The sequence below is a fragment of the Notamacropus eugenii genome, chromosome 4 (assembly GCF_028372415.1).
Source record: "Notamacropus eugenii isolate mMacEug1 chromosome 4, mMacEug1.pri_v2, whole genome shotgun sequence".
Taxonomy (NCBI): Eukaryota; Metazoa; Chordata; class Mammalia; order Diprotodontia; family Macropodidae; genus Notamacropus; species Notamacropus eugenii.
The window spans coordinates 54137244-54209332 of NC_092875.1; the positions used below are offsets into that span (position 1 = coordinate 54137244).

Here is a 72089-nt window from a genome sequence, read left to right on the forward strand (position 1 = left end):
AGGCAGAGAGCTGAGAAGTAGGGTGACATCTTAACATGCCAGACCAGTCTAGACTTTCCCTGAAGGAATTCCTTTTGTTGTGTTATTTATTAAAGATTAAAGGGCAAGATTAAAAGAAAAATCTTTCTTTTGATTGTGGCCAAAATTAAGAGACCTCTGAGAAGGGGACATTCCACAAAATTTATAAAAAGTTGAAGATTTGAAAGTAGAATCAGAAAAGGAATTTTTCTTTGGGGCACTTCTGTGAACTAAAAACCAAGTCACTTTTATTTGGGGGAAGTGGTGGTGGTGGTGGTGGTGGTGGTGGTGGTGGGGTAATGGTGGTGGTACCTGCACCAGCCGGTCTTCAGCTCTAAACTGCTAAGAGATAAGGTTTCCTAACCTTACCTCCCACAGAATCTATCCTAAGTGGCTTGTCTCTGTGAACCTAGGCATATGTAGTAGTGGTTGATAGGTGAAATTCTTGGGTCAGCTTATGAATTTTTTATAAACTATGGCAACTAAGAATAGTAAGGGATTCCCTTAAATGAGTCAGAAAAAATACTGAAAAAAAATGTGACCAAATCATTTAAGACTTTTTCCCCTAATATGATTTCTATTAGATGATACAAACCTGTCTCTCTCTCTGATCTCTCCACCTGGAGAAATAATGTCCTTAGATCTGAGAAGAATTCATGAGCAGTGATCAATCATTTTAATGTTTGAAAAGACATGATTGTGGTGTGGGATCACCAAACAGGTGTGAAGTGTGAGTGTGTGATGGTGTCATCTTGAAAGAATTCACTCAGGCTGTCTCCAAATTAAGTAAAGGCATTTGTTCAGGATAACAAACCAAGCAGACTCCTCCTTAAGGAAGGTGGTGGCTAGCTAGGAGAAACTAGGGATTCTTGGAGAAGAAAACCTGCTGTGGGTGGGGAGATAAAGTAATCAGAAACTAGGCAGAGCAGCTAAGAAGATACCTCCATACTAGCTACCCAATTCTGTCCTCACCATCAAAAAGCTTTCCTGAATTCTTTTGTGTGTTGTCTTCACTCCCATTTGATTGTAAGCTCTGAGAGTAGGGACCATCTTTCTTTTTGTCGATTGTATTCCCAATGCCGGCACAAAATGTAGGAACTTAATAAATGTTTATTAAATTTGATGTCATTGGATTAGGTTATGAAGCGCTTTCAAAGCCAAGCACAGGATTTTATATTTGATCCTGAAGGTAAAAGAGAGCCCCTGGAGTTTAATGAATATAGTTGTGACAAGATCTTGTCACCTATGAAACCAGGAACATTAGTTGGAAGTAGTGTTACTATTTTCCTGGTTCAGGTATAGGTCCATCTCCTGCAGATTTGGATCATTATGTAAAGTGCCTAGAAAATCAGCACCCAAATAGATGGGAGAGAGGCATTAGCCTTCCTGGAAATCAACAAAACTTTGAGATTTACTCTGACTTTTATGGCTCTTCCTTCACTCTCTTCACAGGTGTTGGCATTTTTGTGAAGTACCAAGATACCCCCATAGTCAGAGCCAATAATCAGGCTCTCAGCTACACTCCCTTTATCTTTCTCTCCTTTTGTTTTCTCTGCTCCTTGTTCTGAACCTTAGTAACTCATCCTTAGGATATTTGCAATTGTTTTTACTCTAGTTGTTTTCTTTATTCTGGCCAAAACTATTACTGGTCCAAAGAAGGCAGAACCAAAAAACGGGTTCAGCCTAAAGTATTCGACTCCTTTATTTTTGTCTGCTCTATGATACAAGTGACTCTCAATAGCCTCTAGCTGAGAACCTCTCCTCTCTATCCAGACATGGCCCCATACTCTGAGCCTGGTCACATCATCATTGAGTCTGAGGAGGTGCCTACCCTTGACTTCTACCATGTCCTGACCTATACGGGATTCCCAGCTCTGGAGAGCTTCATCATTGTTTTTCTAACCAGAAAACATCATGATACCTTCAAAGAAGCCAAGTTTATCATGTAGCATACTGATGTCCTTCACGGGTGGAGTCTCATTCTTCCCCACTTACCAGAACACCAAGAGAAAGGCCATGGTTGCAAAGATCTTTGTTATTTAGGCCTCTAGTGCTGGTTATTAAATCTTTATCCCCAAGTGCTATTGATCACACTGAGGCCAGATAGGAGCAACCAGGAAAGTTTAAGGAATAAAGAAGATTCCAGGGGCAGGAATCATTCAGAATTTTGGCAACAAAGATCCTCCTAGAAATGATGCCACTATCATAACTACTTTCAACACTCAACATATCCATCACTCTAATTTTCTCTGGTGTTGTCCATGGTACTGCTATCTTTGAGTCCTGAACTCCCATGTCTGATCTCAGCACTGAATCCTGAAAATCTATTCCTACATGATACCTCTATTTCTCTGTTGCTTCAACCATCACAATCATCAAGGTCTTTATACAATGCTTTGCACAGATTATTGAATCGCCCCCCATTGGGTCTCCATACCTCCAAACATCAATCCAATTGACAAATACATTTTATTAGGTCCAGAATTCAAGGCACATAGACAAAGTATCACACTACATTGATTTAAGCACAGTTTATTGATAGTATGCAAACCGACAGGACACATATTCAACCATATAAAGAGGTTAAAGACATAACTATTTCACTTCACAGCAATTCCAGGCCCCCACTTTGTCTTGATTTGAGGAAATAAAGCCACATATGTAGCTTCAACTCAAGCAGTTAGCACTATGAAGGTAACACATCCATTCTAGAAGGGCTGTTGATGTTATATGTTGCATATTTTTGTACTGAATAGACAAAATAGACAAGAGTCTCTAACCAATGCACCTGTTTTGAGTTCAAATAAATTTCCTATATCTTTGAATACTCCAATCACAAGTCTGTCAGAAAAGCTAAACATGGAGTTGGTAGAATTCCTTTGGAGTTAGGAGCTGTTTTCATGGATATTTATCAATCAGTCTAGCTGTGCCCATCTGCATATCTCCCTCCTCCCCTGGGTGAAAGGGTCAGGGACCATGTAACTAATCCACATTGCAATTTAAAGACTTATCTCCATTAAACAACCTTTTCCATCCCACCTACTCGCTTCCCAATAACCCAAAGTATCTTTTTTTTTGTATTTTGGATCCAATTTCAACTCTTTTGTCCAGAATTCAAGACACATCATCATTTATTAAGAAGTGTGAGCTGTAGTATATAATATGACTACCAGATGGTGCTCTGAAAACACACAAATGACCTATTCCCATTGTCTCCTAAGGCAAAAGATCCCAGTCTCTCAGCCTCTGTCTCCATGAGTGTGGGTGTGGGTGTGTAAGTGTGAAAGGAATTGGACCAATGATTTCTTTGCTAGAGTGAATTATATGTGTATAAACATACGTATGTATGTATATATGTACCTCCAGAGTTAGGTTCCTCCTGGTCACTCAGGCTTACAGTGTTCAATTCAACTGTGCACTCTTTCTCACCCCCCTAATTCGATCTGTAGCCAAATTCATCTCTCATATACACTCAGTTATCAACTTTGACACTTCCATCACCCTGGTGCAGGCAATCACTTCCCTTCTGGACTATTACAATAGCCTCCTTGCCTTGTCTCTCCACTCTCCATTCTCTACTCAACTGTCAAATCAATCTTCCTTAAATACAAATTTGACCACATAATATCCTATTCAATAAACTCCAGTGACTTCCTATTACTTCTAGGATCAAATATGAATCCCTTTATTTGTTTTCAAAGCCTGCCCCCTTTGATCTTATGCCTTCCTGCATCCTTCACCGCAGTCCAGTGACAGTGGCTTCCTTGCTATTCTTCATATGCATCCAACCCCAGACTCTACCCCCAGCCTTCAAGCTTCTTCACTGACTGTCTCCTATGGCTGGAATGCTTTTTTCACCCCTCCTTTCCCCTCTCTCTCCCATCTCCCCGTCCTGACTTCCTTCAAGTTTCAGCTAAAGTATCACAATGCAAGAAGGCTTTCTCAATCCTCTTCATGCTCATGCCTTCCCTCTGAGATTTCCCCCAATTTCTCTTCTCTAAATGATAGCTTGTCTGTACATGGCTTTAGACTGAGCTTCTTGAGTGCAGGGACCATTTCATTTTCCTTTCTTTGTATCCCCAGCTCTTGACAGTGTCTAGTACTGCGTAGGCACCCCATAAATGTTTGTTGACTGACTAATGGAGAATGGAAGTCAGATGTACAAGCTTCTAGCAGGCTTAAAATAAAAGCAGGAGGGAAAGGTGGAGTTAGTCCATTTTTATTTTGTCAGATCACCATGTGGTGGGCAAATGATATACTACACCCCACTCTGGTAATGAGAGGAGGGGGAGAAACTAGAAGCAGGGAGACAGAATAGGAAAATCTCTCATCTTTGCCCTCAACATTTCTTTTCAATATTTGGAAACTTCCCTCCTTATTCATATCACCTCATTTGTAGGATTCAACAATTTTTTTTCCTTCAATGGCCATGGAATTTATTAAGACACTAAGAGCATTAGCATAACTACACAAAACAAAATCTGAAAAACCCACAAATGGCAAACTTGGAGATTTGCTGTGGCAGTTCCCAGGCCTCCTACCAGCTGGCAGAAGGGGGTGAGAGGGAAGGATCTGGCAAGTTTTACAGCTCACCATGGTTTGCCTCAGTGTGCTCTAAAGGTCAGGGGATGTGAAAGAGTGGAATTGGCTGCCTACGTGACATTGGGCATGTCACTTAATTTCCCTGGGAAGATAAATTTCCTCATCTATAAAACGAGAAGGGTGGAGAGTCAGCTGACTATAATGGATAAACAGCTGGCCACAATCGGAAATGCCTGGGTTCAAATCCTACCAATGTGACATAATGGTTGTGTAATCTGGGCAAATCACTTAACCTTTCAGTGCCCCTAGATAAATCTCTAAGACTATAACTAGTAGAGGAGATGGCAATTTACTTTGATAGAAGTCCTTCAGCAGCAGCTTCCTAGACCCACAAAACTCCAGCATTAAATAAAATGAAATGACTGTTATGATAGGGTGCTTGGTGCATGTGCTTGGACCCCAATCCTAAAATCACATTTCTCTTTAAAAATCACATTTCTCCCTAGACTCAAAACACTATCCCAGGCAGTTTCTCCCAGCCCAAGGACACAGCCTGCCCCAGCAACAACCATTATCTCCCTTCCTGCTACAGTAGCCAGATGCACCTGTAGAATTTATTCATCTGAACCAGTTGTGTACTGGGTCATAACAACATTTACTCACTGACCAATCATATGTATCCTAGACTTAGACATACGTATATTCCCTTACATTTATCTTGTCTAACAAGACCTTGATGAGAACAGCTTGGTATTCCTTAGTCAGTCCTGATCACTAATTGATTTAGTGATGTTTCAGGCCTAAAACCACACTTCCTTGTAGCCCCTGCCTTGGGCTATTTCCCGATGAACTCTGGGTAAAATATCTGTCCAGTAGATCCCAAAAGTGCATGTTCCTTTAAGATCTAACCACTCCTTAACCACTCCCTAATCCAACTCTGAATCACCTAATTAGCATACTTGGCACATGTTTTACTATAGAATATCCTATATAAACTTTACCTGTACCCCTCTAAGGTTGCAGGTTCCCTAAGAATTCTTGCCCACTGAAAAGTATAATAAATCTTTACCTTGACCAAGAATGCTTGAGGCCTTGAATTCATTTTGGTCAACTTGCCCCTGGTACTCTGATCTTGGTGGGGGCATGGGTTCTCACCCCTCCTCCTCCGCCTTCCGGCCCTCAATCAGTTGGATTATGTGGTTTTATAGATTGCCATCAACTCTAGAGCTATAATCCTAGGTTTATATGTATGTATACCTGTCAGCCACTATCTCTTTGGGGTAAGGTCTGTGCCCAGCAGTAAGATCTCTAAGGATGAATTGAGTAACTTTTCTTCCATAATTCCAAATGGTTTTTCAAAATGGCTAAACCAAATAGCCAACTCAGTCTGAATTTCCCCCCCCCCAATACTTGTTTATCTAGTCTGTTCCACTGATCCAGAGTTTTTATGATTATTGTTTTATAATACAGTTCTTAATCTAGAAGTACTATTCCTCCTTCATTCTTTCCTCCCATTGTTTCCCTTAAGATTATAAACATTTCTTCTCCAAATGAATTGTTATTTTGTCTAGTTCTACAAATTATTACCTTAGTAGTTCGGTATAGTATACAATGTGTAAATTAATTTAGGAAATATCTTCATTTTTATTATATTGGCACAATCCAACCATGAGCAATTAATATCCCACCAATTGTTTGTCTTATTATATTTCTGTAAGTAGGTTTTGTAATTACATTAGAAGTCTTGGGGGTTTCTTTATCAGTTTGTTTCCAGTTATTTTGTGCATTATAAAGTTATTTTAGTGGGATTTTTCATTCTATCATTCCCCCTGGTTTTTATTATTATTACATAGAAATGCTGGCAATTATTGTGGATATATTCTGTATCCTGCTAACTTTACTGAAACCATTAATCATCTCAATTAGTTTATTTGAGGGCATAGCTATGCATGTGCATGCACACATGCACACACACACACACCTGTGATATATACTGCAAATAAAAAGGAGTGTGCCATACTAGTAAAGCAGATAAGCAGTCCTTACCCCACCTCCCCCACAAAAAACTCACACTTCCTTTGGTAAGCTTTGGGTTTCTTTCAATTGGCCAACCTACTCCATGTAGGATAGAGGCCACATAATCATCCTCATGACCCACCAGGAAGATAATCCAAATGACCACTCAAGAATAATTCAAGTCAAGGGCACTTTATTAAGTGTCTGTACAAAGCCTTGTGCTAGGAACTAGGGATACAAAAATGTGAAAACAGCATGCAACAAATTTACAATCTAAAGTGGGTAACACAACATGTACATTAATAAATATATAAAGTAGAATGTGGTGAGGGCAAAGGCAGGATCTAGGCAGAGGGCAGAGAGGTCATTTTTGATGGGGCAGATTAGAGCTTTCATGGAGAAGATGGTACCTGATCTAAGCCTTTAAGGGAGAGGCAATTTCAAAAGTAAGGGATACAGAGGGTATTTCAGGCATGCAGAGAAGTCTACAAAAATGTTTAGGGGTGTGAAAGGACAGGACAAGATTGGTTCAGTAGAACAATCCGGCGATAACATACTTTGCAAAGGTAAGTAATGTGAAATATGGCTGGAAATGGAGCTGAAGTCAGACTGAAGAGGGTGACAAATCTGAGTTTTGAATCTCATTTATATAGATAATGAAAGCTGATGATGTTTTTTGCCCAAGACACTGTTACTGTCAGACTTGTGCATGAGAAAGGTCAAAGCAGTTGCATAAAGGATGGATTAGAAAGACGTTAGACCAGAAAGAGAGACCAGATAGAAGGCTAATTACAGTAGTTCAGGCAAGGTGTGAAGAGAATCTCATAACAGTGGCAATACGAAGAGGAAGGAAAAGGTATAAGATATTATAGGAATAGAATGAGAGGAGTCTGGAGACTCCAGGCATCTTTACTGACTGTCCCCAAAGTCTGGATTACTCTCCCTCATCTTGCCTTCTCATTTGCATAACTCCTTTCAAGTCTCAGCTAAAGTCTCACCTTCCACAAGCCTTTCTTGATTTCCCTTAACGCTAGTGCCTTCCCTCTGCTGATTATCTCTAATTTATCCTTGTTTGTACATAATTGTGTTCATGTTGTTTCCTTCATTAGATTGTGAGCTCCTTGAGAGCAGGAACTGACTTTTGACATTCTTTGTATACCTAGAACTTAACACAGTGCCTGGCACATATAGGCACTTAATAAAGGCTTACTGAATGACTAAGAAGAGTGGGAGGAAGCTGTGGAAGTGAGATCTATGGATAGCAGCAACAATGAGCAAGACAGTTATACAACTGGATCTAATGAAATTCAAAAAGAAAGGTTGAATAGTGGTAGAAAAGTGAATCCAGTGGTAGCATCACATGCCAACCATTCCTCCAAGTCCTATGAGTTGGGGGGTTGGTGAGGAGCAGTGGAGCACAAAGAATGACCAAGATTAGAAAGGTTGGCAAAGGACACTGTATATGGGACAAAGCCAGATTTCAATTACTGGTAGGTGCGTTTAAGAGATACAGGTTAAATGGTACTGGGTTACCAAGGGCAGATGTTTCAAAGGGCATATTGGAGGGGAAAGACAAAAATGGTTAAAGGTAGGGGTGGAAGTTGGGTTGATCTAGAAAGGAAAGGTGGTATCAGGAAGAGGTAGCAGGGGGAGAGAGATTTCTACAAGGGAATGTGGTGACTCTGAATGACAGCAATTAACAGAGCAGTAAATTGGACTTGGCTAGCCATAATGCAGGGGGATTACCAACTAAGTAGGCAGAAGCTTGGAAAATATACATCAGTCACAAAGATCTAAATAGAATGTTGATATAAAGAAACCTTCAAAGTCCATCACACCAACTTGGTTGCAGCAGAGAAAGGTTGTGCCAAGGATGGGGGGGAATCAGAGGAGCCCCCCTTTCCTTGGCAGTCTGAGAGTCTGTAACCTGGGGAAAGGGGACTTGATGGATTTTAATGGCAGCCAAATGTGTCAAAATGATTGTTTTGGGTGGAGGAGGAGGAGTTACAAGCCAAAGAAGAATTAGAAATAAAATTACAGTGGTCACTATCTTGATGAAGATAGTGTAGTCAGGGTAGTCATTTTCCCCAAATCTAAAGAAAAAGAGGAACTGCAGAAGTTATGAATTAAATGTGAAAAGGAAAAGGAGAAAAATAGAATAATGAAGAGGCCCAATGGAATCAGGACTAGTAAATGGAAAATATGTAGATATGAATGATGAGGAAAAAAAGCAGCAATTAAGAAGCCAAAAAAGCAGGGAAAAAGTATTATGAAGGGCATCTCTAGGCAGATAGATAAGATGGATAACAATGGATGAGAAACATGCCACAAAGCCACCAAAGACATATGGTAACAGTGCACTTTGGAGCCTTCCCCTCCAAGGGCTTATGCTGAAATCTGCTAAGAGATAGCAACCTTGATGCCTTTCTATTCTCCAACTTACCTGAGGAGGCTGATAGAATAAAAGGGAAAAACTTCATACAATCATGGATTTAGAGTTGGTAGAGAGCTTAGAGATCACCTATGCTGGCCAGCACTTCTTAAACTATAGGTCAGGACCTCATATGGGGTGGCTAAAAATTTGGCAACAATAAAATGTTTCTGAATGCACAACACCAAAAATTAATTAAAAATTAAACATGCAATGAATCTGTTTCTGGCAGCGCTTGCTGGTGTAACTTCACTGCAGCCTTGGTTCTGAACACAAATCATGTGCACTTTGCACTGCACATGCCCTCAGGCCATGCAACTCCAACAAACACTGCCAAAACATGAAAAAGGGTCCCAAGAGGAAAAAGTTTAAGAAGCCCTGATTTACACCAACTCCCTCATTTTACACATGAGGAAGCTGAGGCCCACTCAGGTCAAGTATCTTGCCCAAGGTTATACAGGTTATAAATAGCAGGGGTGAGATTCAAAGAAGATCTCTGCATTAAAGATAAAAGCGAGTAACATTGACTTCCAAAGATCTCCATTTCTGGACAGTCTGGGGAACTAGACTCTTCACAAAGAGTAGCCCATCAGTTTAATAATAAATACTATTCCTGTTTTCTTCATTCCATGCCTGTACTCTTCCCATTGGTGTCAAGGGGCCCAGAAGGATGCTATTGATTTATATTCCTACTGAATTCATGTATAGGACAGGACAGAACCCTTGGGGACTGCTGAAATTTACCTAAAGATCAAACCAGACACGGATAGGGAAAGTTGTGGGGGAAAACCCAATATTTACTGGGCAACACTTTTCAGGTTGTTCAACAGATCCTATGTTAGGCCAAGGATTGTTCTGCCTGCTACTCCTGGCTTGGAGTTGTAAACCTTAAGGGGATAATGTGATGACTTTTTTGTCTTCTGATTACTGCTTAGGGGTTGGGAATATATTTATTGGGAGACAACCTACCATTATGATGGTGTTATGAGGCTCATGTGAGATGAGGTATGCAAAGCATAGGGGACCTCTTCTAAGGTCAAGACATTGTGCTTTATTAGAGGGTGGACCAAAAAGTGCAAAGGGTATAAGGAGGCACATGGGATGGGGTGGGTGGGTGGGAATATGGACTGGAATTAGGGAGGAATTTAAGGAAATATCAGAGGGAGGGTAAGTGGGTAGCATGATAGAATTCTGTAACAAGGCTTTGCTTCTGCTGCAGATTTGCAGGCCCACTGAAGCCTATCAGATACCAGAACAAGGTAAAGAGGAGACTAATAAAGTCCTGTGCTCACCAAAAACTGAACCTAACAGTCTGTCTATGCTTTGATATCATTAGAAGGGCTTTAAACATACCACAGATTAACTGTAGACCCAGGGTCATTACAATAACTCCTAAACATAGATCCCACTCTCAGTCAGTTATGCTTAAAGCTCATAGATTCTCTCACACTGGTTTCTCCTCAAAATTTCCACCTCTTCTAGCTTTAGGAAGCAGGACACAAGACCCTATCCTTGTGCCCTCTTCTTAGTTGTTATAGGCAACAGTGATCTAACTTAAAGGCCTTCAAGGCAAGACAACAGGCTGAAACCAGACCTATCCAGACCCAGGAAGAATACATTTTCATCTCAGAGGGACCCTCATATAAGTAGTCTCTTAGCAACTTCTCCCCCCTCCACACACACACACATACAAACACAAATATGCATACACACGAAGATACTCACGCACATATACCCACATACAAAGACACCCCCTCAAGCAAGAAAGCCACCTTAGGTTATTCTTCTTTTCTTATAACAAGTTATTAAAGTTTAACCTGCAAAAGAACATTATGGTGATTTAGGCCATGACTGCATTGTATGATATATTGTATTCTCCATAGATCACTATGCAGCCACCTGATGTCAACTAATGGGGCTAACAGAAGAAAGTGAGATAAGAAAATATAAGGTAATCTTTCCCTTCAGATGACCAACAAATACTAATGGTGACAAACTATGAAATCTTTACCTTCCCTGTGTGGTGCAGTGTACAGATGAGTTGGCCTTGAAGCCAGGAAGACCTGAGTTCTAGTCCCAACTCAGATATATACTGGTTTTGTGACCCCTAACCTTCCAATGCCCAAGGAAACTGGCAAAGACTGTAAGTTGCAGAGGAGGTGCTGACTTACATCAGAGGAACAGTGTCCTTACTCAGGAGCTCATCATACCAATGAAATCATACATCCACATACAAGCACTAAGTCTTCATGTTTTCCTAATAGCATCCCTACATGGAATTAAGGTCCAGCATGAAGTCTCTGATGCATGATCATAAAGTTTTTCCCATGGTCAAAACATTCACAGGATTCCTTCTATGGTATGAATTATCTGATGTTTCAAATGGACTGACAGCTGATTCGATGACCTTCCCTTAATCAGGTTCACTGAGGTTCTTCACAGGTATGAATTCTCCAGAGCTCAATAAGGTATCGCCTCTGTGGCTGAAGGCTTTCTCACACTCAGAACACTAAAGGGATTTTCCTCCCATATGAGTCCTCATATGTTCAGTAAGATTTCCCCTCTGCCTAAAGGCTTTCCCACATTCATTACATTCAAAAGGTTTCTCTCCAGTATGAATTCTATAATGTAGAGTGAGGGATGAATTCTGGCTAAAGGCTTTCCCACATTCATTACATTCATATGGTTTCTCACCAGTATGAATTCTCTGATGATAAGTAAAGGATGACCCGTGGCTGAAAGATTTCCCACATTCATTGCATTCAAAGAGTTTCTCTCCAGTGTGAATTCTCCTATGTTGTGTAAGATGTCCCTTCTGGCTGAAGGCTTTTCCACACTCATTACACTCAAAAGGTCTCTCTCCAGTATGAATTCTCCGATGCAGAATGAGAGATGAGTTCTGACTAAAAGCTTTTCTACATTGGCTGCATTGATAGGGTTTCTCACCAGTATGAATTCTCAGATGCTCAGTAAGATGTGCCTTCTGGCCAAAGGCTTTCCCACATTCATTACACTTATAAGGTTTCTCTCCAGAATGAATTCTCTGATGTTCAGTAAGGTGTCCTCTCTGACTGAAGTTTTTCCCACATTCATTACATTTATGAGGTTTCTTTCCAGTATGAACATTCTGATGTTGATTAAGGTAGGAGTGTTTGCTGAATGCTTTCCCACATTCGTTGCATTTATAGGGCTTCTCTACAGCATGGATTCTCTGATGTTCAGTAAGGTGTGTAATCCAGCTGAAGGCTTTCCCACATTCATTACATTCAAAAAGCTTCTCTCCAATATGTATTCCATCATACTGAACCAAGTCTAAGTGGTAACTGGTGGGCTTCCTACATTTATTATACTTAAAAAGCTTCTTCCCTAAGGAAACTCTATTCCATTTAATTAGCTCTGAAAACTGTTTGAAACTTTTTTCAAGCATATCACATTGATGTAGACTTTTTCCTGTAGCAAACAGCTGTTGTGGATCAAGAATTGACCCCAGACTGAAGCCATATGTATTACTTTCATTAACACTCACCTTACCAGAAGCTTTTCTGGGGATAAATATCACTTGCCTAGACTCTCTTTCCTGGTTGTCTGCATCCCCCTCTAACCTAACATCATATTCCCAAGATGATCCCAACTTGAAATCCCAGTACCCATCTTGTGGGAGTTGAAGTTCCTTAGATGGCTCTCCCATACAAAACCCAGGCTTTGGAGTTGAGTTTTTATTTTCCCATTTAGTCTCCTGACCAAAAGAACCTGAAACAAAAAGAAAAATGTCAATGGCCCCCATTCTCTCTGAGAAAGTAAATTACTTCATGATACATTCTAATTTCCAGAGTTCTAGATGAAGAAGAATGACCATAAATCTAAAAAGGGTAAAATAAACATTATTAAAAGACAACTGGAGTCCAAGATCGGAGAGAAGACAGAAACAACACACAGAGCTGCCCAATTACACTGAGAGAACTCAATATTACTGGAAAAGCAGAATTGGTAAACTTTGGGGAAATGTCTAACTTTTTAGAAAGGGAAAACAGATTATTTCTGTAAATGACAGATTGAGAAACCTAATGTCAAGCCCTGAGAAAATTAGGGAACTTATATTATCAAGCTGGTTTTCTTTAAAAAAAAGAAAAAAGGAAGAAAAAAGAAAATATTTTATCTTGGATTAGAAGAAAACAGGAGTAAAGAAATGAAAGTAGGAAAGTGATTTACTTAAGCAAAAGATGAAGAAAATGATAACTATGGTGGACAGACACAGCCTTTTTCCACTAGTCTATGGGCCTCTGAGAACTCCCTGTTCAACATTTCAAAGATGTTGTCCACTAAGAGGTCAGATGAAGAATTTCTTAACAATTACTCTCTGGTTTTCACCACCTCACCTGAAGAAGGGCTTCTTGGGACTTCTGGAGTCCATGGGGCTTCTCCTCTCTCCAGCTGGGAGATCACATCCGGTTTAAAAACTGGAAGTCCTGCTCAGAGATCAAGAAATGAGAAACTTTTGGGGACAGAGAGTCATATGAGAATTCAATCCCATCCTGTTTCTTTTGAGAGAAAAGAAGTCATACTAGAAAGTCCCAAAGGTTGGTACAACTCCGAGGGTGGACTTTTGAGGGGGATGTGAACTGCCTTTAATTTAATGTAACAAAATTTTTTTACAAGCACTGTACCAGGTACTGGGAAATATTGGGATAATGGGATTCCAATTTGATTTGAGCTCAGAAAGAAAATAATTCATATGACATGCTGCCTGCTAAAAGGATGGGAACTTTTTGTGTGTCCAGATATCTATTTGACCCAGGGTAACAGAGAGTGGGGAATGTACAACCTCTTCAGGGCAGCAGAATGAAACTGTGATTTCCAGCTATAAAAAACAAAGAGCTTACACTTGGTTCCTATGTAATGAATGAACTGCTTTAGGAAATTGTGGGCTCCACCTCACTGGAGAGCCTTGAAGCAAAGGCTGAGTGGACACTGGCCAGGTATAATATAAAGGGGTTCTTGTTCAGGTATAGGTTGGACAAGATGACTTCTAAGGTCTTTTCCAACTCTGAAAATCTATGATTCTTGACCCTAGAGGTATCATAGCGTCATAGTGCTAACTTATCACACAATCACAGGTTCATGGATTTAGAGCTAGAAGAGGGTTCAGAGGCTATTTATCAGATGATGAAACTGAGGCAGACAGAGGTTAAGTGGTTCGCCTGGGTTCACACAGCTAGTAAGCTTCTGAAACAGGATTTGAACCCAGGTCTTCTTGCCTCCAGATCTAGAGGTCTATGCACTCAGCCATCCTGGCTCTCCCCATATGCTAAGTTACTGCTGAATATTTCTACACATCAAGTAAAAACCCAAGTAAATTCCTGAAATCAAAATAATCAGTGGGCAAATTCTGAGATGGGAGTTGGATAATGTTCTTACCCAATGAGACCAAATTTCTGTAATTCTCCAACATCACATCTCTGTATAAGTCCCTCTGTGCAGGATCAAGCTGCTTCCACTCCTCCTGGGTGAAGTCCACAGCCACATCCTTGAATGTCACTGATTCCTGAAATATCAAGCACATTACTACTTAGCCTGAGACAAGCCCTTATATGGACTCTGGGGAGACATGAAGCAAATAGGATCATAGTAGAGGGAGTTTTTCCCACAGCATTTAGGTTTTTGAATGACTCAAGTCAAACGTTTAAACATCTACTGACTTTGGGCACATGGCAAGATAGTTTTAATTCATTCCTTAAGAACATGCTCACATTAAATTCCCAAGCACTTTCCTTTTAACCTCCAAACCACACCATTAATATAATGACAGACAATCCTAGAATTTAGAGCTAGAAAGGACGGTGGATCAGGAATCAACTAGTTTAGCCCTATCATTTCACCGATGAGGAACTTGCCCAAGGTCAAACAGATCTAGTAAGTGGTGGAAGCTGAAATCAAAGCCAAATCTCCTCTCTTCCAATTCATGCATCCCAGGTCTCCATAGTTACTTCACACAAAGTACTATGCCAGGTACTAGAAGGAACACAAAAACTAAATGAAATGGCCTCTGTCCTTATATAGGCCACAACTGGGAGGGGATGGGAGGGGTGCCATGTGAAGACGTATATAACTATAATACAAAAATAAAAAGAAGGTAAAACAAAGTGCCTTGAAGGTCAAAGGTAGGGAAATGTGAATACTAATTGGAGAGAAAGGGGTAAATGAGGGAAGACACAGTATTTCTTCTGAGTCTTAATGGATGAGCAGAATTTCAATAGGCAGAAGTGGGAATAGGAAGGTCATTACAAAGTCAAGTAGGTAGTACAATGTGAGATGAAGGTAGAATGGTAGGGTGGTGCCAAATTATGGACTGAATATCAAGTCATTGAGTTAGAACTTTATTTGAGAGGCAGCTGATGGTACAGTGGCTAGAACATGGGTCTGGAGTCAGGAAGACCTGAGTTCAAATCCAATCTTGGACACTTTCTAGCAATGGGACCCTAGGCAAGTCACTTTGCCACTGTTTGCCTTATCTAAAATGGAGATAATAATAGTACCTACCTCCCAAGGTTGTTGTGAGGATCAAATGAAATAATGTTTGTCAAAGGGATCAGTACAGTGCCTGGCACATTATAGTGCTTTATAAATACTTATCCCTTTCCCTTTCCCCCTTTGGTAAGGAATAGAGAGCTAATGAAGGCTTTTCAAGCAGGAATGATAAGATCTTAACACAAGAAAGATGAATCTGGGAACAATCTGAAGTACAGGTCAGAGTAGGAAAGATAATTTAGAAAGGATAACTGATTAGATTTTCATGAAAGTCCAAGGAGATGATAATGAATTTGAGCAAGCTGTAATAAAGGCCCTGTTCAATGTACACCTGCTTAGTACTGTTAGTACCCCCAGAGAACCCCCAATCCACTGGAGGAAACTTCATCCTGCATTTTTGTGCCATCTCCCCTCTAACTCTTCATGATTAACAAAAACTTGCCTCTGAACCTCATCTCATGCCCTGCTACCTTCTCTGGAGGTTTCACCTCCTCTCATTGAAAGGGAGAGATAGAATGGTCAGCCTGTTCCTGGTTCGCTGCCACCACTTCCAGACCAAGGGATTCTTGTTCAGGGATGGGCTGGCCTGGATGGTCTCAAAGCTCTTTTTGAATTCTGAGGTTCTGTGACTTGCTGATCTATCAACCTCTTACTACTTCTCTTCATTCTAAGAAAGTGCCATTCCTTAACATAAGCTTTCTTCATTTTAAGCACCGATTTCTGTCCTGTACAGATTTTTGCTGTCACCTACCACTTCTCAGAAGCCATTTCTGTCTTGCTAAGAGTTCAGATTTTGGTTCATATTTTGCTTTTCCATCCTGCACCTGATATATCGATAACCTTTGTTGGTCAAAAGAATTCTCATGATGCCATCTACTAAGATGGGAAGGAGCTAGTCAATGATGAAATCACAGATCCTTTAAATATGGCTATACTGCATTATTTTATATGTTTACATAGGGATAGGAATATACCTGTGATTTCACCAGTAAAGAGCTTTCCCTTACGAGGAAATCCCCTTCACCAATGCAGATTGGCATCTTCTTTGCATCTCATGGTTTTTAAAAGTTGCTAAAAACACAAAGAGGTTAAGTAACTTGCTCAAAGTCACCCCAGTAGGTAAGTGTCAGAGGTAGGACTTGAACTCAGGTCTTCCTGGCTCTGAGGCTGGCAAGAAAACCTGTAAGTTCACTGGAAGAGAGCTGAATTGTGATTCAATTTAAACTACTGCCCTCCAGTTCAACCTATATGTGTGTTCATCCTTCACTGCCAAAGAAGACCATGCCATCAGAGAAATAATGACACGACTTCCACTTGACTTTGTTTTGAGTGAGGGAGGACTGTGAAGGTCACCAGCCTCACTTCTCCTCCAAAGCCATCTGAATCCAGTGACCAGATATTCATCAGGATGACTGGAGATGACCCAGGATGAGGCAACTGGGGTTAAGTGACTTGCCAAAGGTCACACAGCTAGTGAGTATCAAGTGTCTAAGGTGAGATTTGAACTCAAGTCCTCCTGACTCCTGCACTGGTGCTCTATCTATTGCACCACCTAGCTGCCCCAGTTCAACCTATAACCCAAGTGGTAAAACCTCTCTGAGGTGCCACTCTCTACTGCCTACTCTGCTTTGAAAAGGAGGAATGGGGAGAAAAAAACAGTTGTTACGAGACCTGGAACTCACTGGCCAAAACCGAATCCCATTGAGTGAATAACTGGCTGGGCTTTTCTGCATTGCCCAGAGAGCCATCCTGAGTTTTATCGTGAGTTTTACTCTGCTTCCTATCAGAGGCTGTGGGGTGATTAAATAAAACAGAACCCTACTGGGTGAAGTACCACTTTCATGTACTGCCCAGAGAACCAAACTGAGGAACTCTGAAGTTTTATGGGAACCACTGACACAATAGTGTAACACTTTTTCATCACCTTGTTAAGAATGACAATGAGTTAAAAGTTTATCACTGTTTCATCAGTTCAAGAACAGAAGAGAGGAGACTGCCTAGCACAACAGTGATAAGGACCAGAAAGAAAGCAGCTAGAAGAGAAGCAGCTTTGAGTGGAGCAGATTGTTCCTGAAAGGACCAAGGACATCAAGGCCTGCCATTCAAAGGAGAGTTGCCCTAGATACATGGGGGTTTTCCCACTCAAGTGCCCTCCTGCTAGGTTTTTCCATGTGTCCACCGATACTGTATTCCAGTCCAGGTCTATGGGAGGACTGTGACATATCTGTATCATATATATTCATAATCATTCATATATAATCATAATCATTCATGGTTTTATATTCCCTGTGACACCATTATTCTTGACTTCACTTTATTGTTAAGTAATCGTTTTATGTTTAAGAGTTAATGGTGTGGCTAATTTTTTATAAATAGGAAACACAGTGGGTGAAGTCTCAGAAACAGAAAAGGCAAGTAGTGGGAGTACAATCTCCCTACAACAAGGTTGTCCCTAGGATCCTAAAAGAATCTGAATTGTAGCCACATAGAGGGAGTCCTTATTTAGAAATTCCAGACCTGCTGATTCAAGGTAGGGTATGATAAGAGAGCAAGAGAAGTGACTGCACCCCACACAGGAGCTAGATACATACATGTAACTATATACATATATGTATACATATGCAATACATATAACTGTATTTTATACATGGTCTCCATCTTAGATACTACATTTATATAACAATATATAAAAATGTAGTATATGGTGTAGTCTATGATAAGATAAAATGAAGACTATGTACAAAATGCAGTTAGTTTAGTGTAAGAATTAGAAGAATCCAAACCAATTGAAAACAGACTCCATCTTGTATTGCCACAGATATTTTCCTTCTGTGATTCGTCCATGGGAAACTAGATTATATAAGTCATCTATTGTTTCATACATGCAGGTAGATGTAATTAATCCACTTTTTTCATTTTATGAAGATGACCCCTAAAGGTATCCATCCTTCTCCCAACTTGGAAAGCCCCTAAACTTTCCTCCAATTAGAAAAAGATGACCTCATTTTGTATCCTGGTTAATTGTTTTTGTTATAATTATGTGGACTTTGGGGACTTATTTAATCATTTCAGGGGCATAAAAATCTGCTTTACTCTGTTTTTAGGGCCTTTGACTAACTGGGGAGTCCATGGACCCATTCTTTTTGAATGTCTACCCAATATATCACCTCTGCTCAGATTGTTTTCTTAGTTACCATTAATAACCTGCAACCTATACATGTATACATAAATGTATATTTATGTGAACGTAAACATACACGCATTTTGATTCCCTTGATAGAATATTGGCCCCTTGAAGGCAAGGGTTGTTTTCTCTTTGTCTTTGTACTGCCCAACCCAAAGGCACTTAATAATAAATGCTTACTGACTAATTGCTTGATGAGTTACTATTTGTATCTTAGTGAGTTCATCATAAAAATAAGGTCATATTAAAAACATGGAGTACTAGTGAAACAGAACAGAGAAACCAGATATACAGTCTAACATACTTAAACTAAATTCAGACTTGATAAACCTAATGACCCAAAATAATAAACAAAAAAGTAAAAAAAAAATTCATTCGGTAAAACTGTTGAGAAGATTGCACAGCTGAATGGAAAAAAAACAGGTATAGATTCACATCTTGGGCCATATTTTATTTAAAAAATTGGATTATCTATTTTTAATCATTTAAAATTGAAAGCAAGAGAAATTGTATATTTAACACAATTGTTTGGATTATAAATATTTTAATTGTAAAATTAACTAAACATAAAAGGGAAGAGAATGACTTGAGTCCTCCCCGCCCCAATCATTCCACCAAAAGCATTCAAAAAGGAAAGTGCCTGATGAGAGCAGATTGTGTCTTGTTTAGTAGTTGTCTCACCCATAGGGCCAAGCAGAGCAAAATAAAAGATTACTTTATTGAACATACAGTTAATATAATTAGAGCAGTAGATTTCAGACAAAACTGTTAGTAGGGTCAAGTGGTATTTCGATGTGCTGCATGCACATTTTAGAGAATGCCAGGGGCTTTGGGATCAGTGGAACAAAACTAACTTTGTAGGACTCCAGGACTTTCACTGTCCACTATTTTGTAACACTTAAGTATTTACTGAACCTCGGACGCAAAGCACTAAGACTCCTGACTTTCCTTGGTTCTAGTGATCAGTTGCTCCACATTTTCCCTAATTACAAACCCTCCCCATTCTGCCACAACCATATTATCTCAATGTCCAGTTCTAGCATCTACTTCCCTTCTCTTGATTCTTCCCTTATCTCTGCACATTACAGACGTCAAGGAAAAAACACACAAATTCAGAAATTATACACCAGATTGCAGGCAGTTAATAGGAAGAAGGAAAGGAAGGAAGAATTTATTAAGCACCTACTATATGCCAGATATTGTGCTAAGGACTTTACAAATATCTCATTTGATCAATATAACAATCCTGGGGGATAAAGGATATTATTATCCCCATTCTACAATTGAGGAAACTGAGGCAGAGAAAGATTAAGCGACTTGCCACAACTTGAAAATGCTTGAGGATGGATTTGAACTCAGGTCTTCCTGACTCCAGACCCAGTGCTAATTCCACTGTGTCATCTAGCAGCCTCTATAAATAAAAATACATATAAAAGAAATTTACCTAGTCCCAGACTGCCTAGCATTGAGATAGTCATGCTAGAACAACACAGGCCTGGAGAACTGTAACTAGATAAAATGCACCAAGCAGTTTAAAGGCCTAATCTGGGACTGGATAGAAAAATAACAGATAATAAGAGATAGGCAGCTGTGTAGTGCAGTGGATATAATGCTGAGCTTGGTGTCAGAAAGACTCATCTTTCTGAGTTCAAATCTGGCCTCAGACACTTAGTAGCTGTGTGATCCTGGGCAAGTTACCTAACCCTGTTTGCCTCAGTTTTTTCATCTGTAAAATGAGTTGGAGAAGGAAATGGCAAAGCACTCCAGTATCTCTGCCAAGAAAATTCCATATGGGCTTGTGAAGAGTCATGTCCATGACTGCAAAACAATTAAACAACAGTAAGAAATAAGGCACAACCAATCTCTGACACTCATTCTGATCCTAGTAGCTCCTTGATTTCCTCGTGTGTAAAATGAAGGGATTGATATAGATCAGGGATGTTCAGATTCTTCTGTGTCATGCATCACTTCGGCAGCCAGGTGGTGTCTATGAACCCCTTTCAGAACAATGTTTTTAAATACATAAAATAAAATACACAGGATATAATAATATATGGAAACCTATTGTTCCTAAATACAATTATCAAAATATTTTTCTAAAAAAAAAGTCTCTCAACCACAGGTTAAGATCTATTGCATCCAGATGATCCCTAAGCTTCCTGCCCTGCTCAAATGCCAGCTCTCTGTCATCCAACAGAATAGGATGAGGTTTCTGGGTGAAACTAATCAATGCTCAGGTTCATCTATAGACAAAGAAGGAATGACGAGCAAAGGAAGAAAATGGTGTTACACTTTGAAAGCTAAAATGGCATTTCAAAAGAGAGGGAGCCCTAACTCACCTGCATCCTGGCTGTCAGAAACCCAGAAGTCATTACTTCTTCTTCCTCTAGACTCCTTTCTTGGGAAAGAGCAGAGTCTTCAGAAAGCAGAGCTGGGGAAGGAGAAAGGAATCATAAGAGAGACCAGTCCTGCCTTTTAGCTCCCAAACTTACCAGGATAAATTGCCCACATACCTCCAGGGTGCTAACTACAGAGTAAGAGATCAAATGGGGACACAGAAGTTGCCCCACCCCCTCTGGGGAGCAAAGAGAGAGGTCAGGGGACGTTAATTCCTAAGACCTCCTAACACTATTTCTGTGGCCAGAGGAGGTTTCAGGTTTTGCCCAGACCTATAGTCTGGGAATTAGGACACAGGTTGAATTCACAACTGTGTCCTTTATGTGCTATGTGATACAGAGCATGCAATTCAGCCTCACTGTGCTTATGGAAAAATGTTCCACACTCATGGGGAACAGCAGAATGGAGTTATGGATAGAATACAGTGGAACTTCCCTTGGGGTCTAATCATGGAAATGGTTTAGAATCATCACGACCTATAACCAGAACCCATAATGATGAACAGAATTCACCAAGAGTGGAAAGAGGAATCATCTTGAGACTGGGAATGAATGAATGAAAGAATTAATGAAGGAAAAAAGTATTTATTAAGCATTTACTATATGCAAAGAAAGCATTGTGCCAAGAGCTGGGGATACAAACAGAAAAGGAAGATAGTCTCTGCCCTCAAGGAGCTCACATTTTAAAGGAGGAGATAACGCATATGGAAGGTTTTCACTGAAAGTCAGATGGAAACATCCCATGATCCTGAGTGCAGCAGCAAAGCAGATGGGCGTGCCCCTTCTTTAATGTCATTTCCTCTGATAAAATTTCTGTCAGTGTCTGACAGTGAGCCATCTAACAGTGCCAAGGTGACTCTGGTCACAAGACCTTTCTTGTCCAGGTCCTCAGTAGTTGTGGCAGGCAGGCTGCATCACTGCAGGGTTTGCTTCCCAAGATGATGGGAGGGAGCACTGCAATTTCCTAGGGGTCCTGGGTTGTCTCCACTGCTATCTAAAGGGAGATGATGCTCCAGGTAGTGATGCTGCCTCCTGCCTTGCCTTCAGAGTGCTGCTTCACCAAGGTCGACTTGCCTGTCCTGGAGTGGTATTGCTTGGCCCCTTTTCCACAGGAGCCATGATGATGACTGTGAGGGATAGCTGGAAGCAGGATCAATATGGTCTTTAATGTGCCCACCTGCCTGTTGGCAGAAATTGGTCAGCAGTTGTTGCTTGTGGTGTTAAAGACGGTGGACCCCCACTCTACAATTTCTCCCTTTGGTGATGGCTGTGGGGCTGGGTGGAAGCAGGTCAGGTGGTGTGGGAGACACTGCTCTTCCTAAGGAGGGAGCTAGTGGTCAGGGTGGTGGTGGTGGTTTGACTTGCTTGGCAAATACTTCCTGTCTCCCTCACTGTGTCCCACACTATCCGCTATTCTTGCTGGCCTGCCCCAGGAGCAGTGTAGGATTGCCACTGTAGCAGCCTTGAGGACAAGGCTTTGGTCTCTTGGTGTCTTCATTATGATGAGTTGGGAATGTCCATGCAGCTCTGTACTGGCCCATGACTAAGGGTAGGGAACCTGTAGTCTCAAGGACACATATGGCCTTCTAGGTTCTCAGGAGCAGCCTTTTGACTGACTCCAAGTTTTAAAGAACAAATGTTTTTATGAAGGAAATTTGTTCTGTGAAGTTTGGATTCAGTCGGAGGGCTGTACTTGAGGACCTAGAAGGTCACATGCGGCCTGGAGGTTGCAGGTTCCCCACCCCTGACCCATATGATTCTGGCAGGTCTCTGGAAAAGTAAGTGATTGAAAAGCTAAGGTCCAAATCCATCCTAGAGCCCCCAATCTGAACTATACCAACGTCCTTACTCTCATTTCTCTGTCCTCAGAAGAGCTGGTTGAGAGTGGGCACCAATATGTAATTTTACTCAAGGGCACTGGTAACAGTCAGTCTGATAAAGACTTTTGTCATCAGCAGAAGATTAAAAAAGTTCCAGAACAACCAGTCTTTCTACTGATATGAAAATACTGATACACGTACGAAAACCCATAGTTAGGAGGTCAACTTATCACACAATTAGACTGCTGTCCAGGGAAACTGGGACAAGATTAAAACATGGCGCAGTCCAATAGAACTGGAAATTAACTAACGTCCTGATTTTTTTTTTAAAGAGGATTCAGAGTTTTCAGAGTATGGACTGGAAAGCCTGAATTCATTTCCTAGGAAAATTCTACAATACATTATTCTTCATCAGACCTGTGATTTCACTAGAGTAGGACAAAAAAGCATTTCCCTCTACCAGTGCTGACTGGTACCTACTAAATAACTTAAAGTCTTAAGCTGCACTTTCATATCCTCTGTGATTCTTATCCATGCCTTTTTATAATTCCTACATAAAGAAAACAGTCACTATGCCAGAGGCCTTTCTCTAGTTCTTTATATATTTCATAGAGACCAGTGCAATACGTGGGCGGGAGAAGGAAAAGAAGTCTGTTTTTCCTTACGTTTAGCACACAGACACTCCTTTTCCAATCATGCATGTCCTTGAAGCCTGATATATCCCTTTTCCCACATAAGTTACCTCTTTTAATATCCTATTGGAAATACATTCTTCACATGTTTTTACAATGGCCTTTGATCACAAATAATTTTGATTCTTCTTTATGATAGCACTCTTCCACGATTTATACCTACTATAGCATCACAGGGAAATTATGGGTGTTAATAATGGACTTTCACATAACCAAGTAATTTGGAATCCCTGAAAGCATTATACGATTTCCAAATTGCAATAAATCCCATTCTTTATTCTCCAATACAATTCCAGGACAAACTCACTGCCCATGACTGTCCTTTTGTGAGGCCCTAATCCATCACTAACTTCCCTCTCAGACCTCATAGTTACCTGTTTTGTAATTTTCTAATGAATTTATCTGTGTTTGTGCCTTCATGAACAAAGGAAATTTAGTGAAGGCAGGAACTATGTCACATAAATTTTGTATCTCCTCCTATATCTAGCACAGGGCAAGATATGGAGTAGATACTAAATAGAAGTTTTTAGAACTTGTGGTCCACTAAAACCCATAGATCTTTTTCAGAGAAAACACTATGTTGCAAGTCTCCGTGACTTCCTGTACTCAGGAAGTTCACAGGCAGCATGAGGAAAGAGAGTGGAATTTGGAGTCAAGGGACATGAGTTCAAATCCCAGCACTGTCACTTGCCCTGTGTAGGACCTGAGGCATGTCATTTAAATTGAACCTCATTCTCTCACAAATAAAATATAAAGTGGATTAAGAAACCTCTAAGGTCCCTTCCAAATCTAAATATATGATCTATCATGACTTTTTTGAACCCAAGCGTGCTTTACATTTATGCCTACTTAATTTCATCACATTAGATTTAGTTCAATTGTATGAAGATTCTGACCAAGTCATACAGTTGTTACCTATCTCTCAAAACTTTGTGTCATTTGCAAGGATACTGCTTATAATCTTTAACTATTTGCAAAATTTTCTGCAAATGGAGTTGAACTCTAAACTGGTTTGGCCTTTAATCTTTATACCTGTCCATTTAGCAAGTGTATTTCCCACCTGAGGTAGTCCTAGGCTCCTTCAGTCTCCATTATCTGATAATGACTTTACACTGATTAAAACACCCCTAAGAAATAACCAGACTCAATGTCTTTACTTTTGTCCTTTTCTCACTTTTTGGAGTCAGCAGACTTTTAGTAAGTCATATTAGAGATTGCATCATTGTCTTCTCATATTTATCCTTTATTCTAATTTGGTATTGATTTTGATATTTAATATAACCAATTAATGGTATGGCTACATGCAGATAACTACTGCTTCATTGATAACCACTCCTTTATACACTACTTGATAAAACAGTCAGTTTCATTGTTTGCTTGGTGTTCCTCATATTCAGTTAGCCTTCTGAATCTCTTCTTGAAGGAATATTCATGATATATAGGCATGAGACTTCTGAGTAAGCTACAAGCCACTGGTTTATTTCATGTCTTAATCACAAACCATACTTTTCAACATTTTTTTTTTTTGCTGTCCTCACCTGATCCTCATATCACATTGACATCACCAATATTAAGGTATGTATTTGACTTGGTTTGGAGGATCTTACCAAGTCATTAATAGAATTTCTCTACGTTTTCATCCTCTGCAACAGACATTGGTGCATAAGCTATAACTATCTTCACTGTGATCTTCCCCCTTGCACAGGCTCATCATTAGCACTGCAAGGCAAGATAATAAATTGTTCCATGAAATCATACACAATGAAACCAACTCCACTACCTCTTTTATTCTGTCCCCCATGGGAGACTATGAGCCATCTTTCTGTTTAGATGCGACTTCTTTATGTCTTCTGTTCTCAGGATACCAATAATTATCATATTTGTAGACAGATGGACTACAAATAGTATGGTCCTTAACACCTTCTGCCATCTATTCTGACAGTGAGAGGGAAGGAGTTGCATGGAACTAGAGCATTTCTTTCTACTTCATAGGTCGCTGATAATGAGATACACTATATTTAATTAGGCTGGTCCTCAGACAGCAGGAACAAGCCTTTCTCCTAGATGGTACTCACCAGTACAGTTGAATTTTAGCTTGTTCCAGAACTCAGAGTTACCTCCATACCATGATGAGGCATCAGAGTAGACTTTATGGAGGGAGATGAAATTAAATTGATGTGAAATCATGCAGTTGTTGTTTCTGTTCAGTCATCTCTGGGACTCCATTTGGGGTTTTCTTTGACAAAGATACTGGAGTGGTTGTCATTTCCTTCTCCAGTTCATTTGACAGACAAGGAAACTGAGGCAAACAGGGTTAAGCGACTTGTCCAGGGTTATACAACTAGTAAATGTCTGAGGCCAGATTTGAATTTAGGAAGATGAGACTTCCTGACTCCAAGCTCAACAATCTATCCACTGCACCACCTAATTGCTCTGTGAAATTATATACTCTGGTTCAAAAAAACCAACTGTGCAAGTTGGAAGAGATGTATCTGACAGTTCATGGGAGAAAGACCTAAGGTTTTAACAAATGCCAAAGCCAACAATGTAAACTGGCATCCAAAAAACCTATCCAGTCCATGTTTCTATTTGGATAATATCAAAGGTTAATTTTTTTCCCTCTTAGTTTCTTAGTATAAATACCCCCTTGAAAAGTAATCTTGTTTCAGTTTAACTAAGAAAAAAAGAGATTTTTTTCCACACGTTGGGCATGACAAAAACTGGAAATCAGTATACCATTAGGGACCAATATGATTATGGCTATGAGACCCAACCAACTCAGAGGCCAGAAATCACTGGTCACACTGGGGCACATAAGTTGGGGAGGAAAGGAATAGGGAGGGAAAGAGTCAAGCCAGCTGTTCATATCGTTCTTTTCCATATCCTGCCCTGTATTGTTTTCTTCTATCATACTGGACAGACTCACACCCACCCCACCCTGTCTCTGTAATTCTCACCTCTCTCTTCCAGCAAGAAAGCCAAAGCCAAGTCTTCCACAGTTAGCCCTTGATGTTTCCTGAGTATTCTGATTTTGCCCAAGAACCATTTCCCCACACAAGATGATCAAGACTTGTTCTACCCCAATAGCTCCAGTATCTGTTCCTGTCTATCAGTCTCTGCCTGCAAGCTCAGAAAATCAGAGGTAGGTCTTCTTGGATTGATTCTTGCTCCCAGGGAATCCTCTTCCACCTTCACCTTCCTGCAGGGCTTAAACTGGGGAAGAGGGGCAGGATGGGGGACACCAAATACGAGATCACTTTAACTGGGACCTCTTCCCTCGTGCTCAGATCTGTCTCTCCAACACAGTTAATATCTCTCTGTCTCTGGTGACCCCAGCTAAGTCACTATAGAGCCTACCAAAGACTTCTTGGGGACAGTCAGAATCAGCAGGAAGGGCCATCCCAAACCTAGGCTCTACAGAGACAGGCAGACATCCTAGACATACAAATGAGCACATGATAAGTTTGGTTCATTCAAAAAATATTTTTAGCATCATAGGATTTAGAGCTAGGAAGGGCCTTAGAGGTTATCAAACTCTCTCTTTTTACAGATGAGAAAAGGGAAGTCCTGGAAGATTAGGGCTAAGATGGGGGCCAAACCTGTGTGTGAGCCTGAGGACAGACTTGTGTGCATATGACTAAATCATTTTTGTGTAGAATTGGATTCAGTTCTGGGCATAACATTTTAGGAAAAACATTGTTAAATTTGAGAACATCCATAGAAGGGAGAGCAGGATGACAGAGCCTGAAAAGTCTGCCATAGGAGAGTTAACTGAAGGAACTAGCACATTTAGCCTAAAGGACAGAAGATATATAACAGTTTTTAAGTATATGAAGGGATTTCATGTGAATGAGGGATCCAGGGATGGGGAACCTGCAGCCTCCAGGCCACATGTGGACCTCTAGGTCTTCAAGGGCAGCCCTTTCACTGAATCCAAACTTCACAGAAACAAATCCCCTTTATAAAAGAATTTGTTCTGAAAAACTTGGACTCAGTCTAAAGGCCACAACCAAGGATCTAGAGGGCCACATGGAGCCTAGCCACAGCAGGTTTCCTACCCCTGCAGCATTAGACTATTCTGTTTGAAAAGGGAACAGGAAAGGGAATAAGCATTTATATAGTACCTACTATATGTCAGAAACTTTACAAATATCTCATCTGATCTTAACTCTACAGCATAGCTGCTATTATTATCCCCATTTGACAGCTGAAGAAAATGAGGCAAACAGAGGTTAAGTGACTTGCCCAGGGTCACATAACTAATAAGTATCTGAGGCCACATTCGATTTCATGTGGACTGATTCTGGACCCAGCACTCTATCCACTACACTACCTACCTGCCTATAAGCAACAGGTAAAAGTTACAGAGGAAGATTTCAACTTGACATAAGGAAAAACATTTCCTAACAATTAATTATTAAAACTTGGAATGGATAACTTATTGTAAGAGTCTGTGCCCCTTACTACCACCACCTCATTGGACATCTGTAGGCCAAAGATGCATGACCATTTCTTAGATATGAATTCTCATCTTTTTGTTCTGCCATGGATCCATTTGGGAATCTGATGAAACCTATGGAGTTCACAGAATCCTTCTTAGAATGGTTTTAAATGCACAGGATAAAATGCAGAGGACGCCAAAGAAAAGCAAGTATACTGAAATACAGTGATCAAAATATTTTTTAAAAAGTTCATGGATACTAGATCATTGTGGGAAACATTCTTTTTTGGGTAGATTTTTAAAATCCCTCCCAACTCTGAGACTGTGTGATTCTATAAAGTGATTTGCCTCCAGTCAGAAGCAAAGGCAATATTCAAACCCAGGTTCTCAGACACTAAATCCCTACCCTATCAGACAATAGACATACATACAGTACAGTCCACTGCCAGGTGAGCAGCGGAAGCCTGATCAGATTAGTAATGCTTGTCAATTATCAGCAGCAACCACATCAAAGCATGCTCCAGGTCACTGATAATAGGAGAAATGCAAACCATTCCCAGAAAACTGTCAAAGATGATACAAAGCAGAAATGGTGAATACTGTAGGGGCAATGGAAACAGGAGCACACTACTTAGCTTCGCTGTTGGTGAAGCTGTGAACTGGTCCAGTTATTCTAGAAAACAATTTAGAATTTTAGTTTAATATCAAGAAAAGCCAGTAAACTGCCTATTGTCATTGATCCAGTAACACCAATCCTAGATATAACATGTCTCTCAAGGGGGCTCCAAAACAGAAAGGTTCAGAGAGATGAGAAGACATCTCTCGCTGTTCCTCTGCAGAAGTGGGAGGATCACAAGTGTGGTACATTATATATAATGTCATTTTTTTTTTTTTAGCATATTGGTCAACTTTACTGAAAACTCTTCTTCTTTTTTTCTTTTAAGAAAAAATTCTTTATTATAAGGGATAGCTTTCTGTCTGCAATGCATGCTTGGTATCAGTGAGGCCTTCGGCAAGTCACTTAATATCCATAGGCCTCAAGTTCCTCACCTATAAAATGTGAGGTCTGGGACAGATATATAAGCACCTGTAAGACACCTTCAGACTCCTTCCTGCTCTGGCATTAGGATCTTGTGAATATGAAAATTCGGAGAAACATGCACAGTCAAATAAGCAGAACCAGGAGAATAATATACACCATGTCTATAATATAAATAAATATAGAACAAGAAAGGAAACCAGTCTCTGAATAGCTGAGAAGCCAATCATAGAGCCAAAGATCAGGTAAGAAATACCTCCCTGCTAATATCGGAAAGCAAGGAAACCACAACAGCTAGCTAGATCGCAGCAGAGGTGGTTTTTGCTTAACTTTTCTTTTGAGGGGGAGGGGAAGGCAATATAGGAGGGGAAAAGAAAGAACCTATATGTAGAAATGACTGATGTGATTTAAAAACAAAAACCTACAATAACGACTTCTTAAAAAGTTATGTTCAGAGAACATTACAAACAATTGTGATATGATAGAAACAATAATGGGGAATGGGAGTCTGAGATCCTCTGTTGGAGTGCCAGCTCTGCTATTTACAATCTATGGGAGCCTGGGGAAGTCACTTAAATCTTCTGGGTCTCAGTTTCCTTATCTGTAAAATGCAAGATTTGGCCCAGATGACCTCAAATCCTAGAACCACAATCCTACGATTCTATAAATAAGTCATCTCTTTTAACTGAGACAGCATGGCACGGTGGATATAGAGCTAGCCTTGAAGCCAGAGACCATTGAGTTCAAGACTTAGATTCAAGTCTTTCCCAGCTGCGTGACTGTGGGCAAGTCATCTAACCTTTTAGTACTCACTAAGCAGAGAAGGTGCCAACCTAGTAGGTGGAGTTTCCTCACCTGGGAGTTCCCTATGCCAATGAAATCACAGGTCTAGTTCCTATCTTCCTGTAACAGGTTGGGGAACTTGACTTAGAGCATGGTGCTATGGCTGAACAGCACGAGCTGAGTTTGGATTCTCAGAGTTGGAAGAGGCATTGGAAACCATCGTCTAAACCATACCTGAAGAAGATTGTGGTTGGTACTAAGGAAGGAGCATTGATTCTGGAATCCTGGGACCTGGGTCTAAATCCTGCATCTGACATGTACCTGTGACATTGGTTAAGTCATTTAACTTCTCTGGACCTCAGTTTACTCATTTGTAAAATGAAGGGGTTGGATTAAACGATTTCTGAGGGCTGGTCAAGCTCCAGATCAGTGGTCCTACAGGTTTGTTCAAAGAACTCTGGGGAAAGAGGGCCCACAATCAGCCGAGGGACCGATTTCACTTTTGGACAGCTCTAATTATTAGCGTTTTTGTTTTTTTTCCCCTTTACATGATGCTGAAACTTCCCCCTGGGAGTTCTGCCCCTTGAGTCCATGCAGAACACATCTAATCCCTCATTGATCAGCAGATATTTATTGAACATTTACTACCTGACCAATGGTGTACTAGGTGCTGGAGATACAATGACCAAAACAAAATGGTTCAGGTCCTCAAGAAGCATACATCCTATCAAAGAAATAACATGTAATGGGGCAGGGGGGCAATGAGCAGAGCTCTGGACTTGGAGTCAGAAAGATCTGAGTTTAAATCTGACTCAGACACTTAACTATCTGCGTTCTGTGTCAGCCTAAGCAAGTCATTTCACCTCTTTTTGCCTCAGTTTCTTTATCTGTGAAATGGGTATTATAATAATAGCACCTACCTCCCCGGATTGTTGTGAGGATTAACAGAGATAATAATTGTAAAGCACTTAGCACAGTACCTGGTACATAGTAAGTGTTCTATATATGTTAGCTATTATTATTATTAATACACATAAACACAAAACACATACAAGATCATCCTTATATACTAATTACATTATAGTTTACTTAGGAAACCCAGAGAAGCAGAAAGGACACTTATCGACAGTTAACGACTTGAGTAGAAATACAAAATAAATCTACAAAAATCAACAATATTTTTATAAAGTTCTGAGAATAACCAGGATGGAAGGAGATATAGAGAGATAGAAAAAATGAGCAGGCAAGCATTTGTTAAGGCTTATTATGTTCTAGGATTAGGAGGCAACAAGAAGAGAAATTCCATTCAAAATCATTACAAAATGAATAAATCATCTAAGAGTGAGCCCATAACCTAGGTGCCATTCTCAACTCTTCCCTCTTGTTGTCTTTACCTTTGTCATATTTCTCAGTATTTCCTCTCCTCTGACACCTCCACTTCTCTTAGCGTAGGCCCTCATTGCCTCCCACCTGGATTACGGCCATAACCTGATGGTCTCCTTGCCTTAAGTGTCTCCCTACTTCAGTCTAGCCTCCACTCAAGTGGCAAACTGATCTTCCTAAAGTACAAGTCTGACCATCTCATCCCCAAATTCAATAAATTCAGTGCCTTCCTATTACCTCCAGTACCAAATATAAAATCTTCTGTTTGGCTTTTAATTATCTGATCCCTTTCCAGACCTTTCCAGTCTTCCAGAACCTTCCTTCTCCTCCTCTCCCCATATCCCATGTATCCCTTGATCCAATGATATTGGCCTCCTTGTTGTTCTGCACATAAGGATCTTACCCATATCCCAACTCCAGGCATTTTCTTCCTTCTTATCTCTGCCTCCAGTTTTCCTTGGCTATAATGCTAATTATATTAATGTAAGGTAAAAGATCTACCCTGGCCATTAATGGGCCTGATTAGAAGAGATTTGTTTTGTAGGAAGGACCACCAAGTTTTGTTAATTTCTAATGAGGCAATGGTTCGTAAGGGTTGTGATAAAAACCCAGATGTTGGTGCTTCTCTCTCTGGTAACTATGTATGTATGTAACAGTCAGACAGTTGGATCTGTCTGTTGACCCGTGATGTATGTATTGCTTAAGGTCAGACAGTTGGAAGCCCTGTCTGTTGGTCTTTATTCTATGCTTGTATTTTCTCTATTGATGAGCGTAATTAAAGAAGATTGTTGATCCTCCCCCCCCCCCCAAAAGTTGCTTTTCTTTTAGAAAAGCAGACCTAAGAACCTATGCTAGCAGGCCATCCTGGATGTGTCAGGGTGCTTATTGATATACTAGCTTCAAGTCCCAGAAAAAACTCACCTTGTAAAAGCAGCCTTTCCTGAGTTTCCTCTCTGCTACAACTTCCCTTTAAGATTATGCTCTGTCTGGTATTCAAAGTCCTTCATAACCTAGCCACCCCTCACCTTTTCAGTTTTCTAACACTTTACAATCCACTAGATATTTCATCCAGTGACTTGGGTCTCCTACTTGTTCCTTGAAGGCACTCCATTTCCCAACATTTTTTCCAACTGTTCTTCCCACCCCTTTTACCTAGAACCCTCTCTTTTTTCTACTCTGGAAACCTTCCCCAACCCCTCTTATTTTGAATGTCTCCCCTCTATTAATTATTTCCCATTTATCCTATACATCTCTCGCTTTATATATATTTATTTGTACGTTGTCTCCCCCACTGGATTGTCAGCTCCTTGGGGACAGGGACTGTCTTTTGTCTCTTTTTGTATCTCCAATGTTTAGCACAGTGTCTGACATAAAGAAGGCACTTAATCAATATTTACTAATTGAATATCCCCAATGTAACCAGCATGTATCCTTTCAGATTGTCATTTACATATTGTGTCTCCTATTAAACTGCGAGCTTCTTGAGGCGGAGACTCTTTTTTGCCTTTCTTTATACCCTCAGTGCCCTACTGACCCGTAGTAAGCACTTTAAAAATGCTTATAGATTGACTAATAAGCACAGGACTTAGGAAATGACTTGTTTACATGTAAATAAATATAAAATACATGCAAAGTAAATGCAAAATAATAGAGAGAGTGGCTTTTAACAGTTGTGGACATCTGTAAAGGTCTAATGTAGATGTCACTTGAGCTAAGTTTTGAAGGCAACTTAAGGATCCTAAGAGGCTTTGGTCCATATTCAGTCAGTCAATTTATTTATTTATTAAGTACCTATTGAGTGACAAGCCCTGTGGATAAAGACAAGGAAAAGACAGTTCCTGCCCTGTAACGGAGGAGATAAATGAGGCAAACAATTATGTATAAATAAGCTGTTTTATATCTCCTAAAAATAGGAGATAATACGTAGAAGGAAGGTACTAGTATTAGAGAGGATCCGAAAAGGTTTTCTGTGGAAGGTGAGATTTTTAGGAGGGACATGAATGAAGCAAGGGAAGCCAAGTCAACCGACATGAACAAGGAGAGGGTTCCAGGCACAGCCAGCGAAAATGCCTGGAGACAAGTGATGGAGTGTCTTGTTGAAGGAACAGCAAGTAGGCTAGTGCCACCGGCTCAAAAAACTGGTGGGGTAGAAGGTTTAAAAAGACTGAAGTGGGGAGGGGCTGCTAAGTTAGGAAGGGCTTTGAACGCCGACCCTCTCAATATTTAAAACCGGCTGTCCCAGAGCCTTCAATCTTTTCTTCCCAAGGCTAAACATTCCCAGTACGACAGCATGATCTCCACCCCGATCCTGGCTGCCCTTCTCTGGACTCACTCCCGTTTATCAACGCCTTTCCTAAAATGTCGCCTAGAACCGAACCCAAGACTCCAGATAAACGATACAGTCGAATATCCACAGGCACGTGGGCACAGAGCGCTTGCACCCAGCCCCAGCGGCTGGAGCAGCACCTCCCCAAGCCAGTCCAGATTCGGATAGGCAACCAGAAGCCCCAGTCCAGCATCCCCTCCCAGGACCAGCCTGGCCTCTGACGTCAGGCCCTCCCAGCCCCGCAGGCTCCTCCCTTCTCCGAAGTCCATTCACAGCGGGAGGGCTGACGTCAGACCTACCCTGGTCTAACCCCCCACCCCACCCCACCCCCGGGGATCCCCCTCCACCCTCACACATCCCTGAGGAACCCCCTCATCCAAAACCTTCCCGGGCCAGGTCCGTCTCCAGGCCGGTAACTCCTGTGAAGAACGCTAGGAACCCAGCAAGCAAGAGGAGCCAGGACCAGGGACAAGACTCACCTTCCAGTCGCCAGAAGAACAAAGAGCCGAACTCCAGATTCACGGACTACTGCGCCTGTGCGGGCGAAGCCGCTGCACTACGATTCCCAGAATCCATCGCGCTCTAGATAGGCGGACATTTGTGGAGGGCTTCCAGAAAATGGAGATTGGTCTTGGTGATGCGAGCGGCTGTTTCAGTATTCTGGAAAATGAATTCCAGAGGTTACTGTGGGCAAGCGCGCTCTTAATGACTCAAGCAATTAAGTTTGATCAATTACTTAAGCGCTTCCTGCGTACCCAGCCCTCTTGTTAAGCTACGGGGCGGCCCTCGAGTCCTGCCTCTGACTACATTTCCCAGAGGACTTCGCGCCTCTCCTTCCCAAACGACCCCAACAGCGTCCATTCAATTCTTACGCTAGGTACTAGGCATACTAAATCAAAATGAAATAGCTCCTGCTCTCAAGGAGCTTGGGTTCTGTTAGCGAAAAACAACATGATGGAATGGAAGGAAGGAGTGCTAGCAGCTGCGGGACCCGCTCTTCCAGCAGATGGCACTTCAACTGAGGGGGCAGCTAGGTGGTGCAGTAGATAAAACACCAGTTCAGAAGTCAAGAGGACTTGAGTTCAAATCTCACCTCAGACACTTGGCACTCACTGGCTGTGTGACCTTGGGCATGTCACTTAACCCCAATTGCCTCATCCTGGGTCATCTCCAGTCATCCTGATGAATATCTGGTCACTGGATTCAGATGGCTCTGGAGGAGAAGTGAGGCTGGTGACCTGCACAGCCCTTCCTCATTCAAAACAAAGTCAAGTGGAAGTCATGTCATTATTTCTCTGATGGCATGGTCTTTTTTGGCAACAAAGGATGAACACATACACACTTCAACTGAAGCTTGAAAGCAGCTAGGAGGAATTTCAAGGTGGTAAAGCAGTGCATTACAGCTAGGGGGACAGCTTAACTACATAGGCCTGTAGATAGTCACTGCCACACCCTGTAATAACTACTGGGATAGAGAGACTAGTAACCGTGGGGACTCAGCATAGGCTTTTTACTTGAGGTGAGCTTTGAACTGAGCTTTGAGAAAGCTAGGGATTCTAAAACATTAAGTTGAGGCATAAGGAAGAGCTAGCAGACCAGTGTAGCTGAAATGTAGAGGGTAGGAAAGGGAAAAAAAGCAAAAAACCTGAAAATGTCCCTCTTACATGGGCTCCCTGAATTATTAGCCCAGGTTCAAGGTACTTTCTAGGTCCAAATTCACTAAAAGCTATAATTCAAGTCCTCACAGACATATTTCCTTTATCTCTAGTTGGCCAGAGGACACAAATACTTCAAAGCAAAGGCATTTCATGAATTAGCATTGTAAGAATTTTTTTTTTAGAACATTCCCCTCATAAACCTAGGTCATACTTTCCCACAAACATATGCTCCATCGGTGGAGACAATGGTCATGCATGGGGATCATACATAAGGGGTATGTACATAAGGAACATATATGGCCAGGGCAGCTGGGTGGCATAGTGAATGGAATGCCAAACCTAAAATCAGGAGGACTCATCTTGAGTTCAAATCTTGCCTCAGACATTTACCTGATTACCTGGGCTAGTGTCTGCCTCATTTTCCTCATCTGTAAAATGAACTGGAGGAGGAAATGCAAACCATTCCAGCATCTTTGCCAAGAATACCCCTGATGAGATCACAAAGAGTCAGACACTACTGAAACCACTCCTCCACAACTAGGGCACACATATGAAAGGGCAACCCTTGCCTTTGATGGTATAAGTATCTTAGATGTGATATCACGGCTTTGCTCTCATTGAGAGTTTGCTCAGTGATGGCTGTGGCATCTTCATCTTTGCTTCACTAGGATCCTGATAAGAGTTGCTCTGCAGGTGTTGCGGTAGCCATTGGCAGCTAGATGTCTACTCTCTGCTGGCTGCTGATACCGGCTTTTCCAGATTCTGAGTTTGTCCCTTCATTTGCCATCTTAGTTCCAGGCTCCTAGAGTCTAATGATTAGTACCTAGGGTGCTAGTGATAGGAATATGCTCTGGAAACCCTCTCCCTGCTCCACCTCCAATTTTCCCCTGAACTCTACTTGAATTTTTCCATGTGGTCAAGTCTCTGGCATTCTCTGGAGACATGGACCCATCCCAGTCAACTGGCCTTTCATTGTAGCCTATGCCCAATCTCTCAATTCTCTGTTATCTCTAACCTAGCCCAACCCTTTGTTGTCCTGGCTATTTCCCCCCTTGATCCTATCTAGACCCCATTTGCCCTTGGCCATGTGGTCCCTGGTGTTCCCGGTCCTTCTCTGTTACCTCCCAGTCACCCCAGACCACTTGGCTACTCCTAGATCCTTTCCACAGTCTTTCTGTATATAAGATCCATCTTGCTTCCACTAAAGTGTTCAGATTTAATCTCGCCCAATTAGTCAACACAAGTATCACAAATGCTCATATTTCTTAAGAGTCTGGCCAATATAGCAGATTTTGAGAATCATTGCCACCCTCCAGAAGTGTTCTAATAAACCTTGCCTTTGGCTGAAAGAAGACTTGGGTTGAATTCATTCAGGCAGGACCCGTGTGTTGCTATTTTGGGGTCCCAGTACCCCTAAACCTCAACACTAGGATTTGACCCCTCTTTAGTAAAAAAAACCACCACACCTAGCTAACAAAAGAAGGCAGAGCACCCTAAAACCAAGAGTAAGTCTTTTTTCCTTCCATATTCTGCTTACTCAGAGATGAGAACGCTCCTAACATTCCCAATATACTCTTTGGCTTTGCCTGAACATAGAATTGCAAGAAAACAAAAATCTAAGGAGAGAAGGTTATTATGTATCCACCTAGACCACATTGTAGCCTTTATTGTTCCTATTTGTTGGCTACAAAGTCCCCATTGCCAGTTTGGTGGCTCGATGGTTTGAGGTCAGGGAAATAACAAGAAGAGTTTAAACCTAGCATCAGACACTTCCTAGTTGTGTAACTCTGGGCAAGTCACCTAATAGCTGCCTGCCTTAGTTTCCTCAACTGTAAAATGGAGCTAACAGCACCGACCTCCCAGGACTGTGGTGAGAATTCAATGAGATAATATCTGTAGAGCGCTCAACACCGCGCCTGGCACTTAGTAGGTGCATAATACATACTCGTTCTCTCCCTGCTCTTTCTTCCCCGCCCCCCAATAGTTGTGGTGCTATACTTTGACCAGCAGCAAAGCCTGTGTCTCTACATTAGGCTGAAACCTAATGGTTGCCGGGCTTAAATGTCCAGCAGAGGAGCAGGAGAGGTCCACCTCTCTCCAAGATCGCCTGATTCATACGCAGGGTCTCCCTCCAAGGTGTGAGAGGCGGAAACAGGATAAATTCTGCTCCTCCAACACTCTCACCTTAGCTACAAGGATGCAGCATCCGAGCGACTGCGCACTCGGAGTTCCCCCCGCCCCCATCTCGGCAGTGAACTCCAGTTCCTACTATTAGTCCGCCTGATCCTAACCTTAGAGGCCTTCGGGACATGTAGGCGGACAGTCCCTCTTGCGCACGCGCATTTGTTCTCGGGCCTAGCCCCGATGTACCAGAGCTTTGTCCCGCTAGCTGGGGGCCGCCGCGAGTGTAGTCAGGGGTGAGTCCGGCGGGGAAAGGGAACTGAGGGGAGCTGGGGAGTGGGGAGGGTCCGCAGGAGCGGACTGGAGAGATGGAGCGTGGCTCTGGAAGGGGGAGTAAGAGGAGCCCGGAGGAGGGGCTGTATGGTGAGCCGGAAAGGGGCGGGAGAGTGTATTGAACGCCAGCAATGACTATACTACTTCGGATTGGGACGAAACCTGTGCTTCCTTCGCTATTGGTAACTCCCATGGGAGGGAACTCCCTCTACCGATGCAGATTGTCACCATCGCTGGCACTGAGGGTCCGAGGTGATTCAGTGATTTACTTGCCAATGTGCGTCACAGGTAGCACTTGAACTCAGGTCCTTGTGCCTCCAAGGCCAGCACTCTTTCCGTTATGCCACGATGCCTCTTTGCTTGTAATAGCAGCTCATAGTTACCTACCTCAATATATAGTTTATAATTCAGTATCTCATATAATCCTAGGAACAACTGGGTGTATCCCAATTTTAGGGACAGCAATTAGATGAAATGGAAAAGGAACCAAATTTGGAACATTGCACTGAAAGGTAAATGACCTGGGCTCTTAATTGTGTTATCCTTAAGCAAGACACATAATCTTTCTGGGCTTCAGTTTCCTCATCTGTAAAATGGGGGAGGAAGGCATTACCCCTAAAGTCTTTTCTGTCTCCAGGATTTATGAAATGATCTGATGATATCATATTTTATAAGTGAAGAAACTGAGTGTTAGAGTGTCAGAAGCATACGCTAATAATCGCTATCATACAGATAGCACTTTTTTTTTTTAACAAAGTGCTTTACGTATATTAACTCCTTTCGTTAGAATAATGATAATTCTAGCCCAGGTCTCTCTTGATTCCAAGTTCCATGGCTTAGTTTGGAGATGTATAGAAAATGGGGGTGGAGATGATGCTGAAGCTATTGCCTTCTATTTGGAGTCCTTTCCCAGTTTCCTATCTATCTTGGTGTTCCTTCATTCTCTGTGCTCTTCCTCTCCCTACCTCCTGTCATACTCCGTCTTCTCTCCTAGTGTGTGTATTTTGTTGGGGAAAATAACTGGTCACATCCACCTTTGTAAGTAGTTATAGAGATACAGATAAGGAAACAGGCACAGAAAGTGGAGTGATTTGATGTGTTTAAGCAGGAGTTTTGAGCCTAAGTCATCTGATTAGTATTTTATTTTATTTCTTTCTGTTTTACCCGTTTTCCTCCTAATATGAATGTTTAATAATTCACTAGCTATTTCCTTAGAATCCCTCACTCCCTTTACCTGTGATTACCTGTGAATATCTATAGGTAACTAGTCATCTTACTATTCTACTCCGGCTCCAGGATTGTTGAAAATTCTCCAGTTTAGCTGATACCAACCTCTCCAGATGGATGCAGTATCATATAATACAGTGAATGGTAATGTAACAGTGAATAAAGGAGAAATATTTAGTCTGTAGACTTGAGTTCAAGATCTTTGAGTTATTGGGTAGTTACCTACCCAAGTTATTTGAGTAGGTCATTTAAGCTCCTCAGTGCTTATAAATTACAAGTATGTATGTACATATATATACATACATACTTGTAATATATATTATGTAATTATTAAATATATGTAATATATATATATATATAAGTATAAATTACAAAAGACTTGATGGTCTATATCTGTGGAAGGAGTTTCTATGTTGGCCCATAGTTCTCTTAGACAAATCACTTCTTCTCTCTGAATATTATCTTAAATCTCTATGATAATTTCCGGTCCTAACATTTCATGAATCAAGTCATGTCCTGCAAACAAATGGAAAGTCAAATAATAATATAAATGTTAAATAACAATTCAAAATAGAATCTTAAATTCAGAAATGGCCCCAGAGGCATAATAGTAATCCAACCTTTATCTGAAAGTTACCACTATATATGATATACCCAATAAGGACTCATATGGCCTCTGTGTGAAGACCTCTAGTGAGAGGGAATTCATTGTATGTTAAAGCAGTACACTTCGTCTTTGGATGGTCCTAATTGTTAGAGTATAGGTACAACCCTGTCATTTTGACTGATGAGAAATGTGAGGCTTAGAGAGGGAAAGAAATTTGTTCTGGGTGACACAGCTTTATAGAATCAGAGCTAAGATATCTAGTTCAGCCAACCTAGGGCTGCTCAGGAAAACATAATCTGAATGGAAGTATGTTAATACCATACAGCAGAGTCAGGACCAGACTTTCTCCACTCCACAGTACCATGTTACCTTGTGGAGTATTTCTTTGTTCCAGAGTTTCAGCCTTCTTCCGAGAACCCTGGGCACTAGTCTGTTGGATAAGCTGATTCCATTCTGTCTGCCTTATAGTGGCCTCCAGTCCTCTAAGGTGCAGTCTAAGGCTTCTGAGAGAGGACTTCTGTGGTTCAGACTGAGATTAGAACCTCAGAAAAGCTCCCAGTTGAAGAGCCACTGCTCCTGAGGTCCCACATTCTGGCTCCACGGGTCAGACCAGATTCCTCCGAAATTAGAATTGGAATGGAGAAGAGAACAGAATGGAATTGGAAGAGACAGCCTCCTGGGAGTCAGGATCCTTCTGAGGAGAAAGCATTCTGTTCTCCAGGACTTCTCTTCAGAAATGTAGCAGCACAAGAAGGAGAAAATCAGGTTGCTACTGGTGCTGAAGTAATTTCTGTCAGAGGAGATCTGGACTTCAGTGATGTCAGGAGATCAGACGAATATCAAAGAGGAATGACTGTTCTTCAGGAAAGAGGTGAGAAGTACAGGTGTAGGGAAGGGAAGGTATAATCATCTTGGGTGGGGATGAGGGAATGTGTGAAAGTGGTAGGCTCAGTAGGGATTTGAAAACTCCACTTGGGTCTCTCTGCATCTTGTAGATGTTCCCATTAGGCTCTGTTGTATGCAACAAAACAGATATAAAGAAAGACTCCTGGGCTGGGGGTTCCCAGGGTGGCTTGGAAAGAGTATTAGATAGAATCAGGAATCTTTGCCTGTTACTGACTCACTGACTCATACCACGATCCTGGCCAATGGTCAGCTTCTCTCAGAGGCCTTAGAGAAGCCATCTGCTTGCACAGGACTTTACTCGTGGAGAAGGGGCAAAGTGGACTTTACCTACCCCTGTTGTGTGTTCTTTTAGTCTCCATTCCTCACAACCTCTTTTTTCCCTTTCCCCAGACACTTACAATCTTCTTTTTACAGCCCTTCCTTCTTCTTCCCTTTTGCCCTTCTTTTACCTAATGGGAGGGTGGGGCCCCAGGGAAGAGAAAGCCGAAAGGGATGAGAGCCCCAGGGTGGACACCTTAATGCATTCTGATCTGCCTGTGACCTGGGGCTGTAACTTCCTTTGTGTAAATCTTTATGAAACTTGTTTAATTATGTGACTGTATCTGTTAATGAGTATCAATTTGTACATGTATCTTTGTATGTTATGATTTGCATAGCTGTCGGTCTTTGTGTACTTCTTGTATGTTTTTTTTTTATGTCTGTGAAACTATCTTACATAGATGCAGATTTAGATAAAGCATTCTAAACATGAATTATTCCCATTTTAAATTCTGTGCCAGTAGGGATTGTTTCATTCTATGTACTTGTATACCAAGTGAAATAATACATGTCAGTACTTAATAAATGCTTGTTGATTGATTCATTCAAGAGATATTTATTGTTGCCTTCTGTATTCAAAGCCCTAATGTGTTTGTGTATATACTTGTCTGGATAAATGTGTTTTTGTTAACGGACTTTATACTTTCTGATATATGGGGGCCCTATACATTTTAATTGATAAGAAGATGAATCTAGCTATTTTGTGTGTAATGAAACAATGATATTGAGAGAAAATATTCCTTGATCAGAAATCAGGAGACTTGAGTTCCAGGCTAGGTCTTGCCACTGATTTGATATAAAACCTAAAACAAATCACTTCTTTATTGGTCTTATTTTCTTTTTCTGTAAAATGAAAGCCTGATAATATGTCTATTTCCTTCCAGTTCCAGTAGCCTATGATTCTGTGTTTAATCATACTTTATATTATTAATCACTTCACTGATGACCTATACACAACAACTGTATCTGTTACCTCGTCTTCCACCCTACTGACCTTCCACACTTGTTACTTCAAGCATTTACCTCCTATCCAAAAGTTGCATAGCACCCCCAGAAGAAATTCTGGTCAGTTGACCAATTTTATTAATATTTATACTATCTAACCTCAACTAGGCTCTCACTGCTTTATGATAGTTATTTTATTCATTTCTTCTTGATTCTACATCACACTCCCCACAACAGCTATTCCAGATCTTCTCATTCTCCTTTAGTCTCTTTATCCTCTGTGATTTTACTTTCAACTGATGATTGTGCTTCTTTCTTTACTGAGAAGATTGATGCTCTCAGACGTGAATTCCCTCAGCTCCCCATCTTGGTGATCCTCTACATGTTGTCCTCACTAAATTTCTTCTTCCCTCTAATCTCAATGAAAGTGGTGTCCCTCTTGGCTAAACGAACCCTTTTATCTGTATGATCAGTATTTTCTTCTTATATCACCTCTGTGACCTTGTTTCATCAGTCACCCCCTCTCTCTTATTTATTTTTAATTTTTCCTTCTCTGTTGTCACCTTCCCTTAAGTTTACAAACGTATCCGAGTCATACTTTTCCTTTTCCTATCCAAACCTTTCTCTGGACCCTGCCACCACTTCAACTTATTGCTCTATTTGTTCCTCCTCCACTGCTAAAATTCCAAAAAGAGTGGATTGCACTTTCTATCTCCATTTCCTCACCACCTCCCTACCACTCTAAGGAGCATTGGCTTTGGAGGATGAAGGACTAAAGGAGAACAGAGATTTATGTATTCAGTTTCAACTGCCATGAGAATAATTCTCAAATCTGTATCTTCACTGTCAGTTTCTACCCAATGTTTCATGCCTGGAATTCCCATTGCCTTCTATATATCTTCACCTGGATGTTTCAAACTGAGCTCATTATCTTCTCCCCAAAGCCTACCCTCCTACTTAGTCTCTCTGTGTTAATAATGTTACTGTCTAACCCATCTCCCATTCCTCTGATTTCTCCCTTAATATCTCATGTGTGTCTTCTCAACACAACTCTCACCCAAGGCCAGGTTTCCACTGTCATGTCAACTTTCTTCTGCAGCATCACCCCAACTTTTCCCTTTTCCCCCCTTTCCCCCCCACCACATACTCACTCATATTCTGTTTAACCCAGACTGGAGTCTCACTATCCTCAGGTGCCTTCTTGTCCTCTCTTATCTACCTGCCTTTATTCACACCACTCACTATACATCTAATACCTTCTCTTGCCCTTCCATATCGACCTGTTGGAGTCTTTTATTTCTTTTTTTTCTTGGACCATTTTGGATGCTGCCACTTTCAGGAAACCTTCTCTGAGTGGGGTTTGTCTCTTAATTCTTTCATATCTATTTGACTTCTCTGCATGTTTCATATTCTGGTTTCTAAGCAATTTCTTTCCCCATCTTGTCTTTCCTACTAGACTGTGATGCATAACACAGCACTTTTTATGCCATAGTCCTTTTCATCAATATTTGTTGAGTGACCTAAATTGAATAAATAGTAATAGATTGAACTTGCTGGGACTCCAGGGCAGAACCAGTCACAGTGACTGTGGGCTTCATTTCTGACCTGAAGAGGAGCCAAGGGATGGGTTACAAATAGGTGTGAGGGGATTTCTACCCTGGGGAGGCTGGAGACACAAGACTAGAGTGTTCTCTCTCACTATAACTTTTATCTCCAATAGCTCCATGGCCTCTGAAGTCCTCCCTTCCCCCAAAGTGGAACACAGAAAAGAAAGCGATGGTTGCCAGGTCTTTCACTTCTGGGGTAAGTTGGGTTCTCCATCATCTCTCCTGGAACAGTGTCCATCCTCAAGCATGGACATGTTTCCCTTCTGCATTCTTGAGTGTCTCTTTCCAAGTTCCTAAGTCCCATCCAAGTTCCTGAGTCCCCAATCTTTGTCTTCAACTTGGAGAGACTGGGCTTATCCTGATGAACATTGATCTCCATAGGAGACAGTATGTTTTGATGAAAAAGGTCTAGGACTTGGGAGCCAGGAGATCAGAGTTCAAGGCTGTCATTAACAAGCTGTGTGACCTTGAGTAAGTCACTTTCCCTCTCTTTGGTTTATATTTTTCTTCTTTTTAAAAATAAGAAAGGTTGAATTACATTATATGATCTCCGAGAGCCAGTCTAGGTTGTACATTGTATGTCTGAGGGTGGTAGGAGGAAGTAGAAGGCAAGAGGGCACTCTGGCATGTTAGCTTCTTTGAGTAAAGGGCTCTGATAAGATTGGGCCCACACTACCTGCCTAGAAGCTGCCTGAGAATGTGACTTTGAACTCCTCTTCTCTCTCTGTCAGAGTCCGAGTAAGAGATTTCTAATTCAACACCCTTATTTTATCGATGAGTTAGCTAAGGCAGAGTAAGTCAAATGATTTGCCTAAATTTACCCAGTAAAGCTGTGATTATCTTGAAAGAATTTACAGTCCTTCCAATAATGATCTGCCTCAGGTCACTCTTCCCTAATAAATACTTTTAGATCTAGTTCTTATCCATCCCATAGAAATAATAATAGTGACTGATGCTTACAGGAGATTGTGAGGTGTGTAAAGCATTTTACATATGTCATTTCATTTGAACCTCTGTGAAAAGACATTTGAGATATTATCACCATTTTACAACTGGGGCTCAAAGAGATTAAATACTTGCCCATGGTTGCACGTTGGATGTATCAGAGGTAGAATTCAAAACCGGATGTTTCCTGACTCCAAGCCTCAGCACTCTTTCCACTATGCCATCCTATATTACATCTATCTCCCCTGCCTCAGGGGAGTTCTGCTAACTCCAGCCTACCCCACTAGGGGCATGTTGGGGGATGACTCCTGGGCCAGCAGGAATCTGATGTTTCAGGAAGCAGTGACATTCAAGGAAGTGACTGTGGACTTTACCCGAGAGGAGTGGGAACACCTGGACCCTCTTCAGAGGGACCTCTACAAGGATGTGATGTTGGAGAACTATAGGAACCTGGCCTCCCTAGGTAAGACAGCCTTCCCTTTGTGAGTCAGGTCTTCCTCTGAGGGCATCTGTTAATTAAATGTTTTTGGGTTTCCACTGTGCTTAGCCAAAGCATTTCAGTCTTCCAAGAATTGTAATCGTCTTTAGTCAGAGTCAGTGCTATCTGATCTTTGCGACCAAGAAAAAGGGATCCCAGAATAGAATTGGAAGCCTGCAACTTCTCTTTCTGGTCTTTCCTCATCTCAGCCAACAAGGGACTTTCTGGCAAGGCCCCAGTGCAGAAATCTCTGAAGGGGAGAGAATCTCTCAGGCTGGGAAAGGCAAGCTAGATTTCTTTGTAATACCTTACCAGTCTTAGAATCAGAAAGGCACTTTGAGATCATTTAATCTGATGTGAAAGTTGAGGCTCAAGGGAGAAGAAAGTCATACATGGGTCACTGCAGAGTGGGAATTTAAACCTGTGTCTCAGTTCAATATCACTTCTACTATACCATGCCCCTTACAAATATGAATGGGCTCTGATTTACTAATAATTACCCATAATTTGGGGGTTTTATTGGTAAAAAAGGGACATAGCAAAGTAAAATGGGCTCTGAGCCCATTTCAACTTTCCAATTATTAGGAGTCTTCAAGTAGAAGGTAGATTAACTGCTTGTGATATATGATTTAGGGGGAATTCATGTTTCGGGGTAAGTTTGAATGAATGAACCTCTCATGCCCCTTCCATTTTCCAAATATTATATGATTCTTTGATTTGTCTAGGTAACACATTGAACTGGTGACAGAGCCAGGACTCAAACCCAGGTTTTCTAGGTTCTAGGGCAGAGCTCTCTCCAGTGTGCAACACTGCCACATGGATCATTCCATCATGCCTCTTGGAAACATAATCCTGAAACCTTTTATTTTCTGCTTTTTACATATACAGAGTTCTCTTGTTTCTTTCCTTTCAAATAGGACTTGTAGATTCCAAACCAGTCATGATCTCCTGGTTGGAGTCGGGGGAAGAGTTGCAAATGCCTTATCCCCAAGAAACTGAAAAAGGAGTAGTGTTGGAAGGCATCTGTCCAGGTGAGTATGTTCCATGCACATATGAGTCACTGCAACTACCAGCTTACCTATTTATTCATGAAATACCATCTTTGTTGTATTAGATGTGCTTGATGGGCAAAGATTTGGGTTTTGGCACCTCCAAATCAAGAACAGTCTTTACTTAGGATTCTATGACCTTTCTATTAGGGGAGGAGGATGAATATTACCCCAGTAGGCTCTGCTGTGCCAAAAGGCACAAGGTAACTCAATATGTGGCCTTACATAAGTCAGGTAACCTCTTTGGGCTTCAGTTTCCCTATCTGTAAAAGGAATGTATATAGTGCTTTGTTTTAGGTGCTGAGAATAAAAAGATAGCCATGGACTTTGAACTAGATAATCTCTAGAAGTCTTTCCCATTCAAATGAGATGAACTACATGTTACAAATGAAGGATTGCTTCTTTCCATAAGGGTTGGATTAAGCTTCTGAAGTCTTTCCATCTATCCATTCCAACATTAGAATTCTTTTATCTGTTTTCTCAAATTTTTTTCAGAGTGGAAAACTAAGTTCCAGACCCAAAAGTCACCTCCAAAGCAGGATTTTACTAAAGAAGTAGACCAACTGGAGAAAATAGTGGAGGCACTCAACAGAGAAGTTTTCCACCAAGGTTGCATGTTTCGAAAAGCTCCTAAAGAGGGGAGCATGTCTTTGAGCCAAAAGGAGAACTCTGCAGAAGAGACCCAAAGAAAATCTTATTCCTGGGAAAATGATTTCCTACAAGTGAAAGTCTGTAATAAAAAAAGCTTCATTGCACAGAAAAGCCACAAATACAATGAATTTGTCAGAACCTTCAATCAGGGCATCTGCAAAAAGACAAAATATTGGAATCACAGTGAATGTGAGAATTTCTTTAGTTATCACACAGCCCTTACTCAACCTCAGACACTTAATGGAAAAGAGAAACTCTGCCAATGTGAGGAATGTGGGCAACCCTTCAGTATTAATGTAGGACTTGGTGAACTTTATCAAATACATACTGGAGAGAAAACTTATGACCTCAGTGAATATGAGAAGGACTTGAACCACAGCTCATTTCTTATAAAACCACAGAGAATTAATACTGGAGAGAAATACTGTGAATATAAAGAATATGGGAAAGCATTCGATCAGAGAGCAAACATCACTGTACATCAGGGAATTCATATGGGAGAGAAATCCCATGAATGTCCTGAGTGCTGGAGGTCCTTCAGTCAGAGGTCTAGTCTTCTTCACCACCAGAAAATTCATCCTGGAGGGAACCCATATAAATGTAATGAATGTGGAAAGGCCTTCAGTACTGGTGGAAGCCTCATTGAACATCACCAGAAGCATACTGGAGAGAGATCCTATGAATGCAGTGAATGTGGGAAAGCATTTAGCCACAAACCATATCTTATTCAACATCAGAAAATTCATACAGGTGAGAAACCTCATAAATGTAATGAATGTGGGAAGACCTTCAGGACCCGAACACAACTTAATAGACATGAGAGATTTCATACTGGAGAAAAGCCCTATGAATGCAGAGAATGTGGGAAGGCCTTGAGTGATAGCTCATCCCTGATTGAGCATCAAAGAATTCATACTGGAGAGAAACCCTATAAATGTACAGATTGTGGAAAGTCTTTCAGTAAGAGAGCACGCCTTACTCCACATCAGAGAATTCACACTGGTGAGAAGCCCTATGAATGCAATGAATGTGAGAAAGCCTTTCGAGATAGCTCATCCCTAATTAACCATCAGCGAATTCATACTGGAGAGAAGCCCTATGAATGTAAGGAATGTAGGAAAACCTTTAGTCGGAAAACAAATCTTACTGTTCATGAGCGAATTCATACTGGGGAGAGACCTTATGAATGTCATGAATGTGGGAAGACCTTCAGTCAGAGGTCTAGCCTTATTCACCATCAAGTAATTCACCATGGAGAGAATGGCTACAAATGTAATGATTGTGGAAAAGCCTTCAGTATTGAAGCACACCTGATTGAACACTGCCGAATACATACTGGAGAAAAACCCTATGAATGCCATGAATGTGGGAAAGCTTTCAGCCGAAGTTCATCACTTACTCAACATCAGAGAATTCATACTGGCGAAAAACCCTATAAATGTACAGAATGTGAGAAGGCCTTCTGTAGGCGCACACATCTTACTCAACATCTAAGAATCCACACTGGGGAGAAGCCTTATGAATGTAGCAAATGTGAGAAATCCTTCAGTGACCGATCATCCCTTAGCCAACATCGGAGGATTCATACTGGAGAAAAACCCTATGAGTGTAAGGAGTGTGGGAAGGCCTTCAGTCAGAGGACACAGCTTAATAAACATCAGAGAATTCACACTGGAGAGAAGCCCTATGAATGTCATGAATGTAGGAAGGCCTTCATTCAGAAATCTGGTCTTACTTACCATCAGAGAATGCATCCTGAAGGAAACAATTACATATGTAACGAATGTGGGAAAGCTTTCAGTCGGAATTCTTGCCTTATTTATCATCAGTTTATTCATGATAGGAAGAAACCTTATGAATGTAAAGTATGTGGAAAAACCTTCCCTCATAACTCATCTCTTATTGAACATCAGTTCATTCATATGGGAAAAAAATCTTTTGTATGCAATGAATGTGGAAAATCCTTTTTCTTGAGCAAAAGCCTTAAAAGACATGAGAGAATTCACGTGGGTAAAAAGATCTTATGAATATGATACATGCAGAAAATGTTCAGTTATACATGTTCCCTTATTTAAAGAGAATAAATGGTGAAAAAAGTACTGCTGATGCAGTGGATATGGATAGTTCTTCTGTTATAATTTAATGGGTTATGTAGGAAGAACACTGGCTACGGAGTCAGAATACTTGAGTTTATGCCCTGACTTCACCATTCATTCACTATGTGACCTCAAGCAATCTACCTCATTACTCTTGTACCTAAAGTTTTGGTTTTTTTCCCTCATCTTTCAAATGGGACTGCATTGAAGAAAGGGTGTCTGTTAAAATTAGATTTAATTTGATGAATTTGTCCTCTATATATAGTAGAAGACACTCATCCCTATAAATATATATATATTTATATATGTGTATATAGATGTATTCTTTAGGCACTGAGAATACAGAGATGACAAACACTTTATTATCAAAGGTGTCACAATCAAATGAATTGAGGGATAAGCTAAGCACAAGTTAACTGGTATAAGGCATAAAAAGTGCCAAGGAGAAATCTGTGTGAAGTAGGAAATTTGATGAGAGGTGACAGAACTTTCTATCTCTGGGGTTTTAGGGAATACTTCATGGAAGGTAGAGAAGGGAGAATGGAGTTGATTTTTGAAGGAGGAAAACAGAGTTCAACAACTGAAGATAGCAAGTCAAGGGGTCATTTCTAGGCATCAGGAAAGACACAAATTCAGAAGAGGATAGAATGAGAACAGGGAACAGTAGTAATACAGTTTGACTGGATCATGTAATATTTGAAAGAGAGTATTGTGAAACAAGGTACTACTTTTACTCAATGGACAGTGGCTATTCACTGAAGGTTTTTGCATGAAAAGACAGTAAGAGAAATCCATTAAAAAGATTATAGGATCATAGATTCAGAGGTGGAAGGGATCTTAGAATCTATCAAGTGCAATCCTCTCATTTTTATAGATGAGGAAATTACAACCCAAAGTGTCTTGCTCAGGGTCACACATCTAGCAAGTGTCTGAGATGGAATTTGGTGTAAAATATTTATTGGAGAGGATAAATTAGAGACAGGAAGACTGAACAGATCATTACAGTAAATACAGGAAAAGAGTTGAGGACCTGAACTGTCATGGTTGCAGTGAGAGAGGATGGATGAGAGAACTGTTGGAAATATAGAACTTACAGGACTTGACAAGTTAGATATGGTCAGTGAGGGAGAGGGAAGAGTAAAGATGATCCCAACGGTGACCAGGAGGATGATGGTGTTATTTAAAAAGAAATTCCTAAGGGGATAGATTTGCAGGAAAGATAATGAGTTCAGTTTGGGATATGTTGAGTTTGAAGTGTCACCTAGATAGAGAGATATCCAGTAATTTCCCAACTCCATGACTGCTTAAGAAATATCGTGTAGATTGAGAATTGCTTTTGGATTCAGGAAAACCTGGATTCAGATTCTGCCTCTGACACACTAGAAGTATAAAAGAAATATAATCAACCTCTCAGAGGTGCCAAGCAACTTAATGCTGTTTTCCATACCAGGACTTCCTCACATCAGTGAAATTAGGTTTGAACAACCAAAAAAGACTTCTTGCACAGTTTCCCCTACCGCTTTTCATCTGTCTTCATCCTACCCATGTTGTCAGTAAGCAATACTGTGTAACTGACTACTGTTTCTTGACTCATTCATGGGCACAAAAGCAGCAAATTACACCCACGGTATAGCCATTACCTCTATCAGAAAGCAGTATCTGACATTTGTGTATGGTAGTGTTGGGGATTTCCAGCTCTTGGTGACTCTTATCGCCCTTTTTCTATTCCCTTGTTTCAAACTCATTGAGAATAATGGCGCTCTGTTTGAATAGAGCAAGAGAATCCAGGTAGGACCAAGTACCTTAATAGGACCTCCACTTCTGTATTGTTTGGTGGTCAGCTAAACCTGATCCTTATGTATTAGTGTATTTCCAAGAAACACTTCTCTCAGAAACTGCTTCTAGGAAGGTAGGCTTTGTCTTCTATATCTGTGAAGAATAGGAAACTGCTGACCTTCTCTTTAGTCTTTGTATGGGATAGTTACATAGAATTTTGGAGCTAGACAGGAAATTATCTAGCCTATTATGTTGAGTTTACAAACCAGTCCAGAGTTTGAGTGACCAACTCAAGGTCACATAGTAATAGAAGAGCTGGAACTTGAACCCAGGTCTTTAGAGTCCTAGTATTTGAGGATTCCCTCTTCCAGACCTTACCTAGTACTACTTGAACTTAATTAGTAACCTTTCTGTAAAACAGACTTGATGAGTTTAGCTTCCACTTGAAAACCTCCAGTGATAGGAAACCTGCCTCCTGAGAACACTTAGTCTGCTGTTGGACAGCTCTAAGTATCATATCAAGCTTGATTCTGCCGAAGCCCATTTCCACATAATAGCGTATTTATTTTTTTCAGTATTTTTTCCTACATAACAGCATATTTATTTTTTTTCAGTATTTCAAGTACTTGAACACAGCTATCATGTCTTCTCCATATTAAGCATTTCTGGTTCTTTCCATTGATCGTTGAATTGCATGCTGTCTAGCCTCACCTAGTTTCCCTCCTCTGGACAATTCTGAATATATCAATATAAATCCCTTAACAAGGGGTGGGGAACCTGTTGCCTCTAGGTCATGTGGCCCTCTAAGTCCTCAAGTTCAGCCCTTTGAATCCAAACTTCACAGAACCAATCCCCTTAATAAAAGGATTTATTTATGATCATACATGTATAGCCTACATCAGATTGCATGTCATCTTGAGGAGAGGGGAATGAAGGTAGAGGGGGAAACATTTAGAACTCAAAATCTTATAAAAGCAAATATTGGAAACTAAATATTAATTTTAAAAAAGAATTTGTTCTGTAAAATTTGGACTCAGTTGAAAGAGGCCACATGTGACCTTGAGGCTGCAGGTTCCCGAGTCCTGCCCTAAACGGATGCCCTGAATTCAACATAATACCCCAGACATGGTCTAAACAGTGTCAAGTACAATGACACTACCTTATCTTGGAATATAGCTAGATTAATACAGCTTTTTAAGCTGCTATAGAACATCTCATTTCCTTTTTCTATAGGGTTACTAATTTAATAGATCAGAGAAATATTGTAAATAAAAGTTTTCTCATTCTTGTGGATAGGAGAGAGAGAGATTAGCAAAATGATAATATAATTGGATGAATTCAAAACTTAATTGATAACTAGTCTCCACATGCAGTCAATAATGCTTCCGTATTAACTTGGCCAAAGCTCTCCAGCGGAGTACCCCAGGGATATAGGGTTGGTCCTGTGGTGTTTCATATTTTTATCAGTTATTTATATAAAGGCATATAACATGGTTATAAATTACTCAGATGATAAAACTGGAAGGGATGCCTAATATACTGGATGATTGGATCCCAAAAAGTCTTGGCAGATTAGAACATTGAGTTGAATATAAGATGAAATTTAATAGAGAGAAATTATACTTGGTTTAAAAAATGGTTTCACAAGTTCAAAATGGGGAAGATGTGACTGGACAGTTCATTGAAAAAAGATCTGATGGTTTTAGTGAACTGCAAAATCAATGTTAGTAGTGCAATTAAGGCAGTCCTCCTCCCCGCCCAAAAAGCTAATTCAGTTGGAGGCTGCATTGAAAAAGGCACAGTGTCTAGCACTAGGGAGACCATGGTCCTCATATACTCATGCCTTGGTCAGACCACATTCTGAAATACTGTGTTTCATTCTAGGCACCATGCTTTAAATGGAATATTGAAAGATGGAGAATATCCAGAGGAAAGTACACAGGTTTGTGAAGGGTCTTCAAGTAATACCATGTGAAGACTGAGTAAGGAATGGGAAGTGTTTAGCCTGGAGAAAACTTAGATCAGAAATATCATTACTGTCACATGGAAGAGAAAATTACTTTGCCTCCCAAAGGTCAGAACTAGGAGCAATGGGGAGAAGTTGCAAAGAGACTAATTTAAGCTTTATTTAAGGAAAAGCTTCCTAACAATTAGAGCTCTCCATAAGTGGAACAGGATATCTTAGGAGGTTCAAGGTCTTTAAGCTAAAGTTGGAATGCTACTTATTGAATATGTTGTAGAGGAGGTTCTGATTTGAGTGTGGATTGGAATTTCCTGCCTTGAGATTCCATAATGTTAAGTTGCAGTGTGATCTTTTTCATACAAACTTGTCTAGCCATTCCTCTACCATCAAGTACCTAAGCAGCTATGTGTGGGTTTGTTTGTTTTTGTTTTTGTTTTTTTTTAACACAAATGGAGGTAGACTTTCCTTTTACCTCTATTAAGTGTAATCTTACTAGACTTGGCCTAGGGTTCTAATCTGTTAGGATCTTTTTCAGTCCTGACTCTGTCACCTAGACTTAGCTTCCAGCTTTGTGTCATTTACAGATTTGATAAGTATGCTGGCCATTTCTTTATCTAAGGCATTGATAAAATGTTGAACACTGTAAGGCCAAATCACTAGGACACTAAACTAGAGACCTCCTTCCATATTGACTTGAAGGAAGAAAACCAGGTAAGAGTCTGAGTCTAAGTGATTTGGGAGAGGGGAAAGAAAGAGAGGAATTGGTGCTCACCTTTGAATTAGGGTGACAGAACCAGGCCCAGATTAGCCTAGATAGTTCTGTTAGGGAGAGTGGTTCTTCCTCCAACTCCTGTCAACCTATTCGGATTCATAAAGGAACAATAAGTTGATTCCCCCTCTCTTTGCTTCAATATCCTGATCTACAAAAGTGAGGTTGGATTAGTGCATTAAGAGTGCAAGACTGAGTCAGGAAAAAGGTTTGAGTCTCACTTCCGTCATTTACTGTAAGCAAGTCAGATTTTATTTTCCTCCTTTTAGATAGTATGTAGGTTTTTGATATGCTTCTGTAAATATGTGTAGGTTTTATAGCAGATTACTACATATGTGTAGAATGTAAGTATGTAGATTCTGATCAAGTAGATTGATTTTGTCTGAATGTGGAGATTGTGCCTTTGGTAGGTAGATTTGTGTGTATAAGTTGTATGCATGCATATTAAAATCAACTTGTATATTGTAGATTGTTCTGGGCAAGTGTAGATTGTGAGAAGGTTGTTGATATTGTGAGTATGACTATATAGTTTTTGGTAGATTTTACATATGTATGAGTTTGCACGGCCATAAAGATTGTGTGTATGTGTGTATAGGCCATGCATGTGTGCTTGCATGTTTAGATGGACACTAGATTTTCCATCCTCAACCCGCTTCATTATACATCATTTCACCTTTTGGCAATAAATTCATGCCATTAAAAAAAAAACCAGCAACAAACCAGTGTGTTCAGTGTCATTTTGTCCAAGAAGAATACCAAAAACTGAAGTTTTTCTCTGGGGTAAAAGAACTTGTATTAGACTATTCTGCATCCTAACCTTTCCTGGGGGCAGAATGGCAGGACCTCTATGAGATCTTTCAGTTTATAAATCACCAAGGACTTAAGAGATCCTCTGCGTACACCAGAATATTAGACATACATGGGGCATGCCCTCCTTCTAAACTAGATTTGAGCTATACAGTTTCAAAGGTCTCTTCCTGTTCTATGATTCAATAACTTTGATTGGTCAGGGTTGCAGTGTACTCAACTGTGGCTTTATGAAGATGGGATTCACCACCCGGGAGAGATAATTCGACTAAGGATTTGGATGACAATCTCTAAGGTAGCAGAGGATAAGGAAGGGATATTTCAGGAATTCAGACATTCTTGTATTCTGAGTGCTTCCCACTCCTTTGAATTTCTGTAATTTTTCCCTTAGCCTTCTTAATACCCTCTGGAGACAACAGGACTCACAATTTATGGAATTTGTAAGACAGAATCAGTAGATTTCATCATGTGCTGAAATAAGTGTGTAGAAATTGGCATGAATACTCAATGTAATACATTCTGGGCTTGAAGTCTCAGTAGAGCACTGAACTTCACCAATTCCAGTATCAGACTCTTTTGTGGATCCAAATCCAGGAGTTTGATATGTACTTTGGAAATCCATTAGTCACCGCAACTCATCTGACATTAGTTCACTTTTACTTCTTGGCACCAACCACATCATTCAGTACCTACTCTGATAAGAGACTGACTGGGTCCCACACTCACATAGAAGTGATTCCAAGGGTCCAGAACTGCCTCACCCAGGCTACCCTCTCTTCACAATTCCTCCAGCTCTCAAAAGTGTTAGGAAAGCAATCAAACCAGAATCAAAACTGGGGCGGAATCATTGGAGCTTCTGTGCCCCAGCAGCATCAACAGAATTTGCACTCTGAACAGTTTAGCAACAACTGGGTTTAGCATCTTAACAAGATTAAAATTGTAAGGTACTGTTTGATCACTCAGCTTCTATCCTACCTGGTCACAACCTAGATTAGTGCCTACCATTATCTTAGCCCCATCAGAACTATCCTCACATTGTGCCAGGGTTCTCTGCCCTCTTAATCATCTTAAACTCTTTTAAAAGTTCATTTGTACTGCTTGCTTTGGGGTTCAACTTTTCTATTTAGTTCTTTGATCCTAACACTATTATGGGGGCAGAGGGAGCAATGCAGAAATTGCTCACACACTATGATCAGTTCATGAGGCTGTTCAGCTTAGCTCTCTAGGCTTGGTAGAGAGCAGACAGAAAATGCCCATTTCCAATTCTTTATTCAGCAGACCTTTCATCTGGAGATATGGAGTAGATATATTCTGTCTCTTAGCCCAAAGTATTGTAGATTTAGAGCTGGAAATGACCTAAGAGCTAGACTATTCCAACCTCTTCATTTTATAGATGAGAAAACTGAACCTCGTAGATGTTATTTGCTCAAGATCATACAACCAGTCAATGACAGGCAGGGTTCAAAAGTAGACGCCTTGGTTCCAAATCCACCATTCTCTGACTTCTAATTAGTAAATTTCTGAGCCTCATTAACTGAAGCAACAATGGGCTCATGGACCAAACCATTGGATTTGGGGTTTGGGAGTGGAGTTTTAACATTTGATGGTCAGTGTAGTATAATGGATAGAGCTATCAAATTCCTGGACTTGAAGTCAAAAGGACCTGGATTCAAATGCCACCTCGAACACTAGCTGTATGAATGTAAGTCATATCCACTAATGTGCCTTAATCATCTTTCTAAGATTTATCTAGTAAGTCATACTTAGATGGTTGTACTTTGTATTAGTAGGTAGAATTATTACATTGTGAGTTCCCTATGCTGAAAAAGTTACAGATTATCTGGCAGATCCTGACCAACTATGACCAACAGGATCTATCACAAGGGAACAAGTGTTTATTAAAGCACCTACTGTGTGCCAGGCACTATGCTAAGCACTTTACAAATATTTCATTTCATCCTTACCCAACCCTATAAGGTAAATGCTATTTTTAGCCCCATTTTACATTTGAGAAAACTGAGGCAGAGATTTAGTGACTTCTTTGTGGTTTCTTAGTGACTTCTTCCTTCTTTCTCTCTTTCTCTTTTTCTTTCTCTTTCTTTTTCTCTCATTGTCTTTCTCCCTCCCTCCCTCCCTCCCTCCCTTTCTTTCTTTCTTTCTTTCTTTCTTTCTTTCTTTCTTTCTTTCTTTCTTTCTTTCTTTCTCTCTTTGTCTCTTTCTCTCTTTCTCTCTTTCTCTCTTTCTTTCTTTCTTTCTTTCTTTCTTTCTTCCTTTCTTTCTTTCTTTCTTTCTTTCTTTCTTTTTCTCCTTTCACAAAACCTTAAGCCCAGTTCACTCTGAAGCTCATAGATTGGACCACAATAAGTCCCTTCCTAAGCTCCTATTAATGGCTGCATTTTGGGCCCTCCTGGCTTAGGGTGAATGTCAATGGTAATTGTTTCTCTTTAGAACAGCAACCCAGAGGGTCTTCCTCTCCCAGCTTGATTTTTTTCTTTTTTTCTAATTAAAGCAGCCATCCCTTGACTCATTTCTTGAAGAGGCCTGTTCACTGAATGGGCTACCTCACTCAAAGTGAGAACCAGAAAAAGCCTTAGCCTAAAAGGACCAGGGTCTCCCATTGCATCCTGGGTCATCTCCAGTTGTCCTGATGAACATCTGGCCACTGGGCCCAGATGGCTCTGGAGGAGAGAGTAAGACTGATGACCTTGCACAGCCCTCCCTCAAATCAAAGTCAACTATAAGTCATGTCATCATTTCCCTGATGTCATGGTCCTCTTCGGAAACGAAGGACAAACACAATTCTTAATCTATACAACCTTATGAAAGTTCCTCCCTTATCCTATTTCCTTACCCTTTTATTTATTTATAAATTTAGAAGACTTAGACTAACTGTATATGTTGTTCCCTCTCTAACCCATTTCCAAGAGGGTAAGGTTCCAGCACTACCAACCCTTCCACCCTCACTTGCTTTTTCTATATCAGTTCTTCTTTTCACACCTCATTTGTATGAGATAATTGCTCCTTTTTACCGCTGCTAACCCACTTTTATTTTTTAGAATCATCTCATCATACTTAAATCAGCCTAAACCTTTCTTTCAAACTACCCAAGTAATGATGAGGTCTTAAGAATATTGATAACATTTTCAGATATAAGAAGTAAACAGTTTGACCTTCTTATATTGGTCTTTAATGTTTACCTTATATTACTCCTGGATCTTATATGTCTAACGTTTCAGAAACTTCTGGTCTTTTTGTCACAAATACCTGAAAGTCTTTCAGTTCATTAAATATCTATTTGTTGTTATTGTTGTTCAGGATTATACTCAACTTTGCTGAGTAAGTTATCTTTGGTCACAACCCCAGCTCTTTTGCTCTTCAAAATGTAGTGTTCCAAGACCTATGGTCTTTAAACAAAAATGCTGCTAAGTCTTGCATGATCTTGGTTGTAGCTCCGTGATATTTAAATTGTTTTTTCTTGTTGCTTGCAAGATTTTCTCCTTAACCTGAGAGCTTTGAAACTTAGCTATGATATTCATGTATTCTGGAATCTCTTTCAGGTAATGCTTAGTGGATTTTTTTATTTCCACTTTACCTTCTTGTTTTAGATTTCATGGCAATTTTCCTTAACAATGTCTTATAATACTGTGATTTGTATCAAGTGATTTGTATCAAGATTCTTTTTTGATCATAACTTTCAAGTAGTCCAACAATTCTTATGTAGTCTTGCCTCAATCTGTTCTCCAGATCAGTTGTTTTTTCTAGTGAGATGTTTCACATTCTTTTCTGTTTTTTCATTCTTTTGATTCTGTTTTATTATTTCTTGGTATCTTATAATGTCATTAGCTTTTCCTTGTTTAAAGTTTTCAAGGATTTATTTTCTTCCTTAAGTTTTTGAATCTTCTTTTCTAGTTGACTTTCTTTTCATAATTTTGTTGATTTTCTTGGATTCCTCTTATTTTTTCCTTATTTTTCCTTGATATCTCTTATTTGATTTTTGGGCTTGTAACCATTTCATGTTTTTCTTTGAAAAAAGGAGCAGATTCCCCTGAATATAAACTCAGATCTTCTCTATCCCCATAGTAGCTGTCTATTAGTTGTTTTTTTTCTCCTTAGCTTACTCATTTTAATTTTATTTTTATTTTAAGCAGCTTATTATTTTCTAGCCCTGTGGTGTGGGGAATGGTGTCCCAGGCCTCAGGTTCTCCTTACTCTTTTTTTCTGAACTCTGTCTAGGGGAACAACTTCAGGCACTCCTCTTTACCCCTATGCCACAGCTACTGCCCCCCAGCTAGGCTGTCCTCCAAATGCTCTTGTTCCCTGCAGTCCCTCCTAAGCCTGCAAACTTCAGCTAACCCCTCTGCCCTGGAACTGAAACCAGGGACTCCACTCTCCTGCAAGTGTCCACATCCAGCAGGGCCCCCCACCCCTCTGCTACTTTACTCACCAGGCCTATGCTTTCTCCTTCTCACCTGCAACCTGGACTTTGTGTCTGGTCAGCCCAGCTGTACCTGACATCCTGAGAAAGCAGAGCATCCTTCAATAGTCATATGAAAAAATGCTCTAAATCACTATTGATTAGAGAAATGCAAATTAAAACAACTGAGGTACCACCTCACACTTATCAGATTGGCTAATATGACAGAAAAGGGTAGTGATAAATGTTGGAGAAGATGTGGGAAAATTGGAACACTCGTGTGTTGTTGGTAGAGTTGTGAACTGATCCAACCATTCTGGAGAACAATTTGGAACTATGCCCAAAGGGCTATAAAACTGTGCACACCTTTTGATCCCACAATTCCAGTACTAGGTCTGTATCCCAAAGAGATCATAAAAAATGGGGAAAGGACCCACTTGTACAAAAATATTTATAGCCACTCTTTTTGTGGTGGCCAAGAATTGGAAATTGAGGGAGTGCTCATCAATTAGGAAATGGCTGAATAAGTTGTAATATATAAATGTAATGGAATACCATTGTGCTTTAAGAAATGTTGAGCACCAGAGCTGAAAAGACAATTTGACTTTCAAACACAAGAATCAAGAGAAGCATGAAAAGGTAAAGAGGAAAGAGAAATCACAAGAGACTTACTAAAGTTGAACTGTTTACATTCCTACATGGAAAGATAATATTTGTAATTCTTGAAACTTTTCTCAGTATCTGGGTGGTTGGAGGGATTACACACACACACACACACACACACACACACACACACACACACAGCACAGAGCGAGTTGAATAGGAAGGGATCATATCTAAAAAAATAAAATTAAGGGGGTAAGAGAGGAGTATATTGGGAGGAGAAAGGGAGAAATGGAATGGGTTAAATTATCTCTCATAGAAGAGGCAAGAAAAAGTTTTTCCAATGGAGGGGAAAAGTGGGGAGGTAAGAAGGAAAAAGTGAAGCTTACTCTCATCACATTTGGCTCAAGGAAAGAATAACATGCACACTTAATTTGGTATGAAAATCTATCTTACACTACAGAAAAGTAGGGGTGAAGGGGATAAGCAGGGTGGGGGGGATGATGGAAGGGAGGCCAAATAGGAGGAGGGAGCAATTAGAAGTAAACACTCTTGGGGAGGGACAAGGTCAAAAGAGAGAATAGAAGAAATAGGGTGCAGGATAGGATGGAGGGAAATATAGTTAGTCTTACACAACATGACTATTATGGAAGTCATTTGCTAAACTACACATATATAGCCTATATTGAATTGCTTGCCTTCTCAGTGGGAATGGGTAGGGAGGGAGAAAGGAAGAGAAGTTGGAACTCAAAGTTTTAGGAACAAATGTTGAGAATTGTTTTTGCATACAACTGGGAAATAAGAAATACAAGTAATGGGGCATAGAAATTTATCTTGCCCTTCAGGAGAAGAGAGAAGATGGGTGTGAGGAAAGGGAGGGGTGTTAGAAGGGAGGGCACATTGGTGGAAAGGGCAATCAGAATGCAAGGTGTTTGGGGATGGGGGGAGGGGAGAGATGGGGAGAAAATTTGGAACTCAAAATTTTGTGGAAATGAATGTTGTAAACTTAAATAAATAATAAAAAAAAGAAATGATGAGCGGATGGATTTCAGAAAAACCTGGAAAGACTTACATGAACTGATGCAGAGTGAACTGAGCAGAACTAGGAGAATGCTGTACACAGTAACAGCAACATTGTGTGATGACCAACTTTGATAGACTTAGTTCTTCTCAGCAATACAATGATCTAAGACAGTTCCAAAAGACTCATGATGGAAAATGCTGTCCACATCCAAAGAAAGAACTATGGGATCTGAATGAAGATCAAAGCATGCTATTTTCTCTTTTTCTGTCGTTTTTTTCCCCTTTTCTTCTGATTCTCATTTCAAAACATGACTAATGTGGAAATATGTTTAATATAATTTTACATGTATATCCTGTATCAGATTGCTTGTCATCTCAGAGAGGGAAGAGGGGAAGAAGGGAGAAAAATATTAGGAACTTAAAATCTTATAAAAGTGGATGTTGGAAACTATCTTTACATGTAATTGGAAAAAATACTATTAAGTGGGGAAAAATAATTATAAACCTTTGAAAATTAAATTCAGATACAAAAATAATAATTGATTAGGATATGAGAGGTAGAGAAAGTGAGGAGTTGAAAATAAACCTAAGTTTCAAGCCTGGTACCCTTGACAGTAACAGAGAGGTTGGGAAGAAGGGAGGATTTGAAGGAAAACATCATAAATTCAGTTTTAGAAATGTTGAGCTTAAAATGTCTTACAGGATATGTAGTTCCAAATGTACAATAGGCAATGGAGATGCGAGACTATAGGTCAGCAGTGAAGGAATTAAATTGATTTTCACTCTGTTCTGTAATTGATCCTATTTTGTATGAGTACCCCATCTTGCATGATCACTCAAGCCACATTTCTTTGTCTCTTTGCCTATGAGCTAAGTTTAGGAGTTCAGTTCTCCCTCTAACCACTGTTCTATTCTTGCCTCATGGAAATCTGTTATCCTTGAGGGATGCAGATGGACACCAGGGACTGACTCCAATATCTCTAACCTTGCAGGTGGACTCAAGCAATGAACATTTCTTGTTCATAGGAATTCAGTTCCCCCTCTGAGTTAGTTAAAGGAAAACTTGTTATCCCTCATACCTTCAGCTCATGGAAAATTTTATGACCTCCATTTGCTGTCTTTGAAAGCGTACAAGCTGACCTGGTACATTTCTACAAGATACATTGTCCATCCTTGCCTATCCTTGTACAATTAAGGAAGGTCTTATTTCCCTCCTGGAAGACAGGGAGTCTGCTATCCCTGGTCCACTATCAATAGCCTCAGGATGCAGATGGGTCCCATAAATCAATCAAACATTCCTCAGTGACAGAGAGGGGTGGTTACTAGCTCCATGTGGGTGCATGTTGTCCTCACCCCCATGATGCTGCCAGCCCTGTAAGCAATTGCATTATTTTTCCCACCCACTCAACTCTGTTCTTTGTTCCATACTTCCCAAAGTTATATGAAGGCTAGTCTGTCTTACTTTGAAGTCTTTGGTCACTGAGAGAGGACATTGACTTAATTTATTGGTTCTTGCTAGCCAAACTAATAAATTGATTATTCTCAGACCATTGTCTCTCATTTTACCTTAGATTTCATATGTAATGGGTAAGCAGATTAGAAAATCACCAAAAAAGAGATGATAATTGAATCTGGGGGAGCTGATGAGATGATCAAGTGAAATAATATAGAAGGAGAAGAGAAGAGGGCCCAGGGCAGAGCCTGGGGGATACCCATGGTGAGTAGGCATGACCCGAAGCAGGGTTCAGGTATTTCTGTTTCTCCAAGGGGAAGTGACAGCCACTTATTCAAGTGGTCTCTGCTTTCTGAAACACCCAATTTTCCTACTAGAGCAGGAGCAATGACCTTGTGTGGTCCCACAGGGAGCCTGAAGCGACTCCTCCCAAAAGAATAGTGATTTCTTTATTACTTGATCCAAAGGCCATTTCTCAGTCCTTATTTTTCTTGAACTTTTTGCAGAATTTGATACGGTTGACTAACAGTTGGCCGTGTAGCTTCCTGTTGTGTGTCCTTATGTATTCTCCACATTTGTTCTCTGGCTACAAATGTTTCCTGAATGTGTACCTTCTCTCTCTGGTTTATAGTAACCTTTTGGAACATATGCCTCATTTGTGCCTCAAGGAATCTTTTTTTTTTGGTCATCTTGTTCCCCAGGCTGCTTGACTTAATGTCCTTGATTTAGCACTGTGTCCTCTGGAGAGCTGTTAAAAGTAAACACTTCCATGAATTCTCATGAACTATGGTTTTCAATGAGTGCTGTTTCACAATGTGGCTTTTTTGGGGGGGGCCAACATATGAGGGGATACCCTGGGTGCTGTGTAATCAATTCACATAAATATAATTTCAATTGCTCTCTGTCCATTGGTTAATAGCAGCATGAATGTTTCAGCAAATGATATTTTGAGTTATGTTCACTAAATTCATGGTAACAAGAGACAGAAGGGAAATTGAAGCAGGCAGAGATTAATTGAGTTGCCCAGAGTCACACACCTAGTAAGTGTCTGAGGCTGTATTTTAGCTCAGGTTATCCTTGCTATGTCCTACATTGTACCCACCACATCACCCAGCTGTCTCAATATAGACATAAGAATGGTAAGGTCAAGTGAGGGATGTGGACTGGAGAACAGTTGTAGGTAGCAAGAAAGGAGCCAGTGGAAAGGGAAAGATTATGAGGAAAACCTCCTGGAGAATAAGGAAGGGACTGGGATAGAGATTACAAGGTTAAGGGAGAGCAGGCAGGGCAGGGGGCAAGCTGGCCAATGAGGCCTCCGTCACAGACTGGACTAAAAAGGAGACAGTGGGAGAATGATATCAAGGGTTTGGAGGATGTAGAGTAGAGTAGAAGAGGGACCTCACACTAAATGACCTTTCTTTTCTCAGTAAATTACCAGGCAATGACCTCTGCTGAGATACTACAGATCAATGGAAAGGGGATTGCCTCTCATAAAACCGACTGTGGGGAGTAGCACCTGGAGTATACCTCCCCTGGTCTAGTATGTTAGGATCGGGCAGCATGAGTAGCCCCGCTAGACAGACCTCTACCTTCCAGGAAAAAGTAGAAGCCGATGATGAAATCTATCTAATTGTAATGGCAATTGGCAGCCTGCAGAGGGTGGGAGGAGCTCAGCAGAGATGCCCAGCACAGTACAGGTGCAGCAGGGAAAAGCTCCATGGAGACAGGAGTTTTCAAAGGGACCTCATGTGAGGGGAGAACCCAGGCACCACATGTGAACAGAGAAATTTACTCATTGATTTTTGCTGAGACAGTTGTGGTAGAAATGGAAAGGAGACCTGTCTTTGACAAACACCTGGGTTTGAATCCTCTGATACTCTCTGTATGCTGGTCACTTTGTCATCATCTTCATCATCATCATCATCTACATACATGTACATATATAGGTACACAAGCATATATGTACATACATACACACACACATGTGTATATATACACACGTGTATATAGTACTTACTATGTGCCAGGCACTATTTTAAATGCTTTACAATGGTTGTCTCACTTGATCCTCACAATAGTCCTGGGAGATAGGTCCTATTATTTTCCTCATTTTATAGATGAGGAATCTGGAGCAAACAGAAATTAAGTGACTTGCCCAGGATCACACAGCTAGTAAGTATCTAAGGTTAGATTTTAACTCAGGTCTTCCTTACTCCAGACCCAGCACTTTATCTATTGTGCTACCTAGCTACCTGCTTCAATTCTCTGGGCCTCAGATTCATCGTCTATAAAATGAGAATAATGAGGGAGCATCTTTAAATTTAAAATTCTGTATAAATGTAGGTTATTATTAATATGTGTCACTTCCTTCTTCCCCACTCAGATGCATTTTAACAAGAGAACATGCCAAGCCACTAAAGGAATATATCTGCTGGAGAAAGTTAAGACACCGATACAGGCCTGTGGGTGACATTTTTTAATAGAGAAATGTTTGATGTACCCTTTCAACTATACTATATAGGTTTTTGCCCATGTGGAAGGACAGTCTTAGAATTACTTAACCCTGTTCACATGCCCCAACTCCTCCCTGACTCTCATTCCTCAGGGGACTTAAAGTTGTTCCAATGTGTTTTCTTTAACTCTTTGAAGTGGGAAAATGGAACTAAAGTCTTTCTCACTCATTTAGATTTCTTGCATTTACTGAGACTTGACTTGCTCCTGATGATACCAGCTTTCCTGGCTACCCCTTTCTGCTTTCAGTCATACTGCTAAAACCAGTTATGGTGAAGAAGTTGGTATATCCCTTGCTGCTCACTGGAGTAAGCAATAAGTGAATAGAGGCACTGGACTTGGAGTCAGGAAAACCTGAGTTCAAATCTGGCCTCAGATACTTACTATCTGTGTAACTTAAGGCAAGTCATTTAACCTCTGTCTGCCTCAACCTCCTCACCAAAAATGGGAATAATAACACCTACCTCTGAGGGTTTTTTGTGATGATGAAATGAGAAATTTGTAAAGTACTTAGCACAGTGCCTGGTACATAGCAGGGGCTTAATAAATGTTTATTCCCATCCCTTCTCCTTGCAACTTGAAGGCTCTCCCTCTACCACCACTACTCAGTAACTTATCCTCTTATAGGCTTCATTCAAACTGTATTTATCAACCAATAAATATTCTGGAAATAGGAAGGGAAAAAATCCTGCATTTCCCTAATAGTAGAGGTAAATTATTTCTCTTTGTATAAGAACAAGCTGACCTCTATAGAATTTTCCTTGTATGAACAGGATTATCTTATACAAGCAGAACTATCATGTAGTGATTCCCACAGTCACCATGTACAATCCAAAGGTCAAGCTAAAGACGTCAATTCCTGAGGCTATCTTGTACAAATAGGACGTCCATGCTGGTAGTGAATGCCTCCTGTGCCCAAGGTACAGAAATTGTATGTTCCTTTAGGAGCTGACCACTCCTTGATCCCACCCCCACCATCTAATTAGCATAGTTGGCACACAATGTACTAAGATTTTCCTATATAAGCTTTAGCATTGCCCCCATTAGGTTACAAGTTCCCTGAAAAGATCTCTGCTCACTATATAGTGTTACAATAAACTTTTTGCCACTTGACTGGAAGACTGCTCGAGTCCTTAAATTCTTTTCAGACAACTCTGCCATGAACCTCAGAATTTGGGGTTCCTGCACCCCTAAAACCATATCAGAGGATGGGGAGTGAAGGGAAGGGGCGTAGCATAAAACCTTATCAGCATATGGACACCATGAAAAATGACCATTTCTCTCATATTAATTAACCAATTACTATTGGGAAAATACAGATTTTTTTTTTCTCTTCCTATTTCCTTATTTTCTACTAGGTCAAATCAGTATCTGAAAAAATAGGGCTTGATAATGAGACTGGATTTAGCATTCTCCTCAATCTTGTTCAGGCCCCACCCATCTGGGAAAGTTTAGATATGATCAAAAGGTAAAGATACCTTAGTCTAGGTGAATTCTGGCCCATTGTGTTCTAGTCAGACAGGTCTGAATGGAGGTGGACCCATTTTGTCTAGATTGCCTGAGAGGAGGTTATCCCCCAGGAGTTCAAGGATGCCTCCATTGTCCATCTCTATACAGGTAAAGGGAATAGATTGTCCTGTGACAATCACAGGGAAGTCTCTCTCTTAGTCATTGCTCGCAAAATCCTTCCTAGAGTCCTCCTTAATAGACTGATCCTTCACTTGGAAGATGGTCATTTACCTGAGAGCCAGTGTGGCTTCAGAAAGGGCTGAGGAACAGTGAACATGATATTTGTGGCCAGACAATTCCAGGAGAAATGCCAAGAGCAGAACAGAGGTCTGTACACAAGGTTTGTAGATCTGACCAAGGTCTTTGACACTGTTAGTCGTAAGGGCTTATGGAAAATTATGTCAAAATTTGGATGCCCAGAGAAGTATTGTACATCAATTTCATAATGACTTGTTTGCCCAGGTTCTGGAGAGTGGACAATGCTCTCATGCCTTCCCAGTCACCAATGGAATGAAACAGGGCTGTGTGCTTGCTCCCTTGCTTTTTAGCATGATGTTTTCAGCCAGGTTGTCAAATGCTTTCAGTGAGGATGAACATGGCATCAAGGTCAACTACTATACTGATGGTAAATTCTTCAACTGGAAAAGGCTACAAGCCAAGACCAAAGTGGATGGAGTGTTGGTGCATGATTTTCTGTTTGCAGATGATTGTGCACTCAATGCAGCCTCTGAAGCTGAGATGCAACAAACTATGGATCCATTCTCTGCTGCCTGTGCTGATTTTGGCCTAATAACTAACACCAAGAAAACACAGGTGCTTCATCAGCCACCATAACACCATCCACATGTGGAACCATTGGTTACAACAAATGGAGAAGTTTTGAATGCTGTGGATAAGTCCACTTACCTTGGTAGTGTAACTTTCCAGGGATGTACACATTGACAGTGAGGTTGAGTGAGACATGCATTGCCAGAGTAAGCTCAGTGTTTGAGAGGCTCTGAAGAAAAGTTTGGGAGAGAAAGGATGTTAGATTGACTACCAAACTGAAGGTCTATAGAGCCGTTGTGCTGACCTCATTGTTGCATGCCTGCAAAACATGGACAGTCTACCAGTGCCATGCCAGGAAACTATATCGCTTCCATTTGAATTGTCTTAGGAAGATTCTGAAGATCACCTGGCAGTATAAGTTACCAGACATTGAGGTCTTTACTAAGTCATGTGAGTTAGAAGGAGCCTAGGCAAAGGTAAGAGAAGATTTTCTTCAGTGGTGCCTGTCCATCTCAAAGGGATTTTGGACAATCCCAGGACCAGGCGAGGGGATGGCAAAGAAGGACACTGGACAAAGTGCCCATTATGATGACCCTTTGGTCATCATAATGTTGGTGAATCAAAAAGAAATTCCAAAAGTGTGGACAAAAATTTGCAGCCTTTGATATCAGTATTATTCTCTTGGGGACTGTGATAGTTACTTCCCTTACACAGCCCTCCCTCACTCAAAACAAAGTCAAGTGCAAGTCATGTCATCATTTCTCTGATATCATGGTCTTCTTTGAAAACAAAGGACAAACAGACTCATTAACCACTCCCTAATCCCACCTTGAATCATCTAGTTAGCATATTTGGCACATGTTTTCCTATAGGATATCCTATATAAACTTTACCTGTATCCCTTTTCAAATCACAGCTTTTCTAAGAACTCTTGCCACCATTCTAAGAACATCTTTACCACCTTGATGTCAAGAATGCTTGAGTCTGTGAATTCATCCTGGACAGCCCAACCTTGTACTCTGGTCTTTGGGGGGGTCCCAGAATCCATTGTCCCCTCTTTCCAACCCTCATCAGTAACACGAAGGGGGAAAATCCAGACATGTCTTTGTCCCCTTTCTGCTTTATTTCAGCTGGGTGCAACTGGTACCTAAGCTTCTAAGAGTATCCAGTTATTCTACTAAAGACTGCATCTGCAACTGACTGATCCAACTTTATTCTCGTAAATACCTATGGTTTATCCTGGTCTTGCATTTTCTCGTGTCTTTATTCATGTCAGGAAGATGTAGGACAGCTCTGGGAGTCACAGAAGAGAGGGAGACCTTTCTTAACACAGGGATGGGATCTTTTCAAAGGATCTCAAAAGTTGGAAAAGATGTCAGAAACCATCTAGTTCAACCCGTGCCTGAGGAAAAAATTCCATTGTAATATGTCTGAAAAATAGCATCCAATTTGTTGCTCAAAGACCTCTAGTACATGTGAGGTCAAAAGGGCAAGATCATCCCTAACACGAGAATCAGCAAAGACTTTCTAGAAAAGATTATATTTGAAATGAGTTTACGTAGAAATAGACATTCAACAAGAAAATTGTGGGATGGATGAGTTAGGATGGGTTTCCATGTTGCTAATTTAGGGTATAGTGTTGTTAAAAGGAAAATTCTTTGTTTCAGCTTTTGCTCTGATTAATGAGGAAAAATTCAGGACAAAGAGAATTAAAAGGAGATTATTAAAAGTATGTCAAGGTAGTAACACATTGATGGGCTGATCACTGGAGATCAACAAATAATTCAAAGTAGAGCCAGCTTTTATTGATAAATTTTGTAATGACATGAAGATTATTTGGATAGGTCCATATGAGCAAAAGGGATGGCACATTGCATCTCAGCACCTCCCCAAGGTAGCAGGTACAGGGTTACATGATGTTTAACGAGTATAAACAGGTAGAGAAGGGGTGGAGAACCTTCAGTCTGGAGGCCACATGTGGCCTTCTAGGTCCTTGGGTGCAGCCTTTTGACTGAGTACAAGTTTTACAGAACTAATCCATTTTTAAAGAGAATTTGTTCTGTGAAGTCTGGATTCAGTCAAAAGGTTTCACTTAAGGACCCAGAAGGCCACATATGGCCTCTAAACCACAGGTTCCCCACTCCTGAGGTAGAGGGTGGCTTGGTATGGGATAGATAGCAGGTAATACAAAGCTGCAGGCTAGATGATATGAATCAGTATAATTTTCAAGAGTGTGTTCAAACAGGAAGAATGTAGAGCACATTCAAAAATAATTTTGATATTTCTATTTGGATGGAATTTAGTGTGCAAAGAAGAGGCACACAATCCTTTCAAAGAATTCTTAAAGTTAAAATGCTTTTTGTAATAATACTTGTTCAGTTGTATCTGACCGTTTGTGACCCCAATTGGGGCTTTCAAGACAGAGATACTGGAGCTGTTTGTCATTTCCTTCTCCAGCTCATTTAACAAATGAGGAGACTGAGGCAAACAGGGTTAAGTGACTTGCCCAGGGTTATACAGTTCAGTAAGTGTCCAAGGTCAGATCCAAACTCAAGTCAGTCTTCCTGACTTTTGGCCCAGCACTCTATCCCTTGGCCTCTTAGCTGCCCATAATAACACTAAAATGTTTCAACTTAGACTATGGTAAACATCAATAGAAATAACCCACATAAACAAAAGTCTTTGAGGGTGGAAGGAGGAGTGTTCCTCAAATAATTTTTTTAAGAGTGTAGAGAGGATCTGATAGGGTGCTAGAGTGCATGTGCTTGGACCCCAAGTCTAAAATCACATTTCTCTCTAAAAATCACATTTCTCCCTAGCCTCAAAACACTATCCCAGGCAATTTCTCCCAAGGACACAGCCTGCCTCAGCAAAACTTTTTTCTCTTTTCCTGATACAGTAGCCAGCTACATCTATAAAATTTATTTGTCTGAATCAGCCAGTCTGTACTGGCAGAACTGGCTCTGTACTGGATCATTACTAGCATCACTGACCAATCATATGTATCTTAGACTTAGACATACGTATACTCCCTTACATTTATCTGGTCCAAGAAGACATTGAAGACATTTCAGGCCTAAAACCACACTTCCATGTAGCCCCCTGGTTGAACTCTGGGTAAAATACCTGCACAGTAGATACTGTTCATGTTCCCGTAAGAACTAACCACTCCTTAACCACTCCCTAATCCCACCTTGAATCACATAGTTAGTACATTTGGTACATATTTTATTTTAGCTTATCCTATATAAACTTTACCTGTACCCCATTCAAATCGCAAGTTCCCTAAGAATTCTTGCCCACTGAAAAGTGCAATAAATCTTTACCACCTTGGCCTCAACAATACCTGAGTCCATGAATTCTTTCCCAGATGGCCCATGCAGAGAACTCCAGTCTTGGAGTTCCTGTACCTCTCTCTCTCCAGTCATCATCAGATCCTAAGACCAAAAAGTTTAAGAAACCACTAGCATGCAAGGAATTGGTAAGAAATAAGTTCTTGAAATGAAGGACAACTTGTGGAGAGTTCTAAATCCTAGGCAATGGAGTTTTAGCTTGACTCATTATGGGGGGGACAGGATCTTTAAAGGCATTTGAGGAGAGGAATTCCATTGTTATTTGTGGACCCAAAGTTTCATTGCATTAGGGAACTCCTAGTGAGCAAACTCCCTCTACCAGTGCATATCAAAAGGTATTCTACAATTTATCTTCATAGAGAGATACCTGAGAAGTTCAACATTATTATTGCTGTTATATTATAAGTCATAGAAGAATATTAAAAAGTTCCTTCTTGGTTCAATCAAATATATTAAGAAATAAATATTTCTCTAGTTTAAAGACTTTTCTAGACTTTCTACTTTAGGAAAGTATGTAAAAGGTCAAGGGGGGGGGCATGGTGCAAAGGAGAAGGATTAAAGAAGGCAACTAAATTTAGAAACCAGAAATACTCCTAGTTAATCCCTGAAGGGATTGGAGTCATGATCCATCTAAGGGCAATCCCTTCTTTCCCATTCTGATAGATCATAGGGAGGGGTCAAAGAAGAAAGTGAAAAAATGAGCAGTTTTAGAAGATTAAGTGACTATTGTTCTATTAGATCTAGAGTAGAAAGTTAACCCCAAACTGTGATTTTACCATATTTCAATATGGTAAACCTTAGTAACCTTGTCTTTTCAAGATTCCTACAAATGCTGCTACAAATTGTTTTGTGAAGGGGAAATGTATGAGGGCATGTGAAGATTGTGTCAATTGGGAAACTTCTCTCTCTGAGCTAGAAATACTTGGATTTAGATTCATATTAAATTAAGAAAAATGAATATATCTGGCAGTCTTGGACTTAAAACAGAGTTTAGTATTTGCACAAACATTTTTCATCAATAAAATATTAACAATTTTGTGCATAAGGAATATGTCTCTTCATGATAGATATAATTAACCATAGATGGGAGAAGAGAAAGAGTGGAGGAGAAAAGATCCATTAGAAGACATTGAGGCACCCAGAGATGAGGGACTGATCTTACCGGGGATGTATTGATCATGCATAGAGAAGTCTCCAATGTGGAGATATTTCTCATCTTCTTTTTGAGTAACTTTGAAAAGTAGAACCTGCCCATTTTATGAAGTGTGTTATTGAAGGACTGCAGGATTCTGTGCCTTCGGCATTGTCTGAAAAACTTAGGGAATGAGAGAATTACCTGTTCTTCCCTCTAACTCCACTACAATTTTCTCCCCACCTTCAAATATGTCAAGCAATGACCAGGAAGGTAGTAATTATTGACAAATGCTCTATTAATGAACCCTTCAGACTTGGCACTGCTAATGACTCAAGACATATATGCCTTTGGGGCTAATAGTTGCTCAATCAAAGATTTGTTTCATTTTCCTCCTTGATTTTAATAAAAAAAAATTTTTCTGTAGTATTAAATAGAGAGTCCTTGTTAACAAAGAAATGGTTTCAGTGTGTTTGAGGGTACCATGTCCACTAGGAGAAGGAAATAAACATTTACATAGTAACTTTATGTGACAGGAGCTTTTCTTTTAGTCAAGTTTAGGTTTTACTTCTTTTGCTTGGTGATAGCAAAAAGGAGAGACAATGAAATGAGGTATTAGGATTAAAAAGAACTTATTCTAGCTTGCAAGTAGAATCCCCACCTCCTGAGAAGGAGGGCTTAACATGCTGGGGCAAAGGCAGGTCTTATATACACAAAAAAATCACAAGTGGGCTGGACCCCAATATCATTTTTAGCAGTTCCTATGGTAGGCTCATGTATGAACAATGCAGGTGTTCCTGTGGGAATAGTTGCTAAGTTGATTGTCTTAAGTCTTAAGGGTTGGTGAGCCTTGTGATTATCCAGTGGGGCATAGAAACAGAGTGAGCATGATGGGAACAGGAATGCAGTATCTGTTCCATTACACAAGTATCAGAATTTAGGCATTGTTAGCACATCAGGAGATTTTGATAGATGGCTTTAGGCTGCAGCACGTTGACTTTCAGGTCCCTGGGAAATAGGGGGAGCTCCAACAAACCTAATCAGTCATTACTATGAAAAGCATAAATTCCTCACTGAACACCTGGTACTTGGTCAGAACAATACACTTAGCCAGAGGATGAGAACATCCAGAATGCAAAGGATTGTTGTTATGCCAAGCTCAGGGCAGAACCTGCTTCCTAGGCCTTAGTTCTAGGTAAGAGGGTATTTCCAAATACTTCAACAATATATCAAATGAATTATTACTTGAATTATGGAAACTTGTTCAATCTTGATGTAAAATATTCCTTGTTCAAGGCTGTTATAAATTTAGACTTCAAAATTATTTGTGTGGAGAGATGTTGGGGATGGAAGCTCAATTCCAGGTGGACAGTCTCGGGCGGGTAAAGGTGGGAACTTCTAAATCTTAGAGTTCTCACGAGACCCCCCAGGAAACGACTGGGAATCGAGGTGAACCGAGCTATCTCGTGTA

At 40.5% G+C, this 72089-nt stretch overlaps 2 protein-coding genes across 8 annotated transcripts; one reads left to right on the forward strand and one right to left on the reverse strand.

Moving 5' to 3' along the window:
* Positions 1-10926: 10926 nt before the first annotated feature.
* Positions 10927-34145, reverse strand: LOC140499515 (uncharacterized). Its single transcript, XM_072601015.1, has 5 exons — positions 34076-34145; positions 21056-21147; positions 14423-14549; positions 13384-13473; positions 10927-12757 (listed from the first exon to the last, which is right to left on the reverse strand). Exons 2-5 carry the CDS (start codon positions 21086-21088, stop codon positions 11517-11519), a joined length of 1491 nt encoding a protein of 496 aa, XP_072457116.1. The 5' UTR covers positions 21089-21147; positions 34076-34145; the 3' UTR covers positions 10927-11516.
* A 3429-nt stretch (positions 34146-37574) lies between these two features.
* On the forward strand, positions 37575-48540 carry LOC140499516 (uncharacterized). 7 transcript variants are annotated; one of them, XM_072601019.1, is made up of 7 exons: positions 37623-37671; positions 38165-38220; positions 40011-40413; positions 43432-43514; positions 44600-44726; positions 45659-45772; positions 46286-48540. In XM_072601019.1, the coding sequence occupies exons 3-7, from the start codon at positions 40179-40181 to the stop codon at positions 48466-48468; spliced, it is 2742 nt and encodes a 913-aa protein (XP_072457120.1). In that variant the 5' UTR covers positions 37623-37671; positions 38165-38220; positions 40011-40178; the 3' UTR covers positions 48469-48540. The 7 variants fall into 7 exon arrangements, with proteins under 7 accessions (XP_072457119.1, XP_072457122.1, XP_072457120.1 ...); XM_072601018.1 differs by lacking the exon at positions 38165-38220 and having other exon boundaries at positions 37575-37671; XM_072601016.1 differs by lacking the exon at positions 37623-37671 and having other exon boundaries at positions 37752-39079.
* The last annotated feature ends 23549 nt before the right edge of the window (positions 48541-72089 follow it).

Bases quoted from the DNA above. Each gene is read 5' to 3' on its own strand.
- LOC140499516 (XM_072601018.1), top strand. From the start codon at position 40,179: ATGGAGAAGAGAACAGAATGGAATTGGAAGAGACAGCCTCCTGGGAGT. The intron at 40,414-43,431 runs GTGAGAAGTACA...TATCTCCAATAG, and splicing joins GACTGTTCTTCAGGAAAGAG to CTCCATGGCCTCTGAAGTCC. The intron at 44,727-45,658 runs GTAAGACAGCCT...CCTTTCAAATAG, and splicing joins TAGGAACCTGGCCTCCCTAG to GACTTGTAGATTCCAAACCA.
- LOC140499515 (XM_072601015.1), bottom strand. From the start codon at position 21,088: ATGACTTCTGGGTTTCTGACAGCCAGGATGCAG. The intron at 14,550-21,055 runs GTGAGTTAGGGC...TTGATATTTCAG, and splicing joins TTCTGACAGCCAGGATGCAG to GAATCAGTGACATTCAAGGA. The intron at 12,758-13,383 runs GTGAGGTGGTGA...TTTTTGTTTCAG, and splicing joins CCCAAGAAGCCCTTCTTCAG to GTTCTTTTGGTCAGGAGACT.